The 72,089-nt window shown below is 45.4% G+C and overlaps 1 protein-coding gene across 3 annotated transcripts; it reads right to left on the bottom strand.

The window, feature by feature from the left end:
* On the bottom strand, positions 35,413 to 52,572 carry GJA5 (gap junction protein alpha 5). Of its 3 annotated transcripts, none has more exons than XM_005653068.3 (3): positions 52,213 to 52,572; positions 39,037 to 39,169; positions 35,413 to 38,577 (listed from the first exon to the last, which is right to left on the bottom strand). In XM_005653068.3, the coding sequence occupies exon 3, from the start codon at positions 38,543 to 38,545 to the stop codon at positions 37,469 to 37,471; it is 1,077 nt and encodes a 358-aa protein (XP_005653125.1). In that variant the 5' UTR covers positions 38,546 to 38,577; positions 39,037 to 39,169; positions 52,213 to 52,572; the 3' UTR covers positions 35,413 to 37,468. The 3 variants fall into 3 exon arrangements, with proteins under 3 accessions (XP_005653125.1, XP_013848771.1, XP_001928335.1); XM_013993317.2 differs by lacking the exon at positions 39,037 to 39,169 and adding an exon at positions 38,868 to 38,978; XM_001928300.5 differs by lacking the exon at positions 39,037 to 39,169 and having other exon boundaries at positions 52,213 to 52,563.

Raw genomic sequence — 72,089 nt, 5'->3', positions numbered from 1 at the left:
AGGATGACAGTGCAGGACGGCGTGAGGTACATATGACCAGCTGACATTAGAAGGAGGGAATCCTTTACCCCCTGGGTCTGGAGAAAACCGGAGAAGAGGGTTGCAGGGTTAAGAGCTGGGAAGTCAGAATTCATGTCTCATTGCTTCAAATTTCTTTGAAGTTGCAGGCAAAGCAGGTATCTGGAGGAGTGTTCGGGGTGTGGAGTTGGTGTGTGGCTTGGTGTTCTGTGGATGCCCTAACTGAGCCCTTGGAGTAGTGGCTGCTCCTTATATCTACTTTTCCTGTATTCTTTAATGTTGTCTTTTAAAAAAATCTTACCCTTTTAAAGAGTATAATTCATCATCGCAGTCCAATTTTATTGACATTTCCATCACCCCGTAGAAATCCTTCATACCTATTCTCACCCCCAGCCAATCACCCATCTTCATTTTGTCTCTACGGATTTGTCTATTCTGGACTTTTCATCAGTGGAGTCATACAGTATGTGATCTTTTGTCTCTTGCTTCTTTCAGCATAATGTTTTCAAAGTTCATCCACAGTGAATGTGTTTCAGTACGTCATTCCTTTATATGGCTAAACAATGGTCTATTGTATGGGTATATCCCATTTGAGGGACATTTGATCTGTTTCAAGGCTTTAGCTATTATGAATAATGTTGCTCTGAACATTCATGGTCATGTCTTTGTGTGCACATATGTTTTCATTTTTCCTGTGTAAATACCTAGGAATGGAATCACTGGGTTGTACAGTTTTTGTTTCACTTTTTAAGAAACTGCTTCACTGTTTTCCAAGGTAGCTGTACCATTTTACATTCCCACCAGCAATATGTGAGGGTTCCAGTTTCTCCACATCCTTGCCAACACTTGGTACTATCTGTCTTTTTACTACAGCATTCTAGTGGTGTAATGTGGTATCTCATTGTGGTTTTAATTTGCACTTTCCTAATGACTCATGATATTTAGCATCTTTGAATGTGCTTATTAGGCATTTATATATCTTCTTTGAAATATCTATTCAAATCCTTTGCCCATTAAAAAAAAAAATGAGTAGTTTGTCTTCTTAACATTGAGATGTGAGAGTTCTTCTTGACCCTTTACTAGGTTTCTCATTATTCCAATCCCCTGATGTATTTAATAATTTATATTAAACTTCACCACCTAGTCACATTACTGTGTGATAGCTCTCATTACAGCATACCGACTTACACAAGGGACCACTCATATATATTCTCTGGTAAGCTGGCAGGAAATACTCAGAACAGAGATAAGAAAAGGTTAAAGCTTTGGAGCAAGGCAGATGTACGTTTGGATCCTAGTTTTGCCACATACTTCTCTATGGCCTTAGGCAAGGCATTGAAACATTATGAACTTTCACATTATCACCTGTAAAACAGGGGAATGATGCTCACCTTACAGGATTTTCTTAAAGATTAGAGATAATATACATAAATAGCTTATCACAGGGGTTGGCACGTAGTAGCAACTCAATTAACAATAGCCAACACAAACAGCAGAAAGTGGTCAAGAGCAGAAAATAAATCTCGAGGTGTTCTGTGGGTGAGAGCACTATGAAGGGTCTTGTCCTTGAGGGAAAATGTCCTTAACTGGCATCTGAGTGCTGCTGTCATAAAGAGGGGCCAAAGAGAGAGAAAGGTGACAGATGGCTCAGGCGGGTCCTCAGGCCATTGGCTGCATTTGGGGAGCTCATTGTGAATGAGCTTTGGGGTGTGGTCTTCAGCTTCAGAGGGCCCATTTTATCAGTACCCCAGGAGTGTCTAAGCTTTAGAAGGCTGAGTCAGATCAACAAAATTTGTATAGTTATTCTAGTCTTGAGGATAACTGGAGAACATGAGAACTCACTTGGAGACTGCTCCACAACTCAGTCACTAACTGTTATGAAGGTTTGAAAACAATTACTTATTTCATATTCAACTATATTTAGAGTCACAGCCTTACACTAAAATGATTAAGTTTACATTCAAAAAGCATAAGTGGCACTAGATCACAAGCACCACTGCATTGCTTAGGACACTAAATATTTCGTTTACGGGTAGGTTTGGACATGTTCAGATACTCAAGTGTGGTGTATGAGATCTTTTGCTGCCTTAAAGAATGTTGGAACCAGAATCAGAAATAGATACAGTGGAGGAATCATAAAGGGGTAATAGGTCGCCAGGTAGAGAATGGATTTTAACCTTGGTAGAGCTGGAAAGCTGCCAGCTGGGGACTTGCAGCCCCTTCTGTCTCTTGGGTGGGGAAGCTGAAGTGTGTCTGAGAATATCCACTCTTGTCCTGAGAGGGTCCTCTTAGTGATGGATTCGGTCAAATAAATGTAAGGCAAGTAATCATTCATTGTCCTTGGGGAAGCCTGCTTCAGACATGTCAAGTATGCTGTTTGGATCTGTTATCTGGAGTGTGATCTATTATCTGCAGTATTAGAACACTTTCCTCTACGCTTGCATGGGAGTTGTGCTATTCTGAACATTATGTGTGCAGGAAAGGCAGGAATGAGGTTTTTCTCAAGCATTTACACTCAGACCAGGGGACTGCTCAGGTGGGCCACTCAGGTCTGACTGTTTCTTTGCTACATAAACCAGACTGGCTGGTTGGCATGCCCTATGCTTTTATTTTGTATCGAAGAGGCCAATTTTGTCACCAAGTAGAGGCCCCAGTACGCTCTGTAAGACGATAGAAGGCAGTGGATGTGCCCATTTACGGAGGCAGAGAAAGGAGGCGGGCTCTGAGCCGAAGAGAGGAAGAGCTCTGGGTTTGGTAGCGATGGAGCCTGGATTCAGAGCACGGAGAGGGAACAGCATTTGTCAGCTACTCTCTCTGGCGTACATTCCTTGTCCCAAAGATGTTATTACACATGAGACCAGTGTTAGCCATGTATAGGGTGTTAAGGAATATGTTTGTGCTCACACTTAAGGCACAGTATATAGAGTAAGCTGCTATTCCTGGAAAATCAAGTTATGAGATGACAAGAGGTTGACAGCAGGGTCTTGGCATCTTGATGTTCTGGGACAAGAGCTCTGGTTGAGATGACATGTGACGGAGAGGATTTATGGAACAAGTCAGCTTTTCTCAGCGATCGCTAGAGGACCTTGAGAAGGGGAGCCCGATGAGACTAGACTTCCTGCAGCTATAGAGGACAGGGGCTTGGGCAGTGGTCACTTGGGTGTTGCAAGCCAGAGACTTTGAGCATTCCAGGTTACCTAAGTATAAATATATACTTCCCTACCATAGGTCTAACAAAATCACTGAAACTTTCAGAAGCAGAAGCTTAATCCAGAGATAATATTAATGATCTGGCAACATTTCATCTCCTTTATTCCCCCCTCTTTTTTTTTTTTTTTTTGTCTTTTTGCTGTTTCTTGGGCCGCTCCCGCGGCATAAGGAGGTTCCCAGGCTAGGGGTCAAATCAGAGCTGTAGCCGCCAGCCTACTCCAGAGCCACAGCAACGCGGGATCCGAGCCGCATCTGCAACCTACACCACAGCTCACGGCAACGCCGGATCATTAACCTACTGAGCAAGGGCAGGGACCGAACCTGCAACCTTATAGTTCCTAGTCGGATTCGTAACCACTGTGCCACAATGGGAACTCCCTCCCCCCTCTTTCCTTGTTAGACTTGAAAATCTAGGTGGGGTCACAGAGTCCTTGCTTACGGAGCTCCTCCTAACAGTGCACCTTGCTTCATGGCTCCTGTAGTCGAGCAGCTTAGATGCTCTGCCTGATGCAGTTTCTACTCTTGACTTTTGTTTTGCTCTGTACTCTCCACTACCCTGTGATTGTTAAGAGTTGGTCATGCTTTCTGACTTAGGCTTTCATGGGATCCTGGGACTTTTAGTAGTCTCTCCTTACCTCCACCTTTCTTCCTTCTTTCCTCCCCCTCCTCTTTGTTCTAGAAAAGGATTTAAGATACTCATAGAGATGCAGTTGATCAAGATCAGATATTAAAGTTATTTAAAATATTAATTAAAGCATATTAATAAAAGGAAAAATGAGCAATGAGGGGAATACAAATATATATATAAAAATATATATTTATATATATAGCCCTCAGAGCCCCAACTCTTGGTTGTTGGTGGGCCAGCAGTTGGTCCAAACTTGCTGGAGATGGGTCAGAAAGAGAGAAGCTAACTAATTGCCCAAGTCACGGGGTCATGAGGTGAAAGTAATCTATAGCAGCTGTAACAATCTATTCTTGATAGGTTATAGGTATCATATATGTATGATATGATACACACACACACATAAAAATCCAACTTAGTCCTAAAACCAGAAAGAAAAATTTTCTACAAGAATCTCATAAAGAAAGTGTTGTGTAATGTAATGGGAGTTCCTCAACAATTCTTATGGTCTGCACTGGGATGGTTGTGTTAGGCGTGACCATATCAAAGCTCAGTTCAGTACAAGCAGTTCCCCAGGGGGCCAGTTCCATCTAAGAGATGCTGCATGGTGGTGAGTTTGAGACTCTTCTTTCTCACAAGTCCTGGATCTAACATCTCTGTGTTTCCCAGCACATGCAGGATTTTATTTCATAATGGACTGTCACACTGTGGGTAGGATGGCTTTTGACTTTGTTCCCTAATAAAACCCTTCTCCTGCTTACAGTGGGCTCCAGGAATTCCTCAACTCAACCTGGGTTGCCCTTGCTTCTCTTTCCTGTCAGTCCTTAAAATTCCAGCATATTCCTCTGTTCTCACTGAAAGTAAGTGACCTCTTTTTTCTTACCATCTGCGCAGTCTTGGAAGTTCTTCATTCTTCCCAAGATGTTTTTCCCCTTAACTCTAAAAGGGAGCTGTATCTATGTCCTGGTTTTAATGTGAAGGGTAAATGAGATATGATGCCTGAGTCCTGTGGCACTTTGGCTGGAAGATAAGAGGCAGAGGAAAAAAATCTTAGTTTTCCTCCATCTTCCTCTCCTAACATGGTGTTTTTAAACATACAGACTTTAAAAATCTAGTGCTTTACTGATTTCGTGTGTAATTCTTCCTTCTAAGGAGACCATGTCTTTTAATTCTTTAAGCCGCTCCTCCCTCATTATAGATCATAGTGCTTTAGACACAGTAGGAACTCAATGCCCATGGAATGAATGATTCCAATTGGAATGATATGAAAAGGAGGGGCTAGAGGACCAAGTCTGCACTCCATCTGAGGGCCCATATGAGAGCCAGTGAAAGCCATGGCAGGACCATGTTGCCTAGGTCCCCTCACAGCATTCTCCAAAGCCATTTCCCCTGCCAACGTCACAGACAGAGGAAGAAAGGGAAATAGGTGGGGGTGGGGGGAGTGAAGGTAGCAGGAAGCTGAAACAGTCTTTTTTCCTCCTCACTCAACTTCAGTAAATAACTCAAATATGTTAATAGCCCTATTTTCTCAATTCTCTTGCAGTTTAATTTGAGGCTTTTGGTAACGCGCAATTGTAAGCACAATAAGAGTTTGTGTTTTTTTTTTTTTTTTACTGAAATAAAGAGAAGCTTTGTGTTTGAATAAAAGTCACATACAGAAGGAATCTAATTATTTTTTTTAAATCTCTTTATTGTAGAACAATTCTCAAACATGAGTCAAACACTCCCCCAGCCCCTTTCTCTTCCAGCCTCCCCCAGGACTACCTAAAGAGAGACTTGAAAATAGCTCATGGTATTTTGGGGAAAATCAGCAGGCTATTTAACTTATCCTAGATGGGTCTGAATAAAAAAGAATTATCCTCCTTTCAGTTTATGGAACAAAGGGGATGTGGGAGGGTTTGGGGCAGAAGAACTGAGTCGCTTGCCTGTTTAGGGAGCTCAAGCATATCAAAGCATGTCAGAGCATTTAGGCAGCCGACCACAGGTTCTGTCTGAATGTGGACTGAATGAACCCAAAGAGAGAGAGGACCAGGACCAGTTGGAGCTGATGATCAGTCCCTGTTTTAATAATTGCAGCCTCTAAGAGGAATGCCCTTTAATGTCCCAAACTAAAACAGTTTAGCTGGAGGAAAGGGACAGATAAGGGTACCAATTCAATCCCTGGATGCTGTTGGGGTGAGTGAAGGGATGATTTTTGAGTATTACATCATATGATGGCATAGATTATGGTACACCATCGTGGTAAAGCCCCAGGCATTCTCTGTCTATGGACCACTCATATATTGACTTTAAAAGTCAGGTAAGATCCATCCAATTCAGATATCTCTCTATAACAAGACCTAAAAAATGTTTCCTATCTTAGGACTTTATGGCAATGTGAAAATCAAGAGTGACTAAACTCACATCCTGCAGTGAAAATGTTATACATTTTACCATATGGCTGACACACCTAAATGCATATACAAACTATAAAGGATTTATATGGACTTGCTAAGGAACTGGTTAAAGTCCTTAGGTGTGGCTAAGAGAATTACCTGCGTTTTTGTTGTTGTTGTTGTTGTTGTTGTTGTTGTTGCTATTGCTATTTCTTGGGCCGCTCCCGCGGTATATGGAGGTTCCCAGGCTAGGGGTTGAGTCGGAGCTGTAGCCACCGGCCTACGCCAGAGCCACAGCAACGCAGGATCCAAGCCGCGTCTGCAACCTACACCACAGCTCACGGCAACGCCGGATCGTTAACCCACTGAGCAAGGGCAGGGACCGAACCCTCAACCTCATGGTTCCTAGTCAGATTCGTTAACCACTGCGCCACGACGGGAACTCCTTACCTGCGTTCTTATCAAAGTCATAGTTCAGTTATCCCAGGTCTGTGGATTTTCTTCTATGTGCCATGCCATTTTTTTCCCCTAAACAATAGGCTCTATTGAGATGGGTTTTTCTTCTGTGGGGCCTTTATTCTGTCTTTGTTATCTACTAGTTCATTTTATACACAGTTTTTGTCATTGTATCGCCAAGAAAATCTTTGACTTCCTTCAATGAGCAAGGAGAAATAATCAGATAAGAACCGCCACAGCCTCCCACCTTGACATCTGCCCTCCTATCATACTGTTCCATGTTCTCTCTTTCTGACCTTTCCTTAGACAAACCCTTTCTCTTCTGTACCTCCAGCTCCTCCATTTGTGCCTTCAAACCCATCCCCTTTCACCTACTCCAGAATATCAGTCCAGCCTCTCTCCCCATCATCTGCTGTCACTAGATCATTCTCATCAACATGTCCATCTGCTGTCATTTCTCCCATCCCAAAAATAAATCTTCTCTTGACCTCGCTTTCTCCCACAACTACATTCCATTTCTCCTTGTACAGCAAAACTCCTTGAAAGAGTGGCTTCTTCCATTTCCTTTCTCCCATTATCTTATAAACCCATTCCAAGCAGGTGTTGATCCCCACTGGTTCACTGAAACTACTGTTATACTGTGGAGCTAAATCCAAGAGTCATTTTTGCATTTCTCATGATTAGTCACTGCCCCTCCCCCGTGACCTCTCCAACCTTATCACCAACTTCTCTCCCCCTCCACTCCAGCCACACAGTCCTCACTGTTCCTCACATCCTCTGAGTGCTCTTTCACCTGAGGCCTTTGGACAGGCTCTGTCCTCTGCCTGCGATGCCCTTCCCCAGGTATCTGCCTCCCTATTTCCCAGACCTCTTTTCAAATCTCTGCTCAAATGTCTCCTTTGAAGTGAGGCGTACCTGAACCATCCTATTTCAAACTGCAGCCCCCACCCCACCTTGCTCTTTTTTTTTTTTTTAAGCTAACTATTACTATATAACAAATTATCCCAAAACTGAGTAGCTTAAAACAACAATAGACATTTCTTACCTCTCACAGTTTCTCTGGGTCAGAAATTAGGGAGTGCTTGGTGGTTCTGGCTTGGGATCTCCTATGAGGATGTAGTCACATGTCACCCCAGATGGCAATCATCCGAAGGCTTGACTAGAGTGGGAAGAGTCATTTCAGACATGGTTTATTTACGTGGCTGTTGGCAGAAGCCTCAGTTTCTCCCCACATGAACCTCTCCCAGGGCTGCTTGACTGTCCCTCATGACAAGGCAGCAGGCTACCCCCAGAACAAGTGGTCCAAGAGGCAGCCAGGCAGAAGCTGCAGTGACATACCATCACTTCTGCAGTATCCAGCCAGTGTCATGGACCAGTCCTATTCAGTGTGGGAGGAAACACAAGATGGGGTCACTAGGGGCCATGTCAGTGTCTATTTGTTTCCATAGTTTTTATTACTTTCTAACATACCATATCATTTACCTATTTCAGATGTTTATTTTTTGGTGTTCCCACACTAGGATGTAAGTTCCTTAAGGGTAGTGATTTTGATCTATTTTGTTGAGTCTTATAACTCTAAGTGTCTAGCACAGTGCCAGGCACATAGTCAGCACTCAGATATTTGTCAAATAATATTTGGACATAAAGCTCTGTAAAATCCTGTCTGCCTACCCTGATTATTATTCTGGAGCAGCTTCTCACTCTCATATTGCAAGAAGCTGCAGCTCCAGCCGGCTCTCTACACTTCTCTGAGCACTCAGTGACCCATCTTTGTTTTCTGACCCCCATCTATTTAGTGCCTTTGCTGGAGTGAATAACTTCCTGATTGAGATCTGAGCTAAAAACCAATTCTCCTGCATCGAAAACCCCCTCCCAACACCACCATCTCCCCCCTCCCTCCCTCCCTCTCTCTCCCTCTCCCTCTCCCTCTCTCCTTCCCTCCCTCTCTCTCTCTCACTTACACACACACTCACACACACACTAAGAGTTTTTCTTCTATATCATGCACAGTATATATAATTGTCATAGCGTATCACCCACAATGACTCTGACTCTGTCATGCCTAAGAGCTAAGGTGGGAATGATAGTAAGTAGAAGGATGAAGTCAAAGGACAAAGTTCTGGGGTTAGGGTGGCTGTAAGTGAACCAGGGGCACATGATGGCCCTATTCCATGGTCCAGGAGAGGAATTATTAGCATCTAATGGCGATCCTGCCACCAGGGCCCAGGAATCATGAAGCAGAGAAGCAGCTGGGTTTCCTGCCCACTGCGTCTTGGCAGTGCAGGCAACTGAGGTGGTGGCAGATGTGCTAGTGCCTGAGGAAGTGGGAGCCCCTGCTGCAGGGGTGGTAAAAGGGCAGGTGGCAGCTGAGAAGGGCAGGGCTGAGCTGATGAGGGGATAGCCCTGGCTTCTCCTCTGTCCACAGCTATTCTCCACCTGTGCCTTGGAGCCTGTCCTGATTTTCCTCATGCTCTTGATTCAGTCACTTCCCTGCACCCGTTCCTCGCTTCTTCCTTGACCACGGGCTTTTCCCCTCAGTCTGCAGATGTGATTAGCTCTCCCCTTCCCTAAAACCTCTTCTCTTTCCTGGGACTGTTTTTTCTCAGGTCTTAGCCATCCCCCAGACAAAACAAACACACAGAGTCACATTTCTCTACTATTTCTTCCTATTTCCAACCACCTTTTGTCTTTCCTTAGCAAACTTACTATTTTTTTTGGCCAAGCCCGTGGCACATGGAGGTCCCCAGGCCAGGGATCAAACCCACACCATAGCAGCAACCAAGCCACTGTGGCGACAATGCCGGATCCTTAATCTGCTGTGCCACAAGAGAACTCCCGGCAGACTTACTAAGTGGGCTATTTGTGTGACTGGCCATCCTCATCAATTTATTATTAGTTACTAATTTATTTAATGAGAAATTTATTGGAGACCTATTAGATATTAAATACTTAGAGAAAGGGAGTATGACTTCTGCCCTCAAGGAGCACTCTGTCTCATAGGGGACACAGGTTAACAAATTATAATGAAACATGATAAGTACAACTAAGAGGACATGCACCATGTCCAGAGGTAACATGGTAAAGGCTGCCCTTGGCTCGACGGAAGAGAGGCAGGAATCTGAGATGATTTCTTGGAGATGTGGAGTCTGAACTAGATTCTGGAAGACAACAAGTGAATAGAGGGCTGGGGAGCGGCAAAACAGTATCTTGGAAGCTAAACAAGTGATACCAGTCAGCTTAATCAAATGCGCTGAGAGGGTGTAAAATGAGGAAAATATACACAGGAATCGGCAGCCTGAGATCACTGGGGGACTCCACTGATGCAGTTGGAGTAAAGGGGATTGTGGTTAGTGAGAAGCAAAAAGAAGCGAGGAGATAGAGATGGTTTTGGCAGGAGCTTAGCTGAGATGGAGAAGCACTGTCAGTAGAGAGAAGTTCAAGGTGAGAGGAGAACTCAGCAGTTCTCCTGAGGTGGGGAGAAACAGGAACATCCTCAGCAGCAGCTTCTTAGGGTGGGTGTGAGGATTAAATGAGTTACTACACGTTGAGTGACAGTGCCTGGCTCACATTTGATGAGTAGGTGGTAGAGCCCGAATGCAAATTCTCGTGCTTTGGGGCCGATCCCGTGCTCCTTCTGTTGCATCAGGAAGGACTGAGATTCGGAAGATGTGGTATATATACACAATGGAATACTACTCAGCCATAAAAAAGAATGACATCATGCCATTTGCAGCAACATGGATGGAACTAGAGAATCTCATCCTGAGTGAAATGAGCCAGAAAGACAAAGACAAATACCATATGATATCACTTATAACTGGAATCTAATGTCCAGCACAAATGAACATCTCCTCAGAAGAGAAAATCATGGACTTGGAGAAGAGACTTGTGGTTGCCTGATGGGAGGGGGAGGGAGTGGGAGGGATCGGGAGCTTGGGCTTATCAGACACAACCTAGAATAGATTTACAAGGAGATCCTGCTGAATAGCATTGAGAACTATGTCTAGATACTCATGTTGCAACAGAAGAAATGGTGGGGGAAAAACTGTAATTGTAATGTATACATGTAAGGATAACCTGACCCCCTTGCTGTACAGTGGGAAAATAAAATTAAAAAAAAATAAAATAAAATAAAATAGATAAGCAACAAAAAAAAAAAAAAAAAAAAAAGGAAGGACTGAGAAAGGTTTCCGCACTCACTTCTTGGGTAATGGGGAGAGATAAGAGAGGTTGGGCAGGACTGCCTGAGGCCACTGGGGGGTCTCATTGCTCATTCTGGAGCAACCAGCTCTGAGCTCCCTGTGTTCTGACAGGGCCAAACCTCCCCTTGTCCCCTCCCCACTTCTTTCCACAGGGCTTCTTAGCCTGATTTCTTCAAAAGGGAGGCTGCCTCCTCGGGGAGGGCTAAGGACAGATCTCGCCTCCTGACAGCTCCCTCCGTGTCCCAGCCATGCACTGTGGGTGGGGAGCTTTGTCATCTGGGAGGGGACTGAGACTGCTGAGGGTGGTGGAGCTGTGGCCACGGTAGTTCTGTTGGCTGCCTTGGAGAGCAGGAGGGAATGTTCTTCAGGAGGAGGGTTGTGGCAAGCTCCCAGACCCCAGCCCAGGAGGCTCTGAGCCACGCTGACTAAAGGGGGCAGCAGATCTCGTTCAGTCCTAGATCTGGGAATGGTCTCAGATGAGGACAAAATAGCACATTTATGTCAAACATTAAAAAATGCCATTTATAGGAGTTCCCGTCATGGTTCAGTGGAAATAAATCTGACCGGCATCCAAGGAGTTCCATTGTGGCTCAGTGGGTTAAGAACCCAGATAAGCATCCACAAAGATGCAGGTTCGATCCCAGGCCTTGCTCAGTGGGTCAAGGATCCGGCATTGCTGTGAGCTGTGGCATAGGTCTCAGACAGGGCTCAGATCTGGCATTGCTGTGGCTGTGGTGTAGGCCAGCAGCTACAGCTCTGATTAGACCCCTAGCCTGGGAACTTCCATATGCCGCAGGTTTGGCCCTAAAAAAAGACCAAAAAAAAAAAAAAAAAAAGCCATTTATAAGAGTTCCTGTTGTGGCTCAGCAGGTTAAGGACCCTACATTGTCTCTCTGAGGAGGCAGGTTCAATCTCTGGCCTCACTCAGTGGGTTAAGGATCTGGTGTTGCCACAAGCTTTAGCAGAGGTCTCAGATACAGCTCAGATCCAGTGTTGCTGTGGCTGTGGCATAGGGTGGCAGCTGCAGCTCCAGTTGGACCCCTAGCCTGGGAACTTCCATATGCTGCAGGTGTGGCCCTAAAAAGACTAAAATAAAATAAAATAAAAATGCCATGTATAAAGAAGGGGAAAAAAAATCGCCATAATCATACTACCACCCAGAGATAACCACTGTAAACATTTGGGGTAAGACCTTCCAGACTTTTCTTCTCATGTTTCCCACTTAATATGCAAACTTCATTTCATGTTAATAAATATATTTCCAAGTACATCATTTAAAATGATTGTATAGTGTTCTCATGAATCAACTAAAGGGGTGTTTGAATGGAACAGGAAGGCATGGTTTGTGTCATTGTATATTTCACCTCACCAATCTCCCACCAGGCTGCCCCTCCCAGAGACGCATTCCCACACTCTCAGTGTATCTGAAATAGCGCTTCTCCCTCCAAACCTTTCCCTCCTTCCAATGTTCCATGCTCCTGGTCATCTCACTCAAAGCCCTAGGGTCACTTTTTCTTCCTTCCCTTAACATCTTCTAGTCACCCTATCTTGTTAGTTTTTCCTTTGCAATACTTTTTCACCTACCCACCCCCTTTTCATCTCTGCTTTCGGTATCCGAGGCCAGAACATTATCAGCTTATGCCTAATTACAGGATTCTCCAACTTACTGCAACTATTCTGTAATTTAATTCCCTGCCATCAGTATCTCTCATTTTTCTCTAATTCATTTTGCATGATGCTGCCAGACTTCAGATACTGCTGAAAAACCTTTGATGTCCTCAAATTTCCTCAAAAACATATCTTGTATTTATATAGCACATCTCATACCATTTCTATTTCTGAACGCAAAGTATGCCTGGTTACATATAGGAACATATACTTAAAAGAGATCTACCTGGATCTGTAATTTAGGAATGTCTGTCAACCTCGATACCTTGTCCAGTACTCGGCAAATGGTAGCTACTCAATAGATACGAATGGATGAATAAATAAATGAATGAAGTTCCTTCCTTTTTCCACCAACTTTTATCATAAAACTGGAGTTGTGTGTTCTCAGGGTTAAAATTATAAGGTAAATGAATAAGTAGACTTGGAAATCTTGGCAAGAAAGATATTAACATGGTGGGTAGGCATGAGGCATTATGCCGAGAGTGTTGGTGGTGGGAAGTTTCCATCACTCTCTGTAGAATTCTGTGGTAACGCTTTTCAGCATACCCAAAATCTAAGGCCTCTAGGGCTCCCTGCCACTTTGTCTAACTTCTCTTCCTCAGATGACCAGAATATCTATCGTCAGGAACTTGGAAGAAAAGATAAGCTAGTCTCTCTTTTTTTGGATGTAATGAATTTGAGTGATACAGAGAGAGGAAAGGAAACCTCTAGTTTAATGAGAATGACACACAGATGACCAGAAAATTGCAAAGTCCATGAGTACAGCCTAGTGCTGGACCTTGGAATGAGAGTATGTTGGTCATATTCCTATCCCACTCTGAGCCTGATTCCTCACCTATAAAGTAGAGATAATACCTGCCACGTATGGTTGTAGAGAAATTTAAGTGCAGTTAAGATGTGTTTGTGCTTATAACACATACTAAAACAAGGCCATAAATAGCTATTACTTTTTATTGTGTTAGGGTTCTCCAGAGAAACAGAATCAATAGACTATTTGAGATTTATTATAAGAACTTTGCTCATGTGACCATGAAGGCTGGCAAGTCCAAAATCTGCAGAGTTGGTATCCCAGTTCAGCCCCAGTGCCAGCAGGCTGTGTAGAACCAGGACAAGCGATGTCCCAGTTTAAAGGCCATCAGGCAAGAGACTTCTCCCCTATTCAGGAGCATTAGAATTTAATTGTTAAGTTCTACTTAGAACTTCTACTGATTGAATAGGGCCTGCTTACTTTATAGAGGGCAGTCTGCTTTACTCAGACTACCAATTTAAATGTTAATCTCATCCCAGAACACCCTCACAGAAACATCCAGAATGTTTGACCAAGTATCCGACACCTCAGAGCTTAGTCAAGGTGAAACATAAAATTAATCCTCACAGCTGTTATCAATAATAATAAATTTTAGGCACAGAGTGCTATGAGAGTATATCACAGAATATTGATTGGTGGGGTAGTAGGTAGAGGGTACGTCTTGGAGAAAAGGATTGATGAAGCCTTCCTAGAAGTTATGGATTCTAACAGACTGCGATGTCATCTAGGTGATGTCCAGAAGACATTTAATATAGCAATCCAGGGCTTAGGGCAGAGAACTGCCAGTTGATGAGGATTTGAGGGTCAAGTTAGAAACTGAAGCTTTGAGAATGGGATGAGATCAGTCAAGAAAAGTGTAGAAGTAGAAAGAGGGGAATTGGAGCTATGAATAAAAACAGCATTTTGCAGGCAACCAACAGAGAGGACTAGCTAAAATAAAAATGTACTAAACTGGGATGTTCCTCAAAATCCAAGACTTGGGAGTTCCTGCTGTGGCTCAGTGGAAACAAATCTGAGTAGTATCCATGAGGATGCAAGTTTGATCCCTGGCCTTGCTCAATGGGTTAAGGATCCGGCATTACCATGAACTGAGGTTTAGGTCACAGGTGTGGCTCGGATCTGGCATTGCTGTGGCTGTGGCATAGGCCAGCGGCTACAGCTCGGATTCAACCCCTAGCCTAGGAACCACCATATGTGGTGGGTATGGCCCTAAAAAGACCCAAAAAAAAAAATTGTATACTTGAAAGAATACATACCTTCCTCTTGATCTGTTCTATCAATTCAAAGATCTTTAAATGGGTTTGCAGAAAATTGGTGCTACTTGTGTTGAAACCATAAACACACATTAAGTAAGGTGCTTGCAATATTTGGCTTTGGTTATCACATCTTCCTTACTCTCACAGGCTCCCCACATCTGGCTCAGATTGCTTGGAACCATCATTAGGTGCCCAAAGCAGGGGCCAACCAAGTAAGTGGCCACCTACATGGAATGATTTTGGAAGGTCTTTCTACTCCAACATCATCCCTACAAGTACCTGCAGCAATTCTTGCATCACAAACTTCTTGAAGGGAAGGACCATTTCCTATCTGTTGGTGAAGGCTTAAGAGAGCTGGCTCTGCTTCTAACTGGCAGTGTGATCAAGGACAGGTCACTTTCCTCTCCAGGACTCAGATTCTTTGCAGGATGAGGAGAGTGAACATGATGATCTTTAAAATTCTGTCTCGCCCTACCCTTCCATGAATCAGACTGTAAAGAATTGTTGGATTGTCTGAATTAGTGAATTTATGTTTTTCCATTTGTGTTAAGAAATCCCACTAAGAGAGGCAATAAGTTATATGCTGTTAATATTAGCATAAATTAATATTTCTGATTGCTGAGTGTAGCATCTTGTCAAATGGGAGGTACTCTAGACTTGGAGAGGGGAAAGAGAAATAGTCTAATTAAGGGGCACAGCTCATGAAAACAAGCCTCTTGGGTGCGTAGGGATTGGGGTAGCGATGGTAGATGGTAAAATCTATGCCAGTGAGGGGGACCTACTGGAATCTTAGAAATCTGGAGGATTTGAGGATTTTGAAGAGGGATTTCAGTTCAATTTAACAAACGTTTGTTGAGAATATACCATATGCCAGGCACTTGGCTAAGTAGAGTGGATACAACAATGAGTAAGACCCAAGTTCCTGGCCTTCAGGAACTCACAGAAATTCTTTCAGGAATTCTCAGTCAGAGACTGAGAGGGGAAAAGAACATTTCAACAGTGGATGTTAATTATATAGCAAGTAATTAAGAGCACAGACTTTGGGCCAAACAGCTTGGATCTGAATCCTAGCTCTGCCACTCACTGATTGTGAGATTTGGGGCAAATTCCTTAACCACACTCTATGTTCCCATTTCTCCACCAATAAAATGGAATCAGTAATAGTACCTACTTACAGGGTTGTTCTGAGGCTAGAATGAGTTGCCTAGAATAGATTGGATGTAAGTGTTTGTTGTTACTAATTGAGTTATAGAGGCAGGCAATAGGTCCTATGAAAGAGGAGACCAGGGAAATCTCAAGAGGCAGGTGTGTCCCCTACACAGTTAGTGGTCATTTGCCACCTTTGCTTTAATTTCCCTTTTGTTTTCTTTTTTTTTTGTCATGAATTGTTTTATTTTTTAAATGATTTTTATTTTTTCCATTATAGTTGATTTACAGTATTCTGTTAATTTTCTCCTGTATGGCAAGGTGACCCAGTCACACATACATATATACATTCTTTTTTCTCACATTATCATGCTCCATCATAAGTGACTAGATATAGTTCCCAGTGCTGTACAGCAGGATCTCGTTGCTTATCCATTCCAAAGGCAATAGTTTGCATCTATTAACCCCAGATTCCCAGTCCACCCCATTCCCTCCCCCTCCCCCTTGGCAACCACATGTCTGTTCTCCAAGTTCATGAGTTTCTTTTTTGTGGAAAGGTTTATTTTTGTGCCATATATTAGATTCCAGATATGTATGCTATCATATGGCATTTGTCTTTCTCTTTCTGACTTCTCTTAGTATGAGAGTCTCTAGTTCCACCCATGTTTCTGCAAATGGCATTATTTTCTTCTTTTTTGTGGCCGAGTAGTATTCCATTGTGTATATATACCACATCTTCTTAATCCAATCATCTGTTGAAGGATATTTAGGTTGTTTCCATGTCTTGACTATTTGTGAATAGTGCTGCAGAGAACATACGAGTGCATGTATATTTTTCAAGGAAATTTTTGTCCGGATACAGGCCGGAGAATGGGATTGCTGGATCATATGGTAGTTCTATATTTAGTTTTCTGAAGTACCTTGACACTGTTTTCCATAATGGTTGTACCAACTTACTATTTCCCTTTTCTTTTCCAAACCACATGCTTATCTGCTCCATCCCACAGGCTCAGTGATTTGCCATCACAAGCTAGTGGAATAAGTGTCTCACATCCTCAGTACCCCTTTGATAAGGAAGGCTTGGCCTCCAGAAAGCAGAAGCCATCTTTAGCTTTCATTTTTGTCCAGTGTGCTTTCCTTCAGCCACCTCCATCTGTCTTCCTCATTGTCCCCCTAAGCTCCTGTCCTGAAGTCCTTTGGCCAGAACACTTGCACTTCTCATCACAGCCTGAGCAGTGGGTGTCGCTAGTCTCCAGCTTTTCCTGCTCTTGGGGCTCTGGGTCTCCTTCCCTCTGGGTGCAGTGTGCTCCCGCCTCCCTGCGCCATCCAGCGATGTGAGGGAAATCAGGAAGCAAAGGCAGGTTCAGGGAAAGGAACTGAGAATGCTACAGTGTGGGAGCCCTGGAAGCACTGGTCCAGGAAAGGGAGGTCTGGTTCACCCCATTTCTGCCACTAGCCTGCTGTGTGAGCCAGACAAGTCTCTGCAGCTCCGTTTCCTTTCCTGGCTCGTAAAATCAGAGTGCTGGATGAGGTCAGTAGTTTGCAATCTTTTTGCCACCACGGACCTCTTTTATTGTTTCTCTCTGCCTGGACTTCATGTTTTGAAAGATCTGATCTTCTCCCACAAAACCCCTTAGTTTTAAAGAATTAATTTTATTTCTCCGGATGTAATTAATCAGACCTTAATCAGCAAGAGTTTGATAACACAGAATTGACAAAAGTTTAGCGAAAAGCAAACATAAGTAGATAAGACTTTTTTTTTTTTTGGCCATGCCTGCAGCATGTGGAAGTTCCCAGGCCAGGGATCCGACCCACCCCACTGCAGTGACAACACCAGATTCTTAACACCCTGTGCCACAAGGGAACTTCCAAATCAGACTTTTTAGAAGAGCTTTTGTCATATGATTCTTGACTGCGGACTCCCTGCCTTTTGCCCTTTTTTGGCCTGGAGGATCATGGCCAAGCTTAAAGATGAGGTTACTTCAGGCACTGTCAGCCCTATCTTAGATTCCATGACCACATGTAAGAAAGCTGAGTGGGGCTGGTCAGGATGGGGGAGGGGTGCAATTTCACCTGGAAGCAAAAGGCTTCTATTTGGTAATTGGCAAGAGTCTGTCCAGATATCTTTGGCTATTTGCAATTGTTTTCATAGTATTCCCTGTTGAAGGAGAGGAAGTGAGCTTTCATGGATTAAAATTTAACAGAACCACAAAGCTTGGCAGAGGCCATGCGATCCTCCCATGATCTCTGTGATATGGGTCTGTAGCCTCCTGGGCTTTCCTGTGTGTCTATACCACACTGACTGAGATCTTTCCCAGAGAAGTTCTAAAGGACCAGGGCAACATCTTCCGTTTATACATGCAGCATCCTCCCACTGCGTATAACAGACAGCTTGGACACCTATTGGATAAGGGACAGAGTCAGGAGCAGAATGGGGTTGGGGCTGAGAAAGGCATGGTTTTTAAGCTCTGACTCAGTCTGCTTTCTGTCAAGTCACTTTCAGTCTGTTTTCAGCTCTGTCAGTCCCCGAGGGGTCACTGGGGACAGCCACTTTGACTCTTGGAACCTGAGCTGAGGGTGTGGTTGCTGTGGCAGCTGGAGTTAAGAGTGAGGCCGGAAGGGGCCCAGTCTCAGCTGTGCTTTTGGTGACAGGGAGACTGCCACAGTCCCCATTCCCTTCCTGCTCCTGACCGTTCCCCACATGGTGAACATGCCAACAAAAGATCCCACCTGGTGGCCTCCTGAAGGAGGCAGGGGAGATGGTAGAGGCCACAGGAGGGGGTGAGGGAGGCCGTGAGGAGGGCTTGCATCCGCTTTGTCACACGTGCTTCAATGTCCAGTATGGCTCAGGCACAGTACCTGCAGGAGCACACACAGCCCCTGCCCAGAGACGGGATGGGCACCCACGAGTATAACGCCCGTGGTGACTCAGGCAGGGTGGCACTCCTTAGGACTCTCCCATAATTTCAGAATCCTGTGACCTTGGGGAGGGGTTCAGCTCAGCCCTCTGGGGGCTCTTCAGACTGGTGTACAGCAGTGACCCTACTGTCACCAGAACTTGGTGACCACCTACGGGCTGCTACTTGCAAGGTCCTCTCCAGATCGCAGGGCTCATGTCAGACCAGAGGGAACTCTGCCCTGCCCTCAAACAAGAGCTCAGAACAGTGAAGGGTGACCATTTTTCCATCTTAGGCACACAAGAGCACTTTTCATAAATCGAGCAGTTTATTTTTAAGTCATTTTCTGGGCATTTCACATACCAGATCCATTAACCTAGATGGGCATTACCGGATTCTACCAGATCACACTTCCTTCACTTCCTGGTGGGGGAACCCTAGGCAAGTTAGTTATCCTCAGTTTCCTCATTTGTAAAAAGCAAGTAAAAACAGCCAACCCACCTCAGAGAGTTATTGTGAAGATTAAATGAGTTCTTTCAAGTAACAAGCTCATCACAGGCCCAGCACATTCACTGCTCCATAAATGTTGGCTCGCATTATGATGCCTGCCGCTATTCCATGCTTTATAAGAGATAACACATTTGCCGTGTGACTGCACCGAGAAATGATTATTTCCTGCCTTCAGAGAGATGGTGGAACCAACTGAGCCACAAGGAAAATCAACCAATCAGAACTCAACAAGGACCTCCTTGTACGCCATCTACACCCAGATATGTAGGCTCCCACCAGGTACCAAAACACTGTAACCGAATAGTGGTAGTGGATGAATGCTTCTTCAAGTGGCATCAAGTAATTGAAAAAACAAGTGACCCATCAATGGCAAATAATTACAAAATATTGTTTAAGTTATTGCAAGAATATCTGCCAGTGGGAGAGAATGGAACATAGGCGGACCCTAAACCTCGATGTTCAAAAGGGCAAAGGGGGCACCTGGAGGGAAGCAGCTTCTTCCCAGAGGCCCTTCTGCTGGGGCCTCCCTGCTTTCTAGCGCCTCCTGTGGGAAGACACCAGAGAGTTCCCAGTGCCATTCTGATAGCCACCTGGGGGTGTTTCTAGTGTTGCCCCTTACAAGTATTCATTCTCCCCCCGTTTTAGACTGCACCCATGGCATATGGAAGTTTCCAGGCCAGGGATCAAATCCAAACTGCATCTGCCACCTATGCCACAGCTGTGGCAACACCAAGTCCTTAACCCACTGCACCACAGCAGGAACTCCACAAGTGTGTGTGATACTTGAAGCTTGGAAACCTTCTCTAGGAGACTGGGCTCCTCTTGCTTGGATCAAAGAGTGAGCACATTTATTTATTTATTTACTGCCTGTCCAAAAAGAAATGTCAACTTTGGGAGTAAAAGAAAGGAAAAATGGGCCAAGGGTTAATAGGCCACACAGCTTCATAGGCTTGTAGACCAAGAGGATTCGGAGCTGCCTCTGGGGTATCCTGCCTCTGCATAGCCTGGTTCCTGTATCACTTTATTGCACTACTAAGTCTGAAGAGAGGCTTGAGAGACAGTTGGGAGTTAAGGAAATAAAAGTAGCTTCCATTTGCAAGGTCTTTTGCAGTTTACAAAGATTTCCTAAGGATGTCCTCGTGCATAACACCCACAACCCTGGGCGTGAAAGGAAGAGATTCCCCCTCTTAGCAGAGGAAGAAACTGAACCCAGGTGAAATGACTTGCTCTGTGGACGATCTAGATTCACAGCCTGGTTGTGCCACTCATTCTGTGTAACCACAGGCAAGTCATTTAACTTCTTTTGTGTCTTTTTCCTCCTCTATAAAGTGTGGGAGTTGGATTAGCTGATTTTAAAGACCTTTTCAGCTCTAATATTCTCCAGCTTGTCTAATTAAGCAGGTAGGCTTTTCCAGGCTTACAAATCACATTCTGTGAACATCCCATTTTGTACAAATGGCCATTCCAGCCAAGGACTCACGTCTCTGAAGGAAGCATTTGAACTCCCCTCTCCTCCTCGCTGCTAGGAACACTCAGGCACCCACTTAAACACCAGAAGCGTCAGAGACTCTCCTCTGCCATTAATGCTGGCTGAGGGCACAAGACACTCAGAACTGCTTTCTGCCACTGTGGTGGCCCTGAGCAGAGGAGAGGACCTCCATGGCTGTGCTGGGGCTGCGCTTGGTGGAGTTTCCCATATTGGAAGGCAGAGTGACTTTGGAATCAGATTTTAAAGACTGCTTTAGAGTTCTGTGGTGGTAAGGTACTATAGTTAGCTGCATTATGAGTTCAACTGGCTTTTGTGTGATAGCCCAGAAGCCTCACTCTCCCGTTTATAGTTTCTTTGAAGCATGCATGCTAGGCTTCCACAAATGTGGTCCAGGAACACAACCTACCTATAGGTTGCAGACTGTCTGGACTTGTACTTAACCATCGTTCTTTACCTTTTAGGGTGTATCTCCCATAGTCTTTGATCCAGAGCCCAGCTCATAGGCACGCTCCACAAATTTTCTCAGATGGCTGCTATTTCTGTTAAATAACCATTCTCCTCATTGCTCGGGCCTGTGTTTCCCCACAGTCTTCATAGATTCAGCAACGTGTCAGCCTCAAGTTACGGATCCAGAGTGGGAGCAAAGGGACTAGAGCCATGCCAAGGATGACAACCTAGTGTTTTGATATCGATGGCCATACTTTCTCCAAATCTCCAGCCTGGCTCCACTGTTAGACACAACACTGGGCTGGGAGGGGCGTGGGAGGTTCTTGGCCTACTTGGTAGCATTTCTTATCTAGAGCTGACCTCACCTACCATAGAACAAGGGGTAGGAAGTGTCTGGGGCCTGAAAGTTCAGAGTGTCCTGGGCTCAAAATGGGTGCTTTTAGTTTTTAAAGTATCTATATAACTATTCCCCCAAAAGGGGGAATACTGCTAGCCAACATAAGACATTTGAGTATTTATTTCAACTCTGTTTTTGCTTTCTAAGAGCATACGACATAATAGAAACAGACATTTATAAATAACTCTGATACTCAGCAGACAGATAAGTGCTAGACAAGATACACCGAATACACAGATGTGGTGTCTTGAGAGACTATTTCAGACTAAAGGATCTTAAAAGGATTTTCAAGGGACGTGAGATTAGAACTGAGCCTTAAGGAATAATAGCTCTTCAACAGCATACTTGAGAGAAGGTAAGGGAGATTACAGAAGGGAAGGAGCCTGGTGGAAGGTGGGGCCTGAATCAGCCAGAAAGGTGATGCAGGCTGGGGCAGTGTCAATGAGCAAGTGTGGGTAGGTATACTAAGGAGAAAGCTGAGAAGGACGGCTGTCATGTGACTGTGGAGGACTTGGCAGCCAAGCTTAGGAGTTGGACTTTAATCAGTGGATCCACTGAGGGAGTGGAGGTGGGGAGTGGGGAGGGGTGCCATGTTGTGCCAGGTTTGTGTTTCAGGAGAATCACCACCACATCAGGGTAAAGGATGATGGATCTGGGTGATGGGTGATGGAAGGTAGACACTACTAGGAAGGCTGAGCAAAACCCTGGGCAGAATGTTTGGGTATCTAAACGTAGACAAGCAGAAATGATGGCAGGGAAGAAGAGACACCATGAAGGGCTTGTTAAAGGTTTTTTTTAGACTCCAGACATGTGCCTCTTCGGAGCTGATTTTATGTGAGCACAGCCACTATTCTTCTGGGAGTCCTTTCATGAGATGTTTCTCTGCTCAGAAAGTTACAGCTGTTCCCTATTGACTATTGGATGAAATTCAGGCTTTTCCTATGGACCTTCAATGTTGTCCATGAACTAGATCCTTCATGACTTCTCCCCACTGTTGTCAGCAAATGCTAATACTGTGAACACTGTAGCTCTGTTTGGGCCAGGTCAATCTGCTTGTGGTCTCTGGCCCTGCCTGGGTTCCTTGCCCTGAAGGCCTCAATCCTCTTGGCTGAAGCTGCCTGCCACCCTGTCTGCACTGCCTTCCCCCCACAAACATACACACACTGGCTTGAAGGCTCAGCTGGGCCCAGCTTCCTTGGTGCAATATTGACACAAGTTAGAAGGAAGATCTACTCATGTGTAATTCAGTTCCAGTTCCTGGCTCTGTTCAGTGTGTCCCTTCCTGCTGGGGCAGCCTGGGCCTCACACTCTTCCTCCCTGAGCTATGACAGAAGGGATCCTTATAGCTTGTCCAGGCCCACAGGGGAGAGAGACAGAGACGGAGTTAAGTGGGCGAGGCCCAGCCACGCATCTCTCCAGGCCTCACAAACTCAGTTGGGGCTGCTCAGTTTAGCCAGTTCTATATATGAGCTTACAGGACATTGTATTTAAAGCATTTCAGAGTGCTGGTTCTGGCACAGTGGAAACGAATCTGACTAGTATCCATGAGGATGAGGGTTCGATTCCTGGCCTCACTCAGTGGGTCAGGGATCCGGCGTTGCCATGAGCTGTGGTGTAGGCTGACAGCTATAGCTCTGCTTCCACCCCCTAGCCTGGGAACATCCATATGCCACAGGTGCAGCCCTAAGAAGCAAAAAGAAATAAATAAAAATAAAAGCTATAAAAAATAGTTTCATGCTATCAACGGGCATTAAATGCATTGACCTAGACCTGACCAACCTCTTTTTGATGTAAAAATGGAGTACAGGGATGGAAAGACTTGCTCTTTCCATTTGCTTCTGGGTCAGGCGCCTACAAGGGCACAGGGGGCAGGGGCTTAAGCAGGGGAGACCCTGTCCCAAGGCCTTGGAATTTCCACTCTGTCTGTTTCTGGGGACAGCAGTTGTTCAGTACAACTTATTTTGAGAAACTCTATAATCCTTGAGTCAGAAGGTGGTGGCTTCGTGAATCTATATTAGGGCAGGAGGTGGTGAAGCAATGGGTGAGGGGAGAGCTGTGGTGGGGCTGTGGTATGTGGTGGTATTAGAGGCAGAGGCTGGGATGGAAATCTTGGGAAGGAAAACAAACTTCACTGTGGCCATTGGTGCGTAGCCTCCCTGTGCAAAGGCGCCCTGGGAGCTATTTGTTTTCAGGAGTCAAACTCTGCTTCCCCAGAGCACCTGTTCCTGACAATGTCTGTTTCAGGGTTTATTTTTAGCCAATTTTAACTGCACCCAGCCCTGTCCCACCCTCTACAAAGTTCTAAAAAAGCTATGGATTAAAATGGGACCAGGCATCAGGACCCAGAGTTTATCTAATCAGGGGGAAACACCTAGAACTGCCATCCTCCCTTCTTTCCCACAGCTCTACAAGGAAAGCCTGCCTTTCACCTTGCTTGACCAAAAGGAAGTGTGGCTATTTGTCCTGAAGGGTGGTGGCAGCTTATAGAGTTCTTGCTCCATCCTGGTAGCCAGTGGTGGAGCTGCCCCAACTGGACAGCACCTCGTAGGCAAGACCTGCCTTACTTCATTTCCCCCCATTGTGTGTCCTTCGCTCTTCCTAGTCCTAGGCACACACCATGTTCATTCACTCAGTGAGGGCTGGGCATGGGCCAACCAGGCAGGTTTCCAAAGTACCAATTTACTAGAGTTGCTAAAACATTACTGGGCCGTAAAGCATCCCTGAATACAATGAAATGAAAGAAAATGTGTGTATCAGAATATCTCTCAAGGAGAACAATAAATTTGTTTCATTCATTTACTAAATATATGTTTAGTTGTGCCTATTACAGTCTTTCAATTAATAGATATTATTTTTTACCTTAAATTACATCCCAGATACTGGTCTAGGCACTGGGATATACTAGTGATCATGACAAAGTCATTGCCGTGGTGAAATTTACATCCTGAAAGGGAGACAGACAAACGCAAGAGTCTTAGGTCAAGTTCCTCACAAGTAGACACTGAAATGATTTAGGTTTAGTGATCTGTTAATGAAGACCCATTTTGTCATAGGTCTCTGGACCACAACTAAAGGTGATGGGGAGAGTAAAGAGTTATGGGATTTTGTGCAGGGATGAGAAAAGTCAAATCATCTGAGCCTCAAACAGTGGGAGTTAAGATGAAAATATGTTTGTGAAACAAGGTTTCATTAAGATTTCACAGTTACATGGAGTGACTCCATCCATTAAAAAAAAGACCAACTTATTACTGCTTTATTCAAGTTTGTCACTTCAGTTGACCTCAGAGTAGGCGCCAATGAGTTGAGAGAAGCATGAATAAGGAAAGAAATAGGCTTTATGTCTAGAGATTTATGTCTAGAAGAGACTTCTGGGTATGGCTACTGGCACATAAAATTGTCTGGAAGCAAATAGATTAGAAGCCTACTGTTTTTGAGAGAATTGCATTGTCAGAGAAATCATGATCCTGACCATCTAAACTCAAAAGCATAAAAATATAACAAAAAACAAAACCACCCTGTAATATAAAATAACTCTCAGGTTCCCAAATTTGTACTAACTGGAAGCAGGCTGTGAATGCTGTGGAGTCCCAGGGATGGGCAGCCCAGCAATGCTCACTTCTGATGAGGCCATGGAGGACAACGGACATGGACAAACCCTCCAAAGGTAAAGTCGGGCACCAGGAAGAACAATGGACAAGGAAATTCCTCCAGAGATCAGAATTAAGGTCTAAGCAAGGAATTTCACCCTCACCTTGGCGCAAACAGTCTTTACTCTGTCTACGCAGTGAGAACTCATCATTGCTGTGGACAAGCGATTACTGTGTAGCTCCCATTCCTCCCTTTTCTGAAAGGGATTTTATTGTGGTTGTCCTGATTCTGCCTTCTCATTGTATTCTGAGTGGTGGTTAGTGGAGAGAAGATATTTGTCACAGGTCTCTGGACCACAAGGAGGTATATCCCGACTTGAGAGAGAGAAACGTATATCATCCAGAGAACCTGGACTTTGAGATGGATATGGTGACTGAGAGGGATTTCGAGTGTGTGTGTGTTGTGTGTGTTTGTACGCACACACATTAAGGGTGTAAGTATGGGAAGAAAGTTATGCACTGGTACTTGGTGGTCAGTCTGTCTGCCTCCTGGTTAATGGTAGACCTAGATAGCTAGCTGTCTACCCGATATTCATATAAGCATGGAATTGACACTGGGGTATTATTTCCCAGCATCCCTTGTATCCATATAACCAGCTATCATGGATGGAATATGAGCGGAAATGACATGTGCCATTTCCAGGCTGAGACTTTTAAGAAGCTGATGGGGAATATCCATACTTTGTTCTGTCTTCCATCTGAGAACTCTGAGTTTCTAGGGAAGAGTGGAGCCACAAGATAGCTCCTAAACCCTACGTGAAGGAATGTTGCAACCCACCAATAGAAAACACGCAATTGGACAATTACATGATCAGGAAATAAATATTTATTTGTGTCAACCACCATTGTTTGTTACGGAAACTTGTATTACCATAATGCTAAAGACAATGTCATGTAAAATTCCATGCCACTAAATCAGGCACTTTTTAAGCCCATAAGCGATAGTCCTAACAGAATCATGGGCAGAGATGGCAAATACATAAATATCTATTCCAGTGAGAAGCAAATTTCTGTCCCCTTCATGATAAAAGGATCTAATGTAGTCAGCCCTCCAGGGAAGTGGTAAATTGACACCTCTTGGTCACGGTACCTTATTGAGGGTTCAAGGTCAGTCACTGCTCTGGGAAGCTGGATATTCAGCAGCCGTGGTGGCCAGGTCAGCCTCGGTGAAGCTTATTGCATGTTATGGACTGTCTGTAACCTCGCCTCTGGCACCGTGGTGATGTTCATAACCTCATTGAGCAGATACTGGGGTGACTGGAAAAGAGGCTGACTAACATTCATGGGGTAAAGCACCTTGTACCCTGAGAGCCTCCTGCACTGCGGATACCCGTGGGAGAACATTCTTGTGGAACAAATCTATCTTCACATCCTGGGCCCATTACAATTGGTTCATTTACATACCTCTTTCCCAAAACTCATATGTCTTTCAGTCTTATCCCTTCAAATTTCCTGTTTTCCAAATCATGAGCCCTTGTCTATGAATTGGCTTAATTCAGATGTCAGGTCGTTTCCCCTTCCAGACAAAAGTGCACCATGGCAGGAACCACTGAAAACTTTGCACAGTGGAAGGATTTCTCTCTTATAAGGTCTTTTAGGGCCACCCCTTAAAGAGAGCTGTAAGCAGAGTGATTTTGTGGTTTGGTTTTTTTTGAATTTTGATATTAAAATATAGTTGATTTACAATGTTGTGCCAATTTCTGCTGTACAGCAGAGTGGCTCAGTCTTACATGTGAACTTGTGGTTTTGATGTAAGACCCCCTATAGAACTGAAGGACTAATCTCCCCAATGTACTTACAGGCCAGAACTATTCCTCTCCTTTAACCAACTCATTAGCAGAGAAAGGGTGTGCAGGGGAGATGGGTGGGATCTCGTGGCAGGCTGCTATCTGTCTGCATCTACACAGATGGAAGAGGCAGAGAGAACCCCCATTAAAGCCACACCTATAGTGGGACAGAGTGTCAGACTAGAGAGAAGATGGGATTATAACCTTGCTGGCTCTAATGCTAGTGAAAAGTCACTTGGTTGTTTCACCTTTGAAAATAGCAATAATGACAACAGCGTTTTATCATGGCAGATTGCTTTCATTTTCATCTATATGGCGAGTATTTCAGAGACAGCCTGGCTTATGGAAAGATCTGGGTTCTGGTCCCAGCTCTGCCACTAACTCACTAGTGACTTTGGGAAACTCACATAAGATGGAAGCTACAGAAAATAGTTTTCTTTTAGTTGAAAACTAAAAGAAAACTAAGGAATTTCTAACAGATCTAGCTGAAGATAGGCTGCACTGTCTTGGAAACGATCATCATAATAACCAACATTTATTTATTTATTTATTTTTTTGTCTTTTGTTGTTGTTGTTGTTGCTATTTCTTGGGCCGCTCCCTCGGCATATGGAGGTTCCCAGGCTAGGGGTCGAATCGGAGCTGTAGCCACCGGCCTACGCCAGAGCCACAGCAACGCGGGATCCGAGCCGCGTCTGCAACCTACACCACAGCTCACGGCAACGCGGGATCCTTAACCCACTGAGCAAGGGCAGGGACCGAACCCGCGACCTCATGGTTCCTAGTCGGATTCGTTAACCACTGCGCCACGACGGGAACTCCAATAACCAACATTTATTAAGTAATCATTGGATAGTAGGTATTGTTTGCTTAATTTATTCTTCACAGCAATCCTATGAGTTAGATACTATTATGCCATTTCATAGATGAGAAACAAAGAGCTCAAAGAGGTTATGTCAATAGAAAGCTGGGCTCTGACCCTGGGTCTGGGAAGCCAAGCTGACTAAGCCTCACTGTTAGGGGGCTTTGCCAATGGAAGTGCTCAGGAGAAGCTGGACCACCACTGGCAGGCAGTGGAGAGATCACAGCAGCAATTAGGAGGTTGGGCTGAATGACTGCTCTGCACTGAGGTTCTAGAACCCTTGGTTCCAGGGCTCAGTTTCCTGGAAAATAAGACTTCCATTTGATTGCTACAAGCCTCTCCCTGTCTAAAACTCCTGTGATTCATATGCCAGGGACAGAGAGCAACAGCAACAAAATGTCACCTATACTCTCTGACGTCCTAGGGTTTAGTTAGAAAGACAAGTCATATGCACATGATCCAGCAGGCTATGACCCAGTGCTCCGCTGGGCAGGGAGAGGAAGTCAGCAGGGTGGACAGAAAGTGCTGGAAGGAGTGAACAGGGGGTTTGGAATGGCAGGATCTAAGTGGGTGCCAGGAAAAGGAAGTAGAAACAGTGCATGTTTGAAAAGCCAGAGGCATTCTCCTTGGAAAGCTTAGCTGCCCTCAGAGTAGCCCTCTCCCTGACACCCCGACAGCTCCCACCCCAGCTCTCAGAGGGCACCTTTCATTCTCTAACCGGGTGAAGCACCTATGCTTTCCTGAACTCAGCACCTTCATGCTCCACTGTCTCCCACCCCAGCCTGACACAGGAGACCTAGAAAAATGCCATGTCACCTTTGCTGCCTCCCTCTCCCAGAAAGCCCTTTGGGTTAAGGGCGGCTATAAACATTAAGATAGGGGCCCCAGTGCATGCATGTGTGTGTGTGTGTGTGTGTGTGTGTGGTAATTTTTTTCCCCCCAAATCTTGAGACTCTAAGGGATGGGGAGGAAGGGAGACAAGTGAGTGGCAGTCAAGTCCTTGATTAACTGGGGAGGGGAGAATTATTTTTTTCTACACTTTCACTTTCTTTCCCACTGAAAATCTGAACAAAACTGGGGAGCTGTCATGGTTTGTCAGTGGTACTTGGTTTGGGGGGGTGGGGTTGCGAGAGCAGGGATATCCTGGAAAGAGGAACATGAGGGCATGATAGCAGCAAGCCGCTTGGCTATTTCCCAGGCAGAAGGTCCAGATCCCTTACTTGGGGGGAGGGGAGCTCCTTGGATAAACCACCGTATAATCCCAGTGTCTGGTGGAGTGCGGTCACTCATCCATGCTCAGTGGAAGTTTCCATCAGTGCCATTTCCCCATGCACAAGGAGTACAAGGAGAAGGACATGTCCTTTTGGAAACCAGTTTGTAGATTAAGTGAGGCAGCTGAAGACTATGTGGAATCCAGGGATGTAAAAGAGCACAACTTCAGTTCAACTTGGCAGGCGTTTTTATTATTTATTTTTTAATTTTTATTTTTGCTCTTTAGGACTGCACCCACAGCATAGGGAGGTTCCCAGGCTAGGGGTCGAATCAGAGGTACAGCTGCCAGTCTGTGCCACAGCAACGAAGGATCCAAGCTGAGTCTGCAACCTACACCACAGCTCACGATGCCAGATCCTTAACCCACTGAGTGAGGCCAAGGATCAAACCTGCAACCTTATGGTTTCTAGTCAGATTCATTTCCATGATGGAAACTCCTGATAGATGTTTTTTTGGCATCTCCTGCATGCCCAACATTGTCCTAAATGCTGTGAGGCACAGGGTCTTGAGAGGAAAGATCTATCCAGGCAGATAAGACTGACACACAAGAAACCATGGGAATCCCTATAAGTGCTGGACTTTCCAATACTATCAATGTCAGGATTTGCAACCTACATACTTATATTTGTTCTCAGAGTGAAGTATTGCTACTAACCTTGGTGCTTCAGGCTTGGTCTGAAGACTATGTAATTGGAAGTCAAGTGAAAACAGCTCAATTTCAAATAGGGATCACTGGTTCAGTCCAGATTCCCCAGGGAGCAGAGCCTGAGGCAGAAACTGATGTGTTAACCCTTTATTTGGGTGCATGCTTCTGGGAGCAAGAGTGGGGAACAAGGAGAGGGAGGCAGGGAAGGAGGCAGAGCCAGTAGGAAGATATGTTATCAAACTGGGCACTGCTAAGTGGGATAGATCGCTTAATCCACAGGACGGAGCTCTGAAAAAGCCCCAGTAACCAGGCCCTGGAACCCCCAGGGTTGCAGAGGTAGGGGTGGAGGGAGGGCTTCTGTCTCCCCCTGGCCAGAGGTTTGTCCTGTGTTGCATTGATTATCCCCTGCTTCTGACTGTCCATGTGCCAATGTAGGTGCTGAGCAGAGGGCTCCCAACATCAGATGTGCCTCTGTGACCTGGTCCACACCCCCGGGCAGCTGGAATAAGAGGCAGGGAGGCTGAGAGGATCTGAAGCGATACCTGAAGGGGTCTAATGGACCCATTACCCTCTACTGAAATGAGTTTTGTTGAGTAAATGAACGTGTTCACAGAGACCTGAAACCCCTTCATTCTCTCTGTCTTCTTTCCCCTCCCACCATCCTCACCAGTCACCCCATTCCTCACCAGTCACCGAGTCCCAGTGGTTGAGGCTCTGTGTTCCTTTACTTCATCCCCAGATTAAAAGGGGGTCTCATGGATGGTCAGCTGACATGCTGCTGCCTTTGTCACCCTCAAGAACAGCGCTGGTCACCCCACTGCCTAGATGTCCAAAGAAACTCAATAGCTCCTCACCAGGGACAGAGTGAAGGGCACACTTTCCAGAAGCCTCCTCTACCCTCTCAGCATTCCCTTCTGGGCTCCAAACTGTGTCTTCCTGCTAGAAAGTCTTCTCTCTCTACCTAGTAAAATCTTATTCATCATTCACAGCCAAGCTCCAGTGGCAGCTCCTCTATGAAGCTCTTCCTTGAGTGTTCCCGAGTGTCCCCTCACACCAGGTCCCCTCCTTACTCTGAGAACTGCACCTGCTTTCTCTTGCTGACCTCACTAGTGCCTCCCCATGCTTTGGCATCCTCCTCCTCGCCTACTAGGTCTGAGCATCTGAATGGCAGGCTGCTCCCCCACTGATATCCTTCCATACCGCCCACACAGCACCTGGAGTGGCCCTGACTTGACCTGGAGCAAGCACCACCCTCACCCACCACACTGAAGGTGCAGGAGCTCACGGGCGTGAGTCATGCCTCCCATCCTTCCTCCGATGTGCGGCAGTTTCCAGAGGCACAGTTGGCAGATCATCCGCCGTCACACAGTCAGCATCCCAGACCCTGGGGTGGGTGCCTCCTGCTAATCTTATTCCATTTAAGGGTGGCAGGCAGAGCCCAAACAAAAATATTCCCAGGCATGGGAACCACGGAAATGAAGAGAGACAGCTCCTGGCAGCCACCCCAGGGGAACACCAAATTTAGTCCAAAGGTTGAATATAAATATAATTTAAATTTTTAATTATAAAAGTAACATTAAAATAGTTTTAAAAATAAGGAGAATTAAAGCACAGATCCTCCATACTGACACAACTGCTTTCATTTTTATTTCTTCCTTTCAGGTCTTTGTTCTTATAAATACCTATTTTCTACATGGAAATCATGGTGTACGTATGATTTTGAATCTTGCTTTTTTACTCAAGGATATATGATAAGCATTTAAGTGAAGCACACTGCAGACAGAGAACTAAGTGCTTTTTTGATTTGTTTTTGTTTTTGTTTTTGCTTTTTAGAGCCACACTTGCAGCATGTGGAGGCTCCCAGGCTAGGGGTCTAATCGGAGCTACAGCTGCCGGCCTACACCACAGCCACAGCAACGCAGGATCCGAGCCTCGTCTGCAACCTATACTACAGCTCATGGCAATGCCGGATCCTTGACCCACTGAGCAAGGCCAGGGATCGAACCTGCAACCTCATGGTTCCCACTTGGATTCGATTCCGCTGTACCATGACAGGAACTCCAAGAACTAAGTGTTTGGACGCCGAGTTCTACCACCTAGTAGGGACTAGATGTAGGTTACTGAGTCTATTTCCTTATCTGTAAAATGCGGTCAATGACCTTGTAGGATTTGCTGTAAGGATGAAATAAGTCATGAAATCTCAGCACAGAGCCTAAGAAAGAGTTAGCACTTAACATCTACAAACTTGTTTCATAATTATTACCAAAATATCTGTTTTGGATTTTTTTTTTATTAATCGACTTTTTCATAGCCAATGTCGCCCTGCACAGGTTTTTACATTGGTTTCCAAATGTGAAATTTTATCACAAACACTTGTAAGCTTAAACCCCTCCAAGCTATATTTCAGTTCATTTGAAGAAGAGTACCAGAAAGGCATAAAACAATTCCACACTGCCCCGAATGTCCCCCTGTTGTTGGAACAGCCATTGCTGCCTGTGGGGATTCAGTGATGGCCAGGCTGCCGGGCCCAGGGCAAGGAGCTCGCCTGAACGGGTTCATGCCTGGCTCCCAGTTTCTCTCTGAGGACCCCCTTGTTAGCAAGTTAGTGCCCCATCAGGCAAGGGTAATGGAAAAGTCAGCCAGGTTGAAGGGGCAGAAGGGCCTTAAGCCTTGTGTCCCCAGGGCTGTGTGGCCCATGTGTAGGTGAAGGAGGTAGATGCCAGTGTGGGGTGATTTCAGAGCAATATTAGGTTCCATGCCAAAAATCACCTCCCCGCCCACCGCCAGGCTTGGTGAGGTGGCTGGAAGTCTCACCACTGGTCACTCCTTTGGTCTAAGGCTTTGCAGGCACCAATTAAATCATATATATATATATTTCTGGCAATGACTTTATTCATCAGTCATTGGTGATACTATTTCCAATAACAGGCACCCACCTTGTACTCTGTCCAAGACTCTGTCCTGGTGCTCTGCCTAGTGATCCAGCCCTAGGGTAAGGCTCTGCTTTGCCCATGCCATCTCCCTCCTCTGAGTCTGGAGGTCTAGTTCTGAATCCAGATCCAGTGGAGCCATGTCTCCAGTGATGCCTGCCTGCTAACATCTTACATGATGCCTATAGCCTGGCTACCCTGCGAATGTGCTCCCTCTCCCTCCTCACTCCCCCCTCTCTGTACACTTGATGTTTCACTGTTTTAGCCCCTCTGCTGCCATGGCTCCTCTGGACCACACCCTGCTGGCTCCTTCCCAGCCCTTGGGACACAGTCTTCTGCCTACTGGCCTGGACTCTAGGGAATAGGCCTAGTTAGAAGTCCCCAGTGTGTTACGGGAATTGCTATTGGTAGAAATAATATCTGTCACATCAAATAGGGCTTTTGAGCATGTTAACATGATATTTAGTTGTTTTAGTGAAGACCCTTTACATGTGCCTTTCGCTTCTCTGTCCCTTGAGGCTTTTGCTGAGAGAGGTATGTGTGTTTTGCAACAGTTGGTGCCAGACGGTGTTACTTTAGGTGCCATCTAGGTGCTGCTTGAATTCTGTCTTTCAAAAGTGTTGGCCCATATTGAGGTCAGGGATAGCTGGATTCTGGGGTTTCCTGAAAGGAATTTGGACTTTCCTACCTGGGTTCTTTTCCCACTCCTCAGGGGCCAGCCTCTTCTTAGCTGTCGGATCTCAGCTCAGAGAGGACTTTCTTCCCTGCCCCCTCATATGAAGAAGGCCCCTCCCCACCCCTTTGTTACCCTCACCCCATCTGCTTCTTTCTTGGCACTTATCTCAGGATGTAATTGTTTTGTCCATTTGCTTAGTTAGGGAGTCTTCCTCACTAGGCTGTAAGCTCTGAGAGAAGGGAACCATATCAGTTTTGTAAAATTGTATTCCTAAAGCCTAAGAGAGTGCCGGCTCAAAGCAGGTGCTCAATAAATATTTGTTGCATGCTAGTTTTTCTCTTTTCCAGTTGAAATGACAGTAAAAAACTATAGTCCCTTCATCTCTGGTGACCATCGGGTGATCAATGAGGCTAAACCATTGATCCTATTCTATTTACATATCTCTCATTTGTAAATTCATTTGTCCACCATATGGATGATAAGGTTAATACATAGACTGACTGCAGGGACTTCTGGGATCTACCAAGGATTGGCAAGTGGGCAGCTTATCTTTGGCTCTCCTTTCCAGCCTTGCTGTTTTCTTCATTTCTGCATCATGAAAGCAAGACCCCTGCCATGTGCCTAGTGTCTTTGTTCTTTTGTTTTTTCCTCTGCTTTCAAAATCTGTTATTAAAAAGAAATCTGAAAACTCATTCATACTGTGATTCTTCATAGGAGTGTTATTAGCCTTAACCACTTTAGCCATAGGTCTGAAACACTAATGGTAGAAATTCTGGTCTTACCTGGCACTGGTGGAAGGAAATTAAGGCAAGGGGCCTGTAGAGGCCTACACCTCAAGTGTGTTCATTATGTTACTACTCAGCTTACCTCTTTTGTGGTGAAACTTTAGAGGGAAAGGAAGGGCAATCAGAGTAGATACACGAAGTTGAAATCTCACTCACTATGAAATAAGTAGTCCCTTGTTTTTTGCAGTCTCAGTGTAACATAAATTGTTAAATGTTAATAACTTTGTTTATAACACCATGAAATTCCCTACTTTTTTTTTCTAGGAAAAAAATGGATCTTAGATGCTTTTTTCCAGTTGGACTTTGCAGGCACCTCTGATCTGATCATCTTAACCTTGGACAGATGCCAGGTATACCTTTGGCACTTAATGTTGGTGTCACAAGATGTGTTCTAGGATCAATTTACAAGCCCTTGTTAAAAGAACTTTCCTCCCTGATAAACAAGACCAGTTGGTAATTCAGATAATACTTCCGTTTGGTTTTGCCCAGCCTTTGCTTCTTTCTCGAGGAAATGGCACCCATTGGCTGGCGAAGGTCTGGATGGTTCCTGGACCGTTTGGTGCAAGAATTATTTTTCCTCTTCTAAAGAGGTATGATCCCAACTAAAGAGACCAGTGAGAAGCTGCCTACTATCAGGAAAACTTTCTGGAACTTAGCTTCCATGTATGTAAAATGGGGATGTCCAGACCTATTTCCCAGCATCATCCTTGAAGTTATCACTTCTCTAAAACCTCTTTAAGGCCCAGATCAAGTCTCTTCTAAGATTTTTTTCATATGCATCACTTCCTGGAGTCTTATATTTCCTAGAATTGATAAGCAATGAATTTCTGTTTAATTCTAATTATTTCTTCTATGTGAGTTATTATGACCGTCTTAGGTGGACTGTAAGCTCCACGAGGGGAAGTTCTGGAATCATCCCTCAATATCACAGATTTTCAAATACTATGTATTCAACATAATAACAAAAAAAATGAAGATAATAACAACAGTTACCATTTAATGGCAGGCTGTTATTTCCCAAGCACTCTGCTAAACTCTTCATAAACAGGATCTCATTCAACAGCCTATGAGGTAGATATTACTAGGTTCAATTTACAGATGAGGAAACCCAGCTTCAGAGATTAAGCAGCTGCTGGAAGCCGGCTGTACATCAGCAGCTGGGATTTTTTTAACACTTGCATGTCTGATTCCAAAGCTCTTTGCACCACTGATTGACTGATAGCTGGGTTCCAAGTGCTTCCCTCCCCCAACAAGCCTGTCATCCTTCTCTTGTAGTCACAGCATGAAAGAGACACAAAGGAGAGATAGGTGTAGGGCCAGACTTTATTAAGACAGACGACACATATTTTTTCCTTTTTCTTTCCCGAGAGCCCCATCATCAAGGACTGATCTCATAGAATTTCTAATCCAAGATCATTCATTTCACAAAACAAATACACATCAGGGATGGAAGGAAAGAGAGTCTTTTGGATTTTTAGAGAAAGAGTCTTAATGCCAGTGCCAGACAATAAAAGTGTCCCCCACAAATATCTGGGTTGACCTAAATGCAACCCCCATCAGTTTCCTCCACCCCACTACCCTCATCTTCTCTCCACCCACCAATAATATCCAAGTATGAGCAGAAGGGCCCAGAGATGGGCAGGTGGCACAGAGGCTGAGCTCCCTTCTGGGTCTTCAACCTCCTCTGTCCCACTTTCTCATGCTTCTCTATTTAGGTGGATGACACTGAAAACAGTAAGACTCAGCCCCCTTGCCAGGCATCTGGAGGAAAGGGCAGGAAGACACCCATGTCTCTAGGGTATTCTTCCTTTATTTCAGGACTCTCCTCCCCTTCACCCTCTTAACAGCATACACACACACACACACACACACACACACACACACACACACACACAGAGAGAGAGAGAGAGAGAGAGAGAAAGAGAGAAACACACATGCATCTTAAAAAGTCAACATCTCCCTATTAGTTTCAGCATCCAATTCTGAGCATCCTTTACCTTCATCCAAAATGGCAACCACCCATTATGGATAAACGGAGGAGAGAAGCCAGGACAGCTCCTGGGAAGGCAGGGCTTTTCTTTAGTCCCCTGATTTTTGGCGGCCTCTTTAGGAGCACTGGGGAGACATAGGAATCTCTATGTTCTTAAACAAGGGCCCTGCCAAGAGAGCTGGAGATTCCCTTACTGCTTCCTGCCCCTGCGAAATCCTCCAGGGAAAGAGAGATCTGGGGGCTTCCCTAGTTGTCATCACACCTCCTCTTGGCACTCTCAGTTGGCAGTCAGAAAGGGAGAGGAACAGGAGGGGAAAAGGGTTTTCCAGTATTTTCTCTCCTTTTTTATTTTTATCCTCACAGCAGAACCAATTTTTCCCAAGGGGAATCTGTGAAGCACAATGCCCTCTTTGTTTTTAAGACCTGGGGAAATTCCACTGGCCTCCATGGCTGGTGATCTGGTCAGCATCTGAGAGAGGGTGACGGCTTCTTGGGCATTCTGGTCAATAAGGTGTTTAACGGAGCACTGGCTGGACAAACAGCCAAAGGGGGAGTGGAAGGGATGGTTTCTGTCACTGAGTTGAACTGTAAAAGGCTGCAGGATGACATGTGGTGGCAGGAGTTCCAGTGGAGTCTGTGTGCACAGGGACTCTGTAGGGGAGCTCCTCAACCCTGTGGACTGGTTGTACACTCTGGACGAAGGAAAGGCTGCTCTATCACCAAGGTGAGACATTTACCAGAGGTACATACCAAGGCACTTGTAAAAGGCTGCTGGTCAAGTTCCAAGGACCTCTTTTTAAGCAAGACTTGGTAGGGGGAGGAGCAGCCAAGGGCAGCCCACAGCGACCTCACCACCAACCCAGGATATGGTCCAAGGAGACAACAGGTTCAAGGGCACATCTAAGGCAAGTTCCTTGATTCATGCTCATCATTGGCTGGGAACTTTGAGCTCTTCCTTGAAGGAGGAGGGAAGTCCCTCAAGGAAGCCAGAAGGACCTAGAGAATCCATCTGGTGGCAGCCATACCGTGTGGCTGGTATGTGGAGAGTATCCCATCCCTCTGGCTATCCCTCCCAGGCCCTGTCTGCCATGGTCCCCATCCCATTCACTGAGTAATCTGACAGGCTTCACTGAGCATCCTGGGTAGGGGATGGGGAAAGGACAGCAGCCTGGGCAGGTAGCCGTGTCTCTGACTGCACCCGCAAAGACCTGGTCATACCCTCTGGAATAAATGAGCAATGCCATTGAGCCCCAGGGCCCAAAAGAAGCAGAGCAGTGATGAGAATGAGAGAGATGGGGTCAGAAGGGAGACCTCTCCCCTCTCTGAGCCTCCTTTGTTCCCACGTGGTCCTGGTACCCCCATCCTGGAGGGTCACACCGATAGGTCGTCTGACCTGGCCTTGCTGCTGGCCTTGCTGAGACGGCGCTTGTCACTCTGGTAGCCATGGGGGAGGCGGTGACCTGGGGCACTTTCATTGGGTACCTCGGACTTCTGGGCATAACGGATGTGAATGAAACCCTCTCCTGGAATCTGCTCCTGGCCTCGCACTTGCTCAGTGGCCAGGTTATCTGTGTTCTGCTGGGAGGCCACCTTGTTACTGAATGGACTGAAGAATTTCTCCCCAGGGCCATTCTCCAGGCACTGACTGAAGTCGGGGGGTGGTGTGCAGCTCTGGACCATACCTGCAGAGGGACTGGGAAGCTGGCACTCAGCCAGGCCCTGCTGCGACTTGACAAATCGCTGTCTGATCTTTTTCCAGCCCAGGTGGTAGAGTTCAGCAAGGCTGAGGAAAAGGGACAGTCCGGCCACAGCCAGCATAAAGACAATGAAGACATTCTTCTCCGTGGGCCGGGAGACGTAACAGTTGACAGGATGCGGGCAGGGGCTCCTGCGGCAGACGTGCAGGGTGTCCAGGAAGATCCCGTAGAGGAGGTACTGGCCCACGATGAAGGCCACCTCCATGGTGGTGCGGATCAGGATGCTGAAGACATAGGTGTTGAGCAGCGTGCCCTGCAGGACAATCCTTCCGTTCACTTCTTCCCAGCAGGACAGCTCTGTCTTCTCAGCCACTGGGTACTCGTAAGAGCCAGCGCCCCGAACCTCTTTGGCCCTCTCGGCTTCCCGGAGCTTCCGCTTCTCCTGCACACGCACCGTGTGCATGGCATGGCCCATGTACACCAGAGAGGGTGTGGAGACAAAGATGATCTGCAGCACCCAATAGCGAATGTGGGAGATGGGGAAGGCTTGGTCGTAGCACACGTTCTCGCAACCAGGTTGCATCGTATCACACTGGAAATCAGCCTGCTCATCGCCCCAGGATGACTCGGCAGCCGTGCCCAGCACCAGCATGCGGAATATGAAGAGGACGGTGAGCCAGACCTTGCCGATCACTGTGGAGTGCTTGTGCACCTCCTCCAGGAATTCTCCCAGGAAGCTCCAGTCTCCCATCTTGGCTCAGCAGAAGACAGACACCAAGGTTTCTGCAAATGAGGCAGAGAGAGAGAAACAGAGGTACTTCTGCAAAAGTCTGGAAAGTCCAGTCGTGCTCTGTGATTCCACTGACCCACACCAGTGTATTCTTAAAGAAATTGCAACTGAGAAGTCAGAGTCACCTAAAAAGCTCCCCTCCTCTTCCCCTCCCCCCAGCAAAAGTAAAAGAGAAGACTCAGAGTCACAATAAGGACGCAAGATTAGAACATGATTCCCACATTTGAGCGGATCTAGAAATCAACTGAGATGTGTGTTATAATGTGGATTCTGTGCTATTTACCTCCAGAGATTCTACTTCAGGAGGTCTTGGGTGGCCCCTGGAATCTGGATTTGCAGCAAACAGCCTAGATTATTCTGATATAGGCAATCCAAGGACCACACCAGAGAAACCCTGGAGAAGTGGAAAGAACACAGGACGGGAGTCTGAAAATGTGACTCTGGACATTTACCTCGCTGAGTCTGTTTCCTTGTCTGCAGCGTGGGGCTGAGCATAGCTACCCCCAGAGGATTTTGAGGGTTAAATGAGATGAGCTATGTGATGTGCTGGAAGTCCTAACTCAAAGGTTCCATATGTTTGAATGGCTGTCAGGTGGAGAAAAAAAAAACAAAACAAAACACACAACTTTTTTTTTTTTGGCCATTGGAACCATTTCTAAAAATTAAAGTATAGTTGATTTACAGTGTTGTGCCAATTTCTGCTGTACAGCAAAGTGACCCAATCATATATATGTGTGTGTGTGTGTGTGTGTGTATATATATATACATATATATATATATATTCTTTTTCTCATAATATCTTCCATCATGTTCTATCCCAAGAGATTGGATATAGTTCCCTGTGCTGTACAGTAGGACCTCACTGCTTATCTATTCCAAATGTAATAGTTTGCATATACTAACCCCAGACCCTCAGTCCATCCCATTCCTTCCCATCTTTACCAGGAGGTGGCAAACAAGAACATGTGTGACGAGAACCGTATAAAGGTGTTCCCAGGTGGTGGGCAGCTGGTAGTGCTGATCTACACCTCCTGGCAGTGCAGCCATCTCAGCTGCCCAGCTCAGCTTGTTCTTCTGCTCAAAGACCTCACCCTCACGTCCGGAATAAATGCCCCAAACCTTCAGGTCCCACACAAGGCCTTCCCACATCAGGTCCTTGCCTGCTTCATTAGCCTCACTTCCTGCCTGCCCCCATTAGTTCCCTTTGTCCAGCCATGCCGAGTCCTGGAAAATTCCCAAAGGCCTTCCTCTCAACCACCTCTGACGTGCTCCCTCACCCCTGTGTGAATCCCATTCACTCTTCAGAATGGAACCTATTCCTTGCCTCTGAAGCCCTCCCTGATTCCTCAAGCAGAGCATCTTCAGCTCGGTGGTGGCCCTGGGGACACTCAGTTATCTCCTAGCACTTGCCATCTTGTTTTGTGATCCTCTGCCTGTCTGTGTTCTTCCAGCGGAAGCTCCTTGAGAACAGGAATTGTCTCTCTCTGCACCACTGTCACCTGGCCCAGAGTGGGTGCTTAGTAAATCTCAGTTGAGCAAATGAAGGAAGGGGTAGCAGGCACTATGGCAAACTAGTTCTTATTCCTTGTCTGTGTCCCAGCAGCAGGATGAAAAGTCCAGCTATCACTTTCTCAGCCTTCAATGAGGTTAGTTATGGTCTGTGAGGTGTGGAGAGAGTCTAATGTGGAGAGAGTGCTCTAGAAAACATTTCTCCATTCCCCCGTAAACAGAGGAAGCCTCACTTGAAGTCCTCTTCACCCCCACAACTTTCTGCCCATGGACAGGTTGTGTGAGCCAAGTTGTCTGAAACTGCCCAGAGAGTCTCAGAAATGCCAGCCAGTGCCCTGAGGCTTCTGAATCAATCTCTTGGATCTCCTACCTCCATAATTCTTACTTGATGAGCAGTAAATATCCTTATGACTTAAGTCTTTGATCAATCACTCCTAATCAACAGAACATAGAACGACCAAAAAAAAAAAAGAAAGAAAGAAAAGAAAAGTCCCTTCTTGGAATCAGAAAATCTTAGACTCTTATGGAAACTTCAAAGTTATCAAGTTCAAACCTCGACCTTCACATCTTTGTTGCCCATGTGCCCCTGATTCCTATCTCTTCCAGGTTCCTATCTTTATGAGGAAAGGCAGGGTGGGGCTACCATGTTTCACGGTCAAGGCTTCTTTGGCTTCTCAACTGATACCTTCACAGAGACCAGCCTCCTGGCTCTGTCTTCTCCCAGCCTGCCCTCCCCAACCCCGAGGGTACGCAGAGTCCCTGGAAGTGAAAGAGCTTGTGAGTGAGCAGAAAGGGCCTTATCTGTTCCCCTCTATATCAAAGACCCAGGTCTTGGGGCCTTTCCTCTGGTTTGTGATCAGGTATCTGCCCTTTTCCTCACATGATGATGGGCCCCTCCCTAGCCTCCAAAGGTGGAAAATTGTGGAGCATTTGCCCCAAAGGAAAATGGCTGATTAGATAAGAGTTTGAATGGTCTGTTATCCCTTCTGGGCACGTGCACAGTGTTCAGCACCTTTGGGGTCATCTGCACACATTGGAGACCAGGATGTGGTGAGTGTCAGAGAGAAGAGAGGGAGAGGCAGGGGCAGAAGACAAGCAAAAGAGCGAAAAGAGGAGTTCCCATTGTGGCGCAGCGGAAACTAATCCGACTAGAAAACCATTAGGTTCTGGGTTCAATCCCTGGCTTCGTTCAATGGGTTAAGGATCCAGCATTGCCGTGAGCTGTGGTGTAGGTCACAGATGCAGCTCGGATCTTGTGTTGCTGTGGCTGTGGCGTAGGCCAGTGGCTACAGCTCCGATTCAACCCCTAGCCTGGGAACCTCCATAATGTGGCAGGTTCGGCCCTATAAAAGGAAAAAAAAAAAAAAAAGATCGAAAAGACAAAGGGCACTTGGAAATGGAGAAAAACCCTTAAGATAGTTTGGGGGTTAGCTCAGTGGAGTACAAATCCCTGTGCAGATCTGCTGAACTTGCAGACATTACTAGATCTGTGTCTCAATTTCCTCACCTGCAAAATGACTATACTATTATTTAGCTCATAGAGTGTTATAAGGTGATGCATAAAAAGCACTTAGCACAGTGCTCAAAATACAAGAGCTGAATAAAAGGCAGCCATCAATAGCAAGGAAAGTGGTGGAGAAGGACAAGAATAGGGGGAGAGAGAAGGAGAAAGTGGAAGGCAGAGAGACATGCATTACAAAGGAGAAGCAGATGGAAGAGCAGAACAGGAGAAAGCCAGAGGGAAAGAGAAATGGAAATGGAAGGGAGAAAGAAGGAAAAGGAAGAAAAGAAAAGAAAAGGAAAGAAAAGAGAGAAAAAGAAAAGAAAGAAAGAGAAAGAAAGGGAGAAATGTCATATTCTTCCAGGATTCGAAGCAAGTTTTCCAACTCTCCTCAATCCCTGAAGACTTTTCCCTGGATCTTCTTTCTCAGTCACTCATTCCTTACAAGTCCCCAAGGAAGGATAAAAATAGTTCCAGGCAAAGAATGTGACGCTTTGGTCTGGTCTGCCAAGAGAATGCCAAGAGGCTAGACTGCTGACTCCCTCACTTGTGATCCAAGAGTCCCATACGGAAGAAGCAAAGCACAGGTACAAGAAAGAAACATCAAAGAATATCAGCAAGACAGTCCTAGAAAGGATGCCTCGTTGAGAGGAAGTAAGAGAAAGTAGCTGAGGCAGACCCCATGGGCCCTGGTGGCAGCAAATTGGGTGAAAGACCTCTCATTTGTGACTTCCTGGATGACTCAGACAAAGTCAGAGAAACTTAAAATTGATACCCTATACCAGCTGCTCAGCTTAGAAAGGTCCCTGGCTGAAGTGAGTTTCCCAGCTACTCTGGGTCCCTTTGGGACCCCCACAACCTCAGCCAAAGAAACACATAGATTAGATACTCACTGAGTTTTCTGGGCATATAGCATACTAAACGCACTGTAGATTATTATCCATTTCTTGGCAGTAAGTGTGTTGGGAGAGGCCAAATAAGCTGTCCATGCCATGAATAAATTCTATCAAACACAATGATAACGTACGCCACTGCTTCATCTGTGATCATCACTGGCTTCCTACTGCTTATAAAGTCCAAATGATTTAACTCAAACTTGAGACTCTCCACAGCACAGCCTCATTCTCTCTGTTTCCTCTGTTCCCCTCACATACTCAATACTTAAGCTAGACAACTCCCCACACACGTATTCATGGCCCACAGTTTCTCACCTCCCTGTCTCGGCTCCTCATGTTCCCTCTGCCCACAATGTCCTTCCCTTTCATTCATTCATTTTATAAGTTTCTTGAGTGGTTACCAGTTACCAGGCATCATGCAGTGATGATGACACTGAAGATACAACAATTAAAAAGACAATCAAGGAATCCCTGCCTTTACTGTACTTAGCTGCCTTTATTTCCCTTAATTAAGAAGAGAAATCAAACACATAATTGCAACAAAGCACGATATGTGTATTAACATCAGGGAAATACAGGGGCCCATGGGAACTGAACCTGACTCTGGTTCAGGGTTGGGCCTGGGCCCTCCACAGATCCCTGGGTAATTGAATTTTACAGCCCTTTGCAACTGATACAGTTTCTCAAGTCCCCAAGGCAAAAAGCAATGGTCCCTAGAACTTGGACAAGGACATCCCAACTCTGAACACTCTTTACTCCAAGACCTTCAGTGTCCTCTCTTTCTTTCCTTTTTTTTTTTTTTTTTGAGGGGGTGATACAGAATTTGTCAAATTAGATTTTTTTCTATTCACAAGTGAGATCGCATCTACATACCGTTTTGCTAGTCTATGTAGGTACATCATTTCTAACAAGTTTAGACTTAGGACAAATGGGCTCAATCATACAAAAACATACGCAGGCTGTTTTAAAACAGTAGTGCATACATTATACTCCTATTAATCCAGGTTTGATTAAAAAAAAACCCACTGGTTTCAAAGATCCCTCTGATTTTGAAGATAAACTAAGATATGGTATGATTCTGAAATTTTTAGCCATTTTATGTAGTTGCCATCTTACTGGGTCCATGTCCTCTTTCAAGGTATCCTATCCTGGGACAAGGCAAACATTTTGAAGTCACCAGGGCACTTGTTTGGTCATAGTAACAGGGCACCTTTATAAGAGGGGAAGGGCCAAAGGAAGGTTTGTGGACACTGTGAGCGTAAATCATTGTATTCCTTTACTTCATGTATTGTATGGCTGTAAATAAAGTCCAGAGACCTGTGTTCCCAATTCATTGCTCCTCCTCATGTTGGCACTGTTGCCTCCCTGTGCAGCCAAAGTTTTTAAAGAAAATCAATTTAGAGCAACCCAAATGAACACAAACTCATAGCTAGGACCTCTTCCTCTGACTCCACAGATCTAGGTGAAAATGGAAACATCTTCTCAAGTTGATCTCAGCCCTCTTTGATGTCCCCTGAACTCTGAGGACTCGAAATTACCATCCAGCAGGTAGGATACATTTCCACACTGGGTTCTATGCCGCCTTAACCCTTGTTCTCCAAAAGCGTCTTATCTCTCAGCCCAACCACAGGGTTGTTTTTGTTTGTTTGTTTGTTTGTTTTTGAGTCCCTACTGTGTGTCTACCAGCATTCTGGGTACTGAAAATAATATCTAAGAGGTACCAGACTGGGTGTATACTAGGCACTCAATATCTGTTGCATTCATAAAATCAGGCATGATTCTTGCCCTCAAGATTTAATAGCTTTTTCCCTCAGATGGGAGTATACTTCTCAAAGTCAGAAGTCTGTCTTCTACTTTGTATTCTTCTTGCATTAGGTTTTCTCATTAGGTGCATAATCAGTGCTTTCTTAATGATTGAAAAAAAAAAAGTTTGGTCTAGCAGTAAAGTTGCACTGCTCTGACACAGCCCCCAAATGGGGTGGGGGAAATAAGTTACTGCACACTTGGAAATTGCCCTGCTCCTTGAAGCCTTTTAGCAATGGCTTCAGCATGAGCTAGGCAGGCTGCAGGTGACAGGTGCCACCCAGCACACAGCTAAAACTACACCCTTGTCTTTCTTGCTCAAGAAGATGTGTTGCAAGTGAGCAAGGAGGTACCAGGGAATGCCTTGAAAATTCTCTTCCTGCTATTGATTCTAGTTCTGGCCTCTGGAACCGTATATGACAGCCCTCTAATATAGCATTTGACAGCAATTTCTGTGTCCCCCCCTGCCCCCCGGAGTCAGCAGTTGGGCCTGGGGCTGAACTGTAAAGCCACTGGGGTTTCACATACATAATGAGAATTATTCACCCTACCAACGCTGTATTATCTCTCGAACTCAACTCTGAGCTCCTTGAAGACAAGCCTCTCCTCTTTTCATCATTGGATCCTCTTCCAGAAACCCCCCACCCTCTCTTTGCCCTTAGTGCTGATTCTTGTGTCCTCCAACGGATGGGTTGATTTCTGCACTTTTTTAGAAACAACAATAATGGACAAATAACAACATTCAGAACAGAAACAGACCCACAGACTTTGAAAAACTTATGGTTACCAAAGGGGACAGGTGGTGGGGAATGGATGGGCTGGAGGTTGGGGATTGGCATATGCACACTGAGGTAGGTGGAATGATTGGCCAACAGGGACCTGTTGTATAGCACAGAGAACTCTACCCAATATTCTGTGATAATCCATGTGGGAAAAGAATCTGAAAGAGAATGGATGTGTGTACATGTATAACTGAATCACTTTGTTATACAGCAGAATTTATCACAATCTTGTAACTCAACTATACTTGAATGAAAATGAAAAACAAATTCAGGTCACTCAAAACACCTAGTACCAGTAGAGTCACCTCCCTGGGAAGCTGACCTAGGGGCACCTGCACAATGACTATGGTGGTGCAAACACAAGGGAGACAAAAGGCACAGAGCCTTCCTCCTGCCCACGAGAGAGCCCTCTGCTTGGCCGGGCGTGACTGAATGTGTCTAGAGCAGAGACTTGATCACCACGGGCTATTCCTTCTCTCCCCCCTCCCCATAAGTCACTGGGGAGCTCACCCAAAGTTGACAAAATTAGATTTTAAGACCACGCTGTAGAGTCTGAGTCTAATTCTGGACAGTGACACATGTTCTGGATAGTATCTAACAGATCTCTGGTTCTCAATAAAGATTGTTATTCATAGTAATAATAACAATCCCCTGGGCCCGGGCTCTAATTCTGTTCACCGTGCAGTGGAATGTGGCGAGGTCAGGGTCGCCTCGCTTCCCAGTGGAGAGAATTCGGTTGTAAAAGGAGCCACAGAGCTTTACTTAAACGATGTCTTAGACACAGTCCTAGGTCAGTGCCGCTCGGCTCAGAACATGACCGTGAGCCCCAGTGCTACGCCAGACATCCAAGGTGGCTTTATCAAGTGAAGCACCAACCAGAATCATCACCTCGAACTCTTTCGTAGCTTATTCATTAACGTACATTCTTCTAATGTTCCCTCACCCCAATAGTTTCTCCCTAAAATGGATGTATAGGGAGAGTTATGTGAAAGAGTGGTCTTGATCCTCTCAGCCACCCCATTAATCGCTATTTCTCTTGGAGAGTCTCAGCTTCAAATTTTCTGCTTTACCCAGAGTTACACAAAAAGAGATTTTGAAGCTAGGTGATAATAATAAGAAAATTGAGCACGTATGGAGACCTATGTGCCAGGCACTCTGCGAGTTTCTTGATATGTATTTTCTGATTTGATTCTCACAACAACCTAAGGAAGCAGGGACTGGCCCTATCCACTTCTTACAGGGCTTGGAGAGGGTGACTGGCTGGTAAGCATGAAGTTGGCATCAAACTTTGCTCTTGTGTTTTTTGACAGCGATGCCCCTGCCTTAAGAACTATGCTAGGGAGTCCCCGTCATGGCTCAGTGGAAATGAATCTATCATCCATGAAGATGCAGGTTCGATCCCTGGCCTCACTCAGTGGGTTAAGGATCCGGCTGCCTTGACCTGTGGTGTAGGTCTCAGATGTGGCTTGGATCCCGAGTTGCTGTGGCTGTGGTATATATAGGCTGGCAGCTGCAGCTCCTATTCAACCCCTAGCCTGGAAACTTCCATATGCCGTGGGTGTGGCCCTGAAAAAAAAAAAAAAAAAAAGAACTATGCTAGAAAGTTCCCTTCTTTGAAAATCCTTACTCGTCAAAGACTGGCCTCAGAACTGCCACGGAGATGTTTGTGAGATAACTGTTCGTGTAGGGAGTTGGTTTGTGAGTAGTTGGGGGTAATTCTGACATGCAGAATTGTCATTCTTTTCCTGATTCAGGTTTGGGGTAGCTACTTCAGCTACCACATGGATGTATGATGTGGTGGCAGCTATTGAGTTGGAAGTGTGGGCAACTTTCCCAGAGTTAGAGGTCCAGGTGGGGACCTGCACCCCTGAACCTGGATCACTTACAGAGGGAGAGGGAGCTAGACATGAGAGAAAGAAAGACAGATGGAGGAGATTAAGTATCACTTTAGTTTTCCTCCTACTCTAGCCAAGGGCAGATCATTAACTCCTCTTTAAATCTAATTGTTTTATTCTGGCAAGGACCAAGTGGTTCATTCAGAGATCCTGTTGGCCGACAGTTATTTCAAAGCCAAGGAAGTGGAAGGGAGCAGGCAAAGTAGAGAAAGAGAATTATGCTAGGATAAGGAATTTTCTTCTTCAACTGTTAGAAGACATATTTACAAGGAGTGGCTAGGAGGGGGTGGCAAATGGAGGTATTCAATTACAATGAAATATTGGGAGGTCTTCATCAATTACCCAGAGGGTTGCTTAATACCAATGCAGTTATTAATGAAAATTATGTTTATGAAGTGCTTTGTTATTTCTAACATCTTATCATCAATTCATAGTATAGTAGAGCTAAAAGGAATCTAGGGATCAGTCAAACTCAACCTCTTATTTCTATACAAGGTGAAGACTGGGGTCCAGAGAAGTTAATAATAGTAATAACAGATGTCACCAAGTTGAGTGTTTTCCATGTGCGAAGCATTTTACAGTTATATTTTCTAACCTTTACGTGATGTTAACAATACTTTCTAACCCTTATGTTAACCCTGCTAGGAAACTAGTACTGTCCCATTTGGCAGCTGCGAAAACTGAGACTCAGAGGTATAGTAACTTGTACAAGGTCACACAAGTAGCAAATGCTGTGGAAGGTCTGCCTTATCAGGCTGGTCTGCCTGACTCCAAAACCTCCTTATGCCCTGTGTCTCTGGGAGGGAAAGAAAAGCCAAGAGGCCCTAAGATGGGCAGGACTGACAGCTGGTGACAAACCTATGACCAGAGCTCCAGTGTTTTAGCTCCCCAAGCAGGGCTTTTCCCACTACCCCTTGAGGGGCCCACGGTTTTCCCTTTCAGCCTCGGGCTCCTTGGCTGGGCATCCTTTGCATATGCTGTTCCTAGAATTACTGATCACATGGAGGCCCTCAACCCTCAGTGGTCAGGATTCCCAGACTCTTCAGCATCTGCCACCATTTAGCCAGAACTCACATATAGAAAGTTATCTCCTTTTTTAGCCATTAAGTGCTCTTGGCAGGGGCTGTGTCTGCTGCTGAGTTCTTGGCTGGCCCAAGAGCAGGCTCTGGGGTTTCACTGATATCAAATCGTAACAAGAACATCGGGAATAGAGTTAGGTGATGGGACTCGCATTTTCTAGGAATAGTGGAATCTGAGCCCTGTCTCCATCACTCTCTAGTTGTGTGACCTTAGGCAAGTCACGGAACCCCTTAGTTTCCTCCTCATCTGAAAAAAAGGGAATATTTACTCATGGGGATTAAACAATGTGTGAATAGGTGGAAATGTCTAGAATGGTATCTGGCAGATAGTAGACACTCAATAATGTTAGTTCCTTGTTTTCTTTTCTGCCACTTCCAGTAAAAGCTTCTCTCAAACATGGCCCAACTAGTCAACCAGATGCAGCATTTGACGGTTAGAGGGACCAGCACCTCCCCTGCCACAGGGTGACCATCAGAGGTAGGGCAAACCTAGGCAATGGGAAGGATATTAATTTCACTGTAAATCAGTTATTTCACTAGCATGAAGAAGAGAGGCAGGGGTGGAGGGGAAGGGAGGAGTAGGGTCCCACTCCACCCAGGCCCCTCTTGTTCTCATAACTGGTCCAGCCTGCCTCCAAACTTCCCTTTAACTCAAGCTTTGGGGCCTGGAGAGGGACTCCACCTGAGTCCATATTATAAAATAGGGGCTTCGTGTAATTCCTTCCTTCTGAGGAGCTGCAGCACTTTGGCATCTGACCACCAATCCAAAGGCACGTCCACAGGGGTACATATGAAGCTGGCTCACTTCCGCTGGGAAGAGAAATAGGAGGTTGTCTACTCTGATCTGAGGGGAAGAGGCACCCTTACGCCTAACCCCACCTGCCCACTCCTGAAGTTCTGAGTCATGAAGAGGCCAGCTTGGATTCACATCCTGGAAGTCCTCTGTGAAGACTCAGAAGAGAGGCTCTTTCTGGTCCCAGCTATTTCTTTGTGACTCTAGACCAGACATGCCCCCTCCTGAGCATCAGCTCACTCACACATAAAACAAAGTGGGGGAGCTGGAGGCTTGCTGAGGCCCTTCCAGCTCTAAGAACATCTGGGGGAGTTTGTGACTTGTCTACTTGTGATAATTTGGCAAATTAGTGGCAAAGCCAAGAGGCAAATCCAGATTTTCAGACTCACAATTTAGAGGTTAGCAAAACGAGTCCCAGAAAGAAAAAAAATCTGTGGTCATATAAACCAAGTAATACCTTCTCAGAATTTCATGTCTCTGTGGAAAGGCCTTTGCCTCAAATGAGACTCAATTCAAAGACCCTTGGGCTGAGGACCAGGTGACCTGGATTCTACCTTTTGTCCTAGTGCTCATTGACCATATACCATGTGATAGCCATTTAAAATATATTATTTGATTTTCGTAAAGGCTTACAAGGAAAATATTTATTAACCTCTTTGGCAGATGAAGAAACTGAGGATCAGAGACATTAGATAATTTCCTCAAGCTTTCCAGAGCTGAAATTCTAGCCAAAATGTGATTGCGAATGCCCAGGCTCTTCCTTCTGCCCTTCCCGAATTAAATAAACTCTAAGATCCCTTTGTGTTATTTCAGTTCCTCTGATTCTGAGACCTCCTGATTCTCTTCCCTTATGAAGGTGCACAGATGATTGAGGGCTGAGTTTTTCTAGCCCACGACTTGCTAGTATGTCAGAAACAAATGCTTCAGAAAGCTGTCATTCGACAGGAGCCAGCAGCTTCTGACTGTAGAAAGGAAGTCAGCTTCTTTCCTAGGAGACCTGATGCTTTCCTGGAAAAGTCACTTACCCGAAGGGTTAATTAATACCAATGCCCTTCAGCAGTTCAAGCCTAGAGCCCAAAGTGGGGCCAGTTCATTCAGCGAGTTGCTGGTATCCCTAGTGGGGTGAGATCTTTCCTGGGACAAAGGGCCGAACCTGGAACTTGGGCCTCCCTGGCCCTGAGGACTGCAGGGCTTCTGTCCTCACTGGTCCACGCAGATGGGCTCCCTGTCCTGTTTTAACTGGCTGGGCCCAGAAGTGGGATCAGCCAGTACCCAAGAAGCCAGGCTGCCCTGTGCTGCCCCTGCTGGCTACAAGAGCTCAGAGCCCACCACTGCATGGGCCCCCCACCAGCCAGCAGAGACGGGGAGGAGTAGGTGGGCAGGTGGTGTCACTGCCAGAAAACAGGACTGTAGAGATGCTTACATGCAAGAAGCAGGGAGCTTTGGGGGAAAAGTGGGAGCTCAGAAAACACAGTCAAGGATAGGAGGTAGAAGAGCCCTAGGTGTGAGTAAGCAGAACAGGATACTCCCAATTGAATGGGCCCTGACACACTCATTTCCAAGAGGTCACCTCCCCTTTCCAGGCCTGTTTTCCTTATTTGTCAGAGTGATTGACTGGCACTCTAAGAGACCTTTTCCAGTTCTGATGACCTAGGACCTTAGGCCACTACCTAGAGGGGGACAGGAGTGAGGCAGCTAGGAGGCAAGAACAATAACCAGTTTCAACAGCCCAGCCAGGACACCTCTGGGGTTCCGAGGCAGTGGCCAAGCAGGACAATGCGGTTGTGTGCCTACCGTGGCTCCCTGAACATTGTGAGCCTGGAAGAGGAGATGCCCAGAAGGTGCTGGCTTGGAAGCCAAGGAGCACACGTCCCAGTATTGCCTGGCCTGCATGCCAGGGTTGCTGGGACTGCTCCTTGGCAGCTGCTGAGTGAGGAACAGATTTGGAGGGACAGGAAAGGGAGTAGGCTCCAAACAGCAGCACCGCCCAGAAACCTGGCCGGAGGGTGGGGAGCTCAGAACTGCCCCTGGAGAGCCCAGTCAGGGTCTGGGCTGGGCTATGACTCCAGAGTCAGAGGGTGGAAGAGATGGAGGCCACGTGGCCTGATGATGTGAAAGGCTGGGATGCTTCTAAATAAATACCAGATTCTGTCCCCTGCTGTGAGCCCACCACCCCAGGCAGAGGGGGTGGCCTTGGTCTCATCTGTGTTCAGTATTGCTGGATGTCCCCCAGGTCTCCTGACTCCCTGCCCAGTGCTCCTCGCATGGTCCTCCCTTCTCTTGGGCCAGTCAGACTCAGTGTGTCAGAGCTGCGGTCAGGAAACAGCCCCGTGAGATGCCGAGTCAGAACCAGGAACCCCTCCATTATGACGGGGTGCAAGAGGAGGGATACAGGAAAAACTGAACAAAGTTACCGTAAGGATGTAAAATCCTGTGACAGGCTTTTCTGTTTTAATGGTACTGAGGTGTGTTGGAGCGTAAGGAATCTCAGCCTTGGTCAGTGTTACTGCTGAATGGAACCGGATAATCCTGCTACTGCAAACCTTGTGTTTCATGGATGAAGAAACTGAGCCCCAGAAGAGCGAGTTATCTGGCCCAAGGTCACACATCCCCTCCAGGGACCAGAACCCAGGTCTCTTGGCCCCTGCGTCCAGGTCCCTTCCCCACATGCTCAGAAGAGAGATCAAGGGCCTGACAGAACCCTTCCTGCCCTCCACCCAGGAGGAAAGGAGACCTTCCGAGGGCGCTTCTCCCAGCTTCCTCTCGGGGTCTCACTAGCCTCTTTCCTCCAACAGCAAGTGGCCGGATTGCTCACAGTGTACCACTGGGACACGCTCCTCTGTAGGAAACTAAGCAGGGAATATTTTTAAACCATCCGACATGCCTTAGGGAGAAAAAAAATCAAAACACTCTCCTAGATGCTGTGGAAAGCATTTCCAAAAAGATTTCAAGCCTAGAGAAAGTATCATAAAACAGTGATGGTTTGGGTTTTTAAAGGGCCAATTCCAATCGTAAGCAAAGTGCCTGGAAATGGACTGGGATCCTGCTTGTGAGAAGCCGCTGGGGCACAGCGGCTCTTGCAAGAGGTTAGAGGGACTGCGCGGGCCCTCTACTCACAGTTCTACAGCTCCTTCTGGATCAAGTGAGTGATTTATCCGCTGCTTCCTAAGCCATCCTCCTTACTATACCCAGAGCTTCCCATCACAGGGGCCGCTGGGGCGGCAGGGGGGCGGTGGGGGGGGGGTGCCGGCAGATACGCCTGCAGGTGCAGAGAAAGGGCTTTGTGTTGTTACCCAGCCTGCAATTCAAGGCTCTCTCTTTCCCACTAAAACTGGTAGTTTTAGCTCTTACAATTCAAGTTTGCCCTTACCTTCTTCTTTTCCTCCTGTCTGGAATTTCCGTTGGCTTCTTGGTTCTCTGGCCGCCTCTTCTCTGGCTGCCCACTCTCCCCTGCTCTTGAGCCTGTCAGTCGTTCCTCTCCCACCCTCTTTTTAATCGCTATCTGTCACCCTCCCTCCGCCCACTTCTTCCTACTCTCTCTCTCTCCTCCCCCTTCCCCCTCGGGATCCCTCCCTCCCCGCTCTCTCTTGTGCGCTTACAGCCTTTGCTCCTTTAAAAGTTTGTTTTCACCCCTCTACCTTCAGCCTCTCCTCACTGGGTTCTCCCCAGGAGACTGAGCTCTCCTCCTCCCCCGCCTCCCTCCCCATCATTGTCGCCACAGTCCTCACGCTGGCCCCCTCTCCGCGGGCAGGCTGGTGGTGCACCGCCTCCCTGGTCTTTGCCTGCCCACTCTCCACTGAGCCTCCTCAGCCCACAGTGTTCCTGAGGCATCAGCGGGAAAACTGGCACTACCTGAAGTCCCATTTCCCCATCCTTTTCCTGTTGTCAGAAAAAAAAGTGTGCTCATTCGTGATCTTTTGAGGACTTCTGTGCCCACATCAGTGAGCTGGGCACCAGGTAGCCCAGAAAACGTGGTCTCACATCACAAGCAGCTGCACCCAGAATAGACACCAGAGGTAACCTGAAAGCCCCAAAGGACGGGGAGAGGGCTCCCCACTGCCCAGGACAGATAGATAATATAGATATGGAGATATGGATATGGCTATGGATATAGATACAGATATAGGTATGAATATGGATATAGGGACAGATATAGACACCATGTTTTTATTTCACTTACTCATTCCAAAGTCCACTTCTATAAAGTAGACATTTCTACATTCCACATTTGTGGAAACTAAGGTTCGGAGACACCAAGTAACACAATCGTGGTGCCCAGTTAATAAATGGTAGAGTCATGACTAGAAGTCTTAGCCACTGCCAAAGTCACCTCTTTGCTCTTTCCATGAAAGCGTACAGGTCTCCCAGCTGGAATTGAGCCAATGGAGGGAAGGTTGTGTCTTGTGAAATCACAAGTCACAGGTGAGCAAATTCAGAAACAGGCATCTCTCCCTCAAACTCCCCTCATTTTCAACTCCTTTTCCTCAACTCCTCAAGGTCAGTGCTTAGCCGTGGACCTGGCTGGACTGTGATAAATATCAACCACGGAGGTTACTATGAGTGGGCTGAAATTAGACAAACCAATGACCAAGAGCCCAGTTTGTGAGAGCTAGAAGAAAACCCCAGAGATCATTTGAAAGAGCCAGGGAAACTGAGGCGCAGCCTCGAGGCCACTTGTCAGGATCATACACAGCGAAGTAGGAGGCAGAGGCGGGACCAGAACCCAGACCCATTCCTTTGCTCCACGACATCCCTTCACATATAGCATCATTCACAAATATTCCAACAAAATTGTTTGTTTCTTTAGTGGGTGATATTTTTCATGAGCGAATAAGCTTAGGATCAGTAAGAGGGTAAAGAACATGGGGCCAAATTTCCTGTGTCTAGAGAGGCAGCAGTCCTGCTGAAAACAAACACAGGATTCTTGATTCTTCAGCCAGAGTTTCCCCTCTTTTTTCTGTATAACATCAGAGCAGATGCTGGGGCCAGCCTGTCTGGGTTTGAATCCTGACTCCCCCGCTTACTAGCTGTGTGACATTGGGCAAGTTCACATAAGCTCTATTCTCTCAGTTCCCTCACCTGTAAATTGGGGATGATAATAACTTCCTCCTGTGGTCATGAGGACTAATGAGGATGTGTGAGGCACCTAGCACAATGTCTGGTATGTGGCAAGTGCTGTGGATATGGAACAAAATACAGTACAATACAACACAGAGCCTTCTCCTCCTGCCTGTCCTTCCCATGGCTGGTACCAACTCCTGGGATAGAATTCAGCATGTGAAACCATGCAGAGCCTTGGTGACACCCAGTTTCTTCTCCAAAGCAGAGATTTTCCCTACACTATGGATTTGTCCTTACACACCAGTGACTCTAAAAGACTGGAAGTTCCTGGGAATACCTTATTATCTCCAGCAGGGAGATGGCCAGTTAAAGAACCTTTAAGTTTCAGTTGAAGGATAATCTGAGAGTGGGGACATTTGAGAGGAATATTCATTCCTAGATCATTGGCTGCCAAAGGAGAGTCTAGCTGAGGACATGGCTGGGGATGAAGGGAGATGTCAATTTCCTCTGAACCCAGAAGGGAAGAATTGCTGAGATGTAGGAACACCCATGATCCTAGCACAAGCACAGGGCACTGAAGGTAAATGCTCCCACTCTGCTTGGCAGGTAGAGAAATAAGGCAGTGAAGAAACTGGACGTGTTGCTGGAAGCAATCCAGGAAGTCCAAGTAAGTGCTGAGAGAAGCCTGAGGTCTTGAACTCAGATCATCCCAACTCAGCAATGTCGAGCCAGCTCTCCAGCCAAGCAGGCTCAGGGTGGCATCTAGGACAGAATGTGTTTAATGGGCCAAAGCTAACTGCTTTGGCAAGGTCTTCAAAACTCTGGTTTATTCCTCACCATAACAATTCTGACAAAAGTTAGGAAAATATCATTAGGGCTATAGACCTGGGGTGATTGTCTACTACCACACATCTAAGAAGCATGCTGTGAGCAGATGCCTGATGCCCCAGAAAAGAAGATGCAGGGCAAAGAGCCATGGGTGGGCACTGAGGCTCTGCCCTGATCTCTTCTTCATTCTTAGTACAGCTTAAGAAAGGGTCTTAGAAAGAGAAGCGAAGGTCTATAGTCCCACTCATTAAAAAATATGGAGAACTCAGAGAGAATTTAGAGAGGAAGCCAAAATCTGTTCAAAGAATGGGTTAAAATAAATCCGTAATGAAAGGCTGTCAAAGTGGGATGGCAAAATGGACTTCATTCAACCTTTACCATGTGCTGGGCTTTGAACACAGCACACCTTACACTATTTTACTTGGAGAGGAAAGGACAGAAAGGTGACATTCTAAAGATCATCTGGGGAGTTCCTGCTGTGGTACAGTGGGTTAAGAATCTGGCTGCACTGGCTTGGGTCTCTGCAGAGGCATGGGTTCAATTTTTGTCCTGGCACAGTGGGTTAAATGATCCAGTGTTGCCTCAGCTCAGATTCAATCCATGGCCTGGAAACTTCCATATGCCACATGACCATTAAAGAAAAAAAAAGAAAACCTGAGAAACAAACAACAACAACAACAACAACAAAAAGCAAACTAAAGACCATCTGAACTATCCATCAGGGCCTCCTGGACAAGGAGTCATTGGCTGCTACTAGGGGCCCAGCCTATGCTCAGTGGGAGACAAGACCATCCCTTGTCCACAAGAAGCTGACATTCTAGTTGCAGAAAAGAGCTCTTCAGACAAAACAATTAGTATAAATGGCAGCAGCTACATGTATTTGTCCTCAATGCATAATGACATAATAAAGTGCTAAATTATGTGAGGAAAAAAATCATTTGGAAAACAGGTTCACACAGAGGGATCTCTTGGTTGGGCTGTAATGAAGGGGGAAGGGAAAAGCACATTTATTCTAGGCCTTCTGTGTACCAGGCATTCTCATCTCACCACGCTGCAAGATAGATACCATGTTGTTATTTCCATTTTACAGGGAAGAAAATTCAGACTCAGAGAAGTTTAGTATGTTGCCCCAGGTTATCTGTTAATAGGTAGAGAAAAGATCTGTCTGATGCCAAAGGAAATTCTCAGGAAACCCGTTGACCTGGGCAGAGAAGAGGGCACAGGGCCCTCTAGCTATAAGCAGACAGACCCGCAGATGGCACAAGAAAGATGGGCTCCAGCCCTAGTAGGAGAGATTGTCTTTGACCGTGAGGTGGTCCCGCACCATCCTAGTTTTCCAGGAAGAGACCCAGTGACCTTATCTACAAGTCTTTGAAAGGTGGCATTTGAGGGGAGTTCCTGTTATGGCTCAGTGGTTAACGAATCCGTCTAGGAACAATGAGGTTGCAGGTTCGATCCCTGGCTTTGCTCAGTGGGTTAAGGATCCGGTGTTGCCATGAGCTGTGGTGTAGGTGGCAGACGCGGCTCGGGTCCCGTGTTGCTGTGTCTCTGGCATAGGGCAGTGGCTACAGCTCCGATTATACCCCTAGCCTGGGAACCTCCATATATGCCATGAGAGCAGCCCTAGAAAAAGGCAAAAAAAAAAAGACCAAAAAAAAAAAAAAAGGTGGCATTTGAAAACTCCTTTTTTTTTTTTTTTTTGCTTCTCCTTAGAGGCAAGAGTGTAAATGAACATGTCTCCTCTACCCAATGAAACTCTCACTCTCTGTGTTTCCCTCCCAAGACACTGTGGTCCAGATGTTTAAAGAGCTGCTTCCCTTAGCGCCTATAAGGGTAACACATGTGAATAAGTTCTGTCAGCATCTACTTGTGAGGGTGATAAGACCTGCTGCCTCCTTGGAGGGCATAAATGGGTAATTGGAGCCCGGGTTCGTGGGCTGCCAGGGGAGATTCAAGCACCACAGTCATTAGCTGTCCCCCAGGACTTTTACTTTCCAGATAGTGGTGAAAAAGGGGAATAACACCCTATTCCAAGAAGTATCCAAAAGAAACACAGACTTCCTTGCCCTTGCTACTCTGGTCTATGAGTCGACTCTCAAAACATCTCAAGTTTTGGTCTCAAAAAAAAAGGTCTAAGTTACATCCGTGTCTCTTCTTGGGCTTAAGGCAGATGGGATCTTTTGGGATCCCAAATTTAAGAACTCTGTGCAGCCTCCATGGCAGTGAGAAGAGGAGGAGGGGGAGGAATCTTGTATCCATCAAACCTGATTCCTTCCCACTGAAGTCCAGGCAGGAAGGCAACACTGGATGCAGCCTCACTGGGGCTCTCTGAGTCCCAACCCAATCCGAGGGATTGCACAAAAATTGAGACCTTTTTCTGGGAAATCTTAGAATGGCATTTGTCCTCTAGATCTGAATGGAAATCCTTGAAACAAGAAGACTGGGAATCTTATGATAATTTGGTTGAATTATCAGCACTCTCTAGAATTTGCAGTGCATTCCTAGAGCACATTTCTTTCTCCTCCAACAAATTATGCATCCTTGGTCTGTCTCTACTTACCCACTTCACAAGGACTCAAAAGGGTTTACTTCTCCTTTATTTTTTAAAAAAAATTTGGCCACACCCTTGGCATGTGGAAGTTCTCAGGGATCAAACCCACACCACAGCAGAGACCTGAGCCGCAGCAGTGACAACGCCAGATCCTTAACCCACTGCACCACAAGAGAACTCTTGCTTCTCCCTCATTTTGAAAGGTGTTTTCAGTGGAGTCCAAGGGATTGTACGAGGTAATTGATTGGCAAGTATCTTAAAATACAAGGTCAAGAAACTTTCTATCAAATACGCCATTAACACAAGTACTCTCAGACAAATCACTCCAAGGTAGAGGTGTTTCCTTGCATGTAAAATAGAGATACAATACCCCATGCCTGCCTTAATAATTTAGCCAGTAACATTCAAATCCGAACTTAAGAACAAAATTTTTGTGTCTCCTCCCAAATTAATGTCTAGACTCAGCTCTAGCTCCTGAGATCGTGTTACTACAGAGGATTAGAGGCATTTAGAAGATTAGGACTATTTATTCCCTGTTGGTTTTTTTTTTTTAATTTCCGCCAAAGATTATTCTCACATTCAGTTAGCTAAATACTCAAGATAGAATAGACAGGACTTGGGGCAAATAAGCTTGTGGTTAGAGTGCTTGGGTTCAGATCTTGAGTCCATTCAGCAGCCGTCGGACCTCTTTTGCCTCATGGGGACCCATTTAGAACCTCAGAGTTGGTATGAAGATTATTTTAGGTCGAAGACATTTGAGATTCATCAGAGGCAGAAAGAAGCCTTCTTGGAGTTTCCCTTATCTGACTAGAAGCGGCAACTTCTGGGAAATGAGACTGCTATAAATCCCCTCTCCAGGGGAGTTTCACGGCCATGAAGAAGACAGAAGGATCAGTACATTTGCATAAACAAACTTTATCGCAAACTTTCTTATCTCCCATTTGTCCTAAAAAACCTATTTGTCTGTCCTAATGAAACCTATTTGTTCCACCCATAGAAATTTTTTTCCCCTCCTATCTTTTCACTAAATTAAATATATACCCCTCCAACTTTAACCATTTAGTGAGCTAACTGCTTTTGTTTGTTAGCTCCCCTATGCATACAAGAAAAAATCTTTTTCTGCTCTTAATCTCTCTTGTGAGTTTAATTCACATTCCGCCCCACTTCAAGTACTGAACCTAAAGGGTAGAGGAAAAAAAATTTTTCCCCCAACAGTCACATCAGGCTCACTTTTTAAATAAGGATAATATAGTAACTTTGAAACTTACAGATTGGTTATGAAGATTGAGATGTGTATCATGTTTGCCATGTAGTGAATACTAAATATTCTCTCTCATATATAAAATACAAAGAGATAGATTATAGATATAGATAAACATACAGCATGCTATGAATCATACAGCTGTTCTCAAGATCAAAATTAAGTTATAGATGGAAGACTACTTTGGAAAGAGATAAAATACTATCAATGAAACATGGTGTTTTCGCTATTATAGTAGCTCTAACTATTATGGCCACCTTTATTGCCTCCTGTAAGCGAGGCCACCAGATATGGCCAGGCAGGTTGTGCACTGCCCAAGTCCAAAGGCGCCATTCACATATAACTTTCCTTTTGAACCTGAGAACACTTGACAGCTGCTTTTCCAGGCAGACCTGTACTTCCCACACAGCATCCTCCTCCCAGAGTTTGAGGAACAGGACCTGCTCTGTAGAGTCACTCATTCACTAATCATGAATTCAGTGAAGGTATACTGAGGACCTACTGTGTGCAAAGACAGGGCAAACAAAGGCAAATGAGATAGAAGTTCTGCCCTAACGTTCCCTGTGGCTGGGAGAGAGCCCTGTGCACCAGTGAGCAGAATGCAGTGTAATGAGTGCTAAAGTGGGCATGCATACAAACGGGGTACAAGAGATTAGAGGGTTACCAGCTTTCTTCTAAGTGGTAGCAGTAGTGGGGCAGGGGGCAGAGTGGTGACCAACAGTAGGAAAAAGTGAGAAAGTCTACTTCCCTTCAAAAATGAAAGTCTCCACAAGCACCATAATAAAAAAGTGGCCTAAGAATTTCCAAAAAAAAAAGAGTCAAAACATCTCTGTAATGGGTCCAGACTGCCAGAGAAAGCCAGCGGGGATCATAGTTTATGTCATAGTTTATGACACGAAGGGACTGGCCTCTCTGCCGAGAACCTACATCAATCCTCTCTGGCAGGAGGACGGTTCAGAAATAACTCCCTCAACACCCGACTCAACCCAGCCCCAGCCTTGGAGTATGTGGAGGGGGAGGAGGAGAAGGGACAAGAATCTACCACTCAAACCACACATCCAGTGGATTTCAAATGTAGATTCTGATCTAACATGAAGGCTCAGTTCTCAGATGATAGACCAGAGTCTGCCAGCGCTGGACAGAAGGCCACTCTTTGCATTTGCATGACCTCTTTGGAGAAGTCCTAACTTAGAAGACTGGAGATGGAATCTCAACCCTGTCCCTTACTTGTTGTGTGATCTCAGGCAAACCACTGAGCCTCAACATCCTTGTCTGTAAAATGGTCAGGATAATACCATCTTCACAAATTTACCCTTTGGGCACTACACAGCTTTGTTACTATTGCAGTCTCTGGGGTCGTGGTGAGATCTCAGGGGAGAGGCAGAGGCACAGCGGTCCCTTCTATTCCCAGATGGTTCTTGCATCCCCCCGGAGCTGCTTGCTCACCATCCTCTCTGGAGCCCCTGTAACTTTTCACAGAAAGGAGATCTTGCATCTGAGCGAGGAGCATTGTGCTACTGAGCTGGTGAGCTCAGCCCTTCCTGGGCTCCAGTGACTTAATTTGTAAAGAAGGAATTCTGAGGCTATCAGAAAGGAAGTCAAATTGTTTTCGGAAAACAATAGCAAAGTAACTACAAGTCATTAGCTTCCTCCCTGGGGCCTGAAATCAGGTTAGTCAGGGGAGCTACAAGGACTGGTAGCACTGTTTACTTACAAACCTCTGGACAGGACCCATAAATTAATTCCTGTGCAGGACTTTCTGGAATGAGGGGAGGTGAGTCATGAAAGTGGGAGAATGCCTGAGAGTGTAGAAGAGATTTTCATTTCTTCGGGGCGCAGCTAAATCCCTCACACTGGCCTGCCTTTTCTGGTCCTCTGGGTGAGAGTTTTATTTGGATTCAAACATAGGCCCAGCAGACATCTGCCCTCTGAGATGGTTCTTAGTAAGTTTCTTCCCAGAGCAGAAAATCGAAAGCAAGCCATGTTCCCTGCCCTCTTTCTGGAGGCCTCTGGGAAGACAAATGTTTCTCAGGTAGGTGCTCTAGAAATTCTTCTTGGAAAGGAATCTCCTCTGTAGCAAGAACAGATCAAAGTTTCTAGGGGGAAAATCAATAGATTCTAGGATCCAGAATTCTGACTTCTTAGAGGGGTGTCTCAGGGATCAAGGACTCACAGATAACAGGACTCTGGAGCTTGAAGAGCAGCTGGACCAGATGAGGATACTGAGGCCCAAGGTGGGCTGCAGCGGGGTGGAAGTGGCTTGTCTAAGGTCAGCAGCTGAAGCCACAGTTCTCAAAGGATAGAGAAAACCTGGGACTTACTTCCCTGGGGGCTGAACAAGTCAATTGATAATAGACCCTCTGACCTTTGCTAAGGAACTTTGCTGAAAATCCCTGGAGCTTTACTTATTAAAAACTGGAGAAAAGAGGAGTTCCCATTGTGGCTCAGTAGTTAATGAACCTTACTAGCATCCATGACGACGCAGGTTTGATCTCTGCCTTTGCTCAGTGGGTTAAGGATCTGGCATTGGCCATGAGCTGTGGTGTAGGCTGCAGACGCAGCTTGGATCTCATGTTGCTGTGGCTGTGGTGTAGGCCAGTGGCTATAGCTCTGATCGGACCTCTGGCCCGGGAACTTCCATGTACTGCAGGTGCAGTCCTAAAAATACAAAAAGGCCAAAAAAACAAAACAAGACAAAACTGGAGAAAAGACATAATTGCCTGACCTCTAGGTCCTGGAACAACTTATCTTCAAGAGCTAGAGATGGTTCTAGATCCTGAAGGTTTTTGGAGATGCAAAACTTTTGCTCTTGAACTGTTTTTAAACTTCTTTGGCAAAATCTTGTACTTGATGATTTGGAATTTTTTTCAGAGGATTTTAATTTAATATTATATGCATGGGCCTCTAGAAGATTTATGGTGGGCTTCATGGAGCCTAGAAATCCCTATATTCATATACAAACTTTAGGAGAAGAGGGACCATATTTGATCTGATTAACAAAATATTCTTGCTCCAGCAAAGGTCAAAGATCAATGTTTTAGGTCTAGAAATTCAAGAAAGTTTACTTGTCACCACCCTCCAAGGTAACTGAAACATGGACAAATCTAACAGAGGCAAACGTGTTCAACCTCTCCCCTGACATAGAAGCCTGTTATCAAACAGGTTGAAATCTGTCCCATTGACATGAGATGAGCTTCTCTGTTCAATCTTCACCTGTCAGGTCTGGAAAGCTCTGAGATCAGCTGGTACACTCCTTCCTTTTATAACTTTTCTAGAGTCACACAGCTAGCCAAGACTTGCATCACACCTATTCCAGCACTCTTTCCACTGCCTCATAAGGTTTCCAAGTATTTATTGAGCACCTTCTAGATGGTCATGAAATTGTCCCAAATGCTTGGGCTGTTTCAGGATTACAAGACCCAGCTCCGACCTCAATGAATTTGTAAATAATGTTGGGAAAATGAATGTACAGGCCTAAAGCAAAGAATTTTGTTCTTAAAGCCTCTCCCAACAATTGGGAAAAGGTGAGTGTATTAGCCAGGGTTCTCCAGAAAAATAAAACCAATAGGATATATAGAGATAGACAAATAGATAGATAGATAGAGAGATAGAGAGAGAGAGAGAGATAGAGAGAGAGAGAGAGAGATAGATAGATAGATAGATAGATAGATAGATAGATAGATAGATTAGATAGAGAGATAGATAGATAGATAGATAGATAGATAGATAGATAGATAGATAGATAGATAGATAGATTAGATAGATAGATAGATAGATAGATAGATAGATAAAAAGACTTATTATGGAAATTGGCTTACGAAATTATGGAGGCTGAGATATGCCACAACATATCATCACAAGCTAAAGAACCAAGGAGGCCAGTGGTATAATTCAGTCTGAGTCCAGAAGCCTGGGAACCAAGGGAACTGATGTGTAACTCCCAGACAGAGGCCTTCAAAGTCCTGAGAACTGGGAGGCCACCTGTATAAATCCCAGAATCCAAAGATCCAAGACTCGGTGTCCAAAGGCAGGAGAAGGTGGACATCCCAGCTCAAGAAGAAAGTGAAATCAACCATTCTTTGCTTTTTTTGGTCTTCTGGAGCCCTCAACAAATTGGGTAACACCGACCCAGGTTGGTGAAGGCAGGTCTCTTTACTCAGTCTACTGAATCAAATGCTAATCTCTTCTGGAAACACCTTCGTAGACATACCCAGAAATAACGTCTTACCAGTTATCTGTGCATCTTTAGCCCAGTCAAGTTGGCACATAAAATTAACTGTCATAGTAAGGAGAGGAGGAATGTTGAAGACATAAACCATTAGCATAACTGCTCAATTCCTGGGCAGCTCTAGCCAGTTTGACCAATGAAAAGTAATACTCATTCACAAGTTAGTAACTGGAGTTCTCCTTGTGGCTCAGCGGGTTAAGAGCCCGACATTGTCTCTGTGAGGATGTTGGTTCAATCCCTGGATTAAGGATCCGGTGTTGCCACAAGATGCAGTATATGGCTCAGATCCTGTGTTGCCATGGTTGTGGTGCAGGTCTCACCCACTGCTCTGATTCCACCCCTAGCCCGGGAACTTCCATATGCCACAGGTGTGGACATAAAAAGAAAAAAAAATATTAGTTATTGGTGCCAATCTCTAAGATCTCTTCCAGTCTTGAAAACCCTTTGACTGTGTGCTGGACTAAAATGAAACATAAGCCAAAGGATTTGTCCACAAATTTGCAATCTTTTATAAACTAATCGAGAATTTTGACGTAATTAGTGAATAAAGGGGATGAGGCAAGTAGGTCTACAAACTGAAAATGGTTGCATCCTAAAAGCTCCAATGCGAATTGATGGTGTGGAATTTGGAGCGTATTTTCCTATAGAAATAATATTGTAAAGGGTAGTTAGCTTCCTAGGCTAGGCCCTAAAATTCCTTTATTTAAGGACTAATGTTGCTTAACTCCAGAGTTAGTTACCTAGGCAATACCTAGTTATGATGGTCTCTGGATGGGAAATAGTGATGCCGAGCTCCGACTAGGGACTCCAGGAATACATTTCCCTCTCCAGAATTTCAGATTCAAAAATCTCTACCCTACACCTATACCAAGGATCGCCTCTCCCTGCCTCCCTCTCCCTTCCTAGGAAAGGGTAAGAGCATTTATTGATCACCTAACTTCCTTAATGCAAGTACTAACCCTCTCAGAAATATTCCTGTCATAAAGCAATCTCAGAACCAAGCCACAAACAGAAAGCTTTATTTTTTCAAATCTTTCTTTATCATATTTTCCTAAGCATAAAAAGTATATTATTGTAAAAATTTAGTAATGTGGAAAAAATATAAACAGGAGTTAAAATCACCTATAACCACTGTTAAAATATTCCTGTCTGTTTTTTTATCCACCACATTTTTATCCTTATAATTTTTTTTATGGCCACCCTTTCAGCATGTGGAGGTTCCCGGGCTAGGGGTGGAATCAGAGCTGTAGCTGCCTGCCAGCCTATACCACAGTCACAGCAATAGCAGCTTGCAGCAAGGCCGAAGACTTAACCCACTGAGCCAGGCCAGGAATGGATCCTGCATCTTCATGGATACTAGTCGAGTTTTTAACCTGCTGAGCCACAATGGGAACACCTATAATTTTTTTTTTTTTACAAAATGAGAATTGTATTGTGAACACTGTTTTGCATTTTTTTTTATTACTTAACAGTATGTCAGGGACATTTTCTATGTCAATGGATATGCATCTTCTTCACCTTCTTAATGATTATCAGGAGTGTAGTGAGAGGAAATGGCACCCAGTGGCACTATAACATGTTTGTGCCTTTCTCTCTACAAGGATGTTAGCACTGCACTAGAATTCCCAGAGACTAGCATCTGTATGATACCCTCTAAACTGATCCGGCATATGTGTCCCCTCAACTATTGCTAAGTCCTTGGATTGCATAGTTTCTTACTCTATAGATATAACAAATTTTATTTGATGCTCTGTTATTGGGCATTTCAATTTTTTTGTTAATATATCACCATGCTGATGATAAGTTGTGCCCTTCTAATTTCTAAGAGAAAGTAATTTGGTGCTCCTGACACATTCCTCTTTCTGCCCCAAATAAGTTACTCCATGTGATTCTCAGCCCTGGTTTCAAAGCCTTGCAAAGAGCTCGTGGGAAAAATGCAGAATTCTGAACAAAACAATTCAAAGCAAAACAAAAAATACTAGCCTCCCCTATTCAACAACCCCTTCCCCACCACATACATAACACACAAAAGGAAGTGTGCTGGGTGAGTGGTGAAACACTGGGGAAGATAAGGGTGACCTTGACAGATCCTGAGAAAACCCTTCGAAACCTTGGGAGATTACTTCTATGAGGAAACAGGAGTAGATATTTAAGTCCTGAACAGCTAAACCGACTTTTGTAAAAGCTCTTGTCACTGCCATCAAGCCTGCTGCCCCCAGAACAATACTAACCAGTGCCTCCCACATCCATTCTAGGTTTCCATGGGCTCCTAGCATCCCTGGGGTTGAGGTACCAGCTCTGCCTGTGGTTGTGAGGACCTATGAGAGGACAAAGGCTGATGGGGAGAGCGAGAGGCTGGGGAGAAATCTTGGACTCAGGAGACCTGAGCTCAGGTCCTAATTGACATTTAAAGAGTCAAGTGTCCTTTAGAATTCACTCATACACTTTGACTCTCAGTTTCCATCTTGCTAAAGGAAGGTATCGGGTTAAATTACATTGACTGTTCCTTCCAGTTCTAAAAGTCAACATCTCTATGATTCTAAGTGATTGGTTCTCTCCATGCCAAGCCAAAGTCTAGAAGACGCTGAAGTTGCTCTTGGATGCCCAACTGTTAGGCTCCTGTAGCTGCTCCCCTCCCTTACTCACCCAGTAGTCTGGGAACACAAAATATGTTCTTAGATCCTTTTTATTCAAGACAGTGGCACTGTATTGAAAACTTAAGGATACTCCAGATCAGAATAGAAATAAGCAAATGCTTGGAGGTATGTTTTAATTAGGATGCTTTCAGCTGTCAGTAACAGAAAATCCAGGTGCAATCAACCTCATATACCACTGCATTGTGGGAATGTATAGGGTGGGTTTAATGCTAAGGGATGGCTCACTTAAAACTTGTCCATTTATTTACTCATTTGCGCCATCATCCATCCATCCATCCATTTAAAAGAATGCACAGTTTGGTACTGTGCTGAGAACTAGATATTCAAGTGATTCAAGTGTAGCATTTGCATTAAAAGAGACCAAAACTTAAATGTGTAATAACGTTCCAGATGCTCCTAGACCCCTCTGAGAACCAACTGGGTAGTGTTGCTAGATGGGACTCCCACAGGCATGGAGAACTATTTGGAAGGAAAATGCTGTCTTAGCTTAGATAGCCAAGTCTACAGGGACATTTTGATATCTGATGGGTCTGTCTGGATTGAGGGGGCTGGGCGATGCATGCTGGAAGGTGCCGGTGAGTGCCATGAAAGGGATCAGTTGGAGCCTGATTTCAGAGGAACATAGAGCGGAAATCAAGAACCATGCATGACCACATCCATTTGCCCACACGCGAGGGTGCAGAGAGATATTTCCATTCACTTCCAAGTCTGGCTTATTGACTTGGGCTGCAAGTGGCCAAGTCATGATGGTTGGAGCGCACATAGACCTGAATCGGAGGATACCATGATAGGTGATTTCAAGTGCATATTGATGATAATAATAATAATAACTAAAAATATCCACTTGAAGAGTGCCAGACAGTGACCTAAGCCCTTATTACACATCGGCTCATTGAACCTTCATAATAACTCTGTGAGGCAGGTCTTATAATCCCATTCTACATAGGAGGAAAGCAAGAACAGAGACCTTGTCCAAGGTCACACGCCAGTTAGTGGTCGAGCTGGGAGTTGAATCCAGGCAGTCTGGTTTCACTATCTGTTCCCTCAACAACAAAATAAATTGCACACAAAATAAATATGAGAAGGGCTGTGGGAACTGAGAAAGAGGCACGTCATAAAAGTGCCAGGAAAGCTCCACAAAGGAGGTGACACTTGTGATGTCTTGAGGACTGAGCAGAAGTCCTGCAGACAGAGAAATGGGGCAAGTACACCCCAGGCAGCATGAGACAGCCTGAGCAAAAGGCCGAGGTGAGAAGGAAGTGGCATTTTTAAAAACAGAAGATAATTCTACACAGCTGGGCCAAAAGCTATATGGGAGCTTGTCTCTCAAAGAAGCCAGAGTTTGGGGCCAGATTGTTAAGAGCTTTGCAAACCGCATTAATTTGCTCCACAGGCAGCAGGGAGCCAAGGGGAGGGATGAGTCAGGACTCTCCTCCAATTTTCAGGGGTCCACAGGATGGTTTCCAAGTTGCCTTATCCTGGATCACACCCAATATAAAATCACTTCTGCTTTGGCCACCTGTTCCTTGCTTCTAGTCTCCCCTTCCCCTGACCTAATAATCACAGGTAGAGCTTAGGGCCAGTAACTTCGCTCCTACTGCCAGTCCAAGGCTGGAAGATGAAGGATGCATAGTTGCTCAAAGATAGAACTGGGCAGAACACCCCTGCAGCTTTCCACCACTGAATCCTGGACTTCTCTTTCATCCTGGGAGCCCTGAATCCAAGAAAATCCAAGCAGAGGCCAGCAAAGAACTTATTTTCTTTAAAATCTCCATTAAGTTCTCAAAGAACAAGCCCCTCAGTCAGAAGGCTCCCTTCCTAAGTGGGAGGATAAATAGACAAGGGAACTTGACTCTCCCCCAACATGGTTTCCAGTCCACCAGTTCTGTTCCTGGTCTCTCCTGGCCACACCTGAAGCTTTACCAGATTTAACGAGTCTTTCAGATCTCAAGCTATATCTCTACACTCAAAAGTCCATATCCAAGGACTCACAGGCCACGTGCTTCTTGGTGTCTCTGCTGACCATTGAGAAAGAGGCTGCTGGATGTTGCTGCAAAGTGATGCAGTCACAGGAATAATAATCCAACAGAAGCCCCAAAGCCTTCAGGACAAGGCATGTCACAAAGAACTCCAAACTCATCTCAAATGTAAGCCTTGTTGCTAGGTAGCTATTGCAACTTGGGCAAGTCCCTTCACCTCTCCAGCCTCAATGTCCTTCTTGTAAAAAGGATATTCTTTTTTTTTTTTTTTTAACAAGCTGCTCTGGCTTTGACAAATCCATCACAATATTGTAATAAACTAATGTGTTCCAAACTACAAAGCACCACACAACCAATATTATTATCTGTCAGACTCTTGCTATCCATGCGGTGGAAAAAGCACTTCCTATGAGAGGAAAGCATTCAGGCTTGTCAGTGGTATGTCAGCAACCAGAAACAATTCAGCACAGAGCTGTGCCCGTGATTCTAGGGCAGAGCAGGCAAAATGTGGGAAGCGTATCAGCTTCTGCACAAGCCAGGGTGGAGCTAGGCAGGGAGGTGGCAAGGTCTCTCCCACTGCTGTTGTGACCATGGGCCTTCATGTGTCATCCTCCTTCTGACCCTGGTCTCCACCCTCAGCTCAGATGGTGGAGTCAGGCTCAAAGACTCTGGAATCCAGAAGTTGTTGGCACAGAGCCTCCCCCAGGGGTAGGAGGAAGTGGGTAGATTTTAACACAAAGCCTTGTGAGATGTTTGTTTGTGTTTTATTTTTGATAAAGTAATGAGGCAGGCAAGTTGAAGACTAGGGTTGGGATCTTTTGATCAGTACAGTCCATAGGGAGGGGCTTGGCCTGACTGGGAGGGGGTCCTAGTGAGGTCAGGAAAGTGTGGGGTGACCTGAGCCTGGAGGAGAGGGGGACATTAACAGGGCATCTTGGTATTTGAGAGGTTGGCATGAAGGGGTAGATTAGCTCTTTCTGGGCAGCTCAAAAGACTGGAGCTAGGAGCTGAGGTGGAAGTGAGGAGGAGGAAGGGGCTAACAACTTATTCTCAGGCATCTATGCTTCACAAGGAGTTTCCATTGTGGCACAGTGGAAACGAATCTGACTAGGAACGATGAAGTTGTGAGTTCGATTCCTGGCCTCGCTCAGTGGATTAAGGGTCCAGCATTGCCATGAGCTATGGTGTAGGTTGCAGATGTGGCTTGGATCTGGCTTTACTGTGGCCGTAGTGTAGGCTGGAAGCTGTAGCTCTGATTCAACCCCTAGCCTGGAAATCTCCATATGCCAAGGGTTTGGCCCTAAAAAGCAAAAAAAATAAAAATAAATAAATAAATGCTTCACAAGTATTGTTACAGTTAATCTTCACAACAATATCATGAAGTGATTACTATTATTATCTTCTATTTTACAGAAAAGGAAATAAGGCATAGAGGTTAAACAACTTGTCCAAGCCACACAGCAAGTAAATAACTGAGCCAGGCTCTAAACACAAATATTCTGGCTCAGAGTCCCATAAAGTCTTTCTGCCTACGCTGAGGAAGTACTTTTAGAGTTTACCAATTGAGGAGTTCCCGTCGTGGCGCAGTGGTTAACGAATCCGACTAGGAACCATGAGGTTGCGGGTTTGGTCCCTGCCCTTGCTCAGTAGGTTAATGATCTGGTGTTGCCGGTGCCGTGAGCTGTGGTGTAGGTTGCAGACGAGGGTCGGATCCCATGTTGCTGTGGCTCTGACGTGGGCCGGTGGCTACAGCTCCGATTCAACCCCTAGCCTGGGAACCTCCATATGCCGCGGGAGTGGCCCAAGAAATGGCAAAAGGACAAAAAAATAAATTAAAAAAAATTTAAAAATAGAGTTTACCAATTGAGAGAGAGAGAGAGAGAGAGAGAGAGAGCTGTTTTATGGAAGTATTTGCCAAGGCTAGGAGGCCCTTTTCAAGGGATGCTTGCTTAGTAAATATGTTTTGGCAAAAAGTATCAGAAACCAATGCTTAGTACTCTAAGCCAGAGGAAGAAGAGGAGAGAAAGGAGAAGGAGAAGGAGAAGAGCTGGAGAGGAAAAGCGAAATGAGGAGGCAGGAGTATTTGTTGGCAGAGTGTTGGGAGTGGGATGCAAAGAAAAGGAATTTCTGAAGATCCAGATTCAAGAAGGACCAGAACTAGGACTGCCCTAGGTTTCAGTGAGCAGAAACTGATTACCCACTTCTTCAGGGCACAATTATCCAAGTAAATCAGCTTTAATGGCTTTCTGTCTTTTTGTCATTCTGCTCAAGATTCAGATTCCAGGGAAAGAACATTCTCTCAGCCAAGCCTTGGAAAAGATTAATGATACAAATCACTAATGTTTATGGTGTGTTCATTTTCTACCAGGCACTGTTCTAAGCACTATATTTACACATATTTTCTTCTCACAGTAACCCTGTGAGACAGATACTATTATGATTAAGAAACTGAGCTGAAGAGTTTGAATTTCCAGTCCAAGTTTGCACAGATGTTCTGGTGGCAGAGCTGGGATTCAAGCTGAGGTACTATGGTGTCCCCATGCTATACTCTCTCTAATATCAACAAGGAAGGACCAGTCCCCCATAGCAGAATTTTGATGTGATGAGGAAGAGGGATGGATACTAAGAGAGAAAAGCCACAGAGGCTTCCTCCTGGCTTGGTTCTGCTGGAAGGAAAGGAGAGAATTTTTGAGGTTACTTCATGCCCAAGAATTCCACATGCAAGTTTCTAGCCTTACCCTCTGGCCATTGCAAGGAGAAAATTTTAAAAAGCAAGGGGCTAAAAAAATATATTAAATAACGAAAGTACTATAACAAAAGGAATGGCTGAAATACAGATATAAGAGAATAATTTCTGAACAAGAAACAACCAAATGACAAAATTCTAAGAGAATAAAAGGCATGCCGACAAAGGATGAATTGAAAGACAGCAAAGAAAAGATTCCAAATGCTGAAGAACTTTGAGGAACTGAAATTGGTTGGAACAAAGCAGAGACCAATTTCTCACAAATATTAAAGACCTAACGTGATGCTCTAGGAATTTTAAGAGGCTAAACCCATTGTGGTTCAGAGTGAGAGTTTGGAGACAGGCTGCAGGGATTAAATCCTGCCTCCAGTACCACCAAGTTGTATCACCTTGGAAAAGTTACCTGATCTCTCTGAGGCCCAGTATCCTTATCTGTGCAATTTTAATAATGCCGATGTCAGAGGAATGTTGAGAGGGTGAAACGATGTGTAAGAATGTGTTAAGCGTCGTGCCTGGCACAGAGCAGGTGCCTACTAAATATATTAGCTGCTCAACCACTCTGTGTTAGCCCACCCAATGTGGTCTCAGGACAAGCACACAGGAGCACCCATGGTTGGGTGCCCGCAACCAGCCTCTCCTGGGGAATGGTAAGCAGAGACCCTAGAGCAGCAGAGATCTGGATCCTGCATGGAAGCTAGGGAAAGCTGTGCTGTCCACAGATGAAAGCAGGCAGGCACAGCCCTCCACAGATTGGCGATCAGGGTGAGGAGAGGAGAAACATCCCAGGAGTCTGAGAGAGTGCATAGAAGAACACCAGAAACCAAGCTCTGAGACAACGGTCTGCCTAGAATAGAATCACAAGAACTCCTCTTTGTGTAGTTCTCGGAAAACCCCTTGAAATTTCCAAGGAGCTGAGAACAGAGCCCTGAGCTGGCAATTAAGACCCCTGGGTTCTGGCTTCTGCTGATGCCAACTAGGCTCTGGGGCCCTGGGTTGTCATTTATACTTTCAGGGTCTCAATTTCCTTGTCTGAAAACATGGGGATAATGATCCACCTCAAACCACAGGGCTGAAGATGAAATGAGGCGATGCCTCTATAGCACTGGGCACATGGTAGATGGTGAATGAACGCTGTCCTCCCTCCCACCCATTGTTATGAAACAATAACACATCAGAGAGTCCCCGGGAGCCAGAAGAATATGGTAAGCGGATGCTTTTTGAATTCGGTCCCCAGCGCATCCCCGTCTTCTAGGGAATCCTTATCTTTAACTGGCCTCACTGTCCAGGATGACCTCTGCACCCCACCCCATCCTACCTTGTCTACTAAAACCTTTTATCCTTCAAAACCAAGCTGAAATGTCACTACCTCAAGCATCTGTTTCTGGAAATTCCCTCAGCACATGACTTGTTCTCTAATTTTGTACTTATTTCCCTCTGCCTTGGGTCATAATTAGTTCTTGAAGGCAGAGACCATCTTATTCGCCTTGGCGTTAGTCACGGTCTAGGCTGCATCACATAGTTCTTTTTAGCACTTTATGCTCATGGGGGTCTGGGAGCCTCCTGTTCCCTGAATTCCTGTCTCCATCTGGAACAACACCTAGTGACTCCATTTTGGTCTCACACAATATTCCCCAAGAAGGGAGGAGGAATTCTTTAGTTGGGAAATTTAGGAACAAGAACTGAGCACCCAGGGTTGACTTATCCATTCAGGGTCCACAATGCTTTTAGGGGCCTACCCTAAACCTAAAACATGCTTTAATTTCTTTTAAAATAAGAAAAAAATAGAAATGTTTCAGATAGGTCAAAGAATGTGTTTTAAAATATAATATTAATATATTCACCTTAATGCCAATGCATATATAGATTTTAATATTTTTTTATGGAAGAAGGGGCCCCGGAAGGTTGAAAGTGCCTCTGACAGACACAAGTCAGGATG

Source organism: Sus scrofa, chromosome 4 (genome assembly GCF_000003025.6).
Source record: "Sus scrofa isolate TJ Tabasco breed Duroc chromosome 4, Sscrofa11.1, whole genome shotgun sequence".
Taxonomy (NCBI): domain Eukaryota; kingdom Metazoa; phylum Chordata; class Mammalia; order Artiodactyla; family Suidae; genus Sus; species Sus scrofa.
This window is presented reverse-complemented; position numbering and strand designations above follow the sequence as displayed.

What these genes read in the sequence shown, in the direction of transcription:
- GJA5 (XM_005653068.3), bottom strand. Translation starts at nt 38,545, where the DNA reads ATGGGAGACTGGAGCTTCCTGGGAGAATTCCTGGAGGAGGTGCACAAG.